The sequence below is a fragment of the Chiroxiphia lanceolata genome, chromosome 7, assembly GCF_009829145.1.
Source record: "Chiroxiphia lanceolata isolate bChiLan1 chromosome 7, bChiLan1.pri, whole genome shotgun sequence".
Classification (NCBI taxonomy): Eukaryota; Metazoa; Chordata; class Aves; order Passeriformes; family Pipridae; genus Chiroxiphia; species Chiroxiphia lanceolata.
Genome location: NC_045643.1, coordinates 39154433 through 39225988, shown reverse-complemented (window position 1 = coordinate 39225988; position 71556 = coordinate 39154433). Strand labels below are relative to the sequence as shown.

General features: G+C 46.6%; 2 long non-coding RNA genes across 2 annotated transcripts; both read left to right on the top strand.

Moving 5' to 3' along the window:
• Positions 1–35608: 35608 nt before the first annotated feature.
• LOC116789596 lies at positions 35609–41120 on the top strand. The gene is made up of 3 exons (XR_004358097.1): positions 35609–35665; positions 37367–37496; positions 41013–41120. It is a non-coding gene; the product is annotated as an uncharacterized LOC116789596 (long non-coding RNA).
• A 1414-nt stretch (positions 41121–42534) lies between these two features.
• Positions 42535–52814, top strand: LOC116789597. The gene is made up of 3 exons (XR_004358098.1): positions 42535–42644; positions 43705–43782; positions 52613–52814. It is a non-coding gene; the product is annotated as an uncharacterized LOC116789597 (long non-coding RNA).
• Positions 52815–71556: the final 18742 nt, after the last annotated feature.

The window sequence follows — 71556 nt, the reverse complement described above, 5'->3', positions numbered from 1 at the left end:
ATCAGACCCTTTCTCCTAGGAAATGAAGCAAGTATGATAAATATGATGGAAACTGGTGAATATCGAGGGTCTGGTAATCAGATCAGATTGGAAATCCACCTGAGGCTCTGTGTGAAAGGTAGTAGCTCAAAAGGATTAGTCTTTAGACCTGCAGACTTTGAGGAATGCGGGATCAATTGAAGAAATTTGATTGTAATCAATTAAGAAAAAATACTGCTGGAAGTAGAGAGGTACTGGAGGCACAATTAGAAAGATGTGAGTGGTTCAGTAAATCAAGAGCTCAGTGCCTTCAAAATTTATTTTTGAGGAATTCAGGCATTGCTTTTTTGGGAATGCCCACCCTGCAGTAAAACTTCCTTGATCTGATTTCTTGTACTTGACTGAAATTCTCGTGTTTGCTGAGTGCAGACAACACAGGTTTTAAAATCCCAGGGAGAGGGAATTCTCCCATGTCAGACCTGGGCCCCACCTTCTGGAGGAGTGAGCAGTTCTGGCTCTTTGTCCTTGTCAGAGACACCAGGCAGGGCTGTGGCCACACTTCCCAGAGGTGAGGGAAGGGGAAAGAGCAGGGATTTGAAGGCAGGTCTAAAACGAAAAGCAGTAAATCCAGAGATAAGCTCTGAGCTCCTGAACGTGGATGTTTTGAGTTCCCCGTGTTTGTAAACACCTTGGCCTGGAACTGTGGGACAGAAAATAGGTAAATGTAAAAATTAAGTTTATCTTCATCTGTATGAGCATATTTTGCTTTGGTTCCAATAATCAAACACACCAAAACTCCCCAACAGTGGCATTCCTGTTACCCTCCTTTGAGTACAAAGAAGATCAGAAGAATGTGAGATGCATCCACACAATTTACTGTAACTGTCTGCTTTCCATGGGCAGGGTGCTTCCATTTCCCCCACTTACTTAAAAGGGATATTTCCTGATACCAATTCCTCACACTTTAATCATTTGCCACTTAGAATTTCCCCTAGCATGTATTTATTGCATTTCTCTTTGACATTTTTTAAAATCCTGCTCTATGGAAACTCTTTGGATTTTATGGCTTCTCACTTTATGATTATTTCCCTTTCCAATATGAAATTCTTGAATGGGAGTTTTAAAAGGGTGAGGTACTTTCACCTGTCTTGTGAAGGTTCTGGGATGTTTGGTGGCAGAGCAGCAGGGTGTCATTCATTCTGTATTTTAATTTATCTCTCCTGGATATCTAATAAAGCATTTTCCCCGGGAAGATGGGGCTTTCTGGGAGGGTTTCCCTCTGAAAAGGCTGTTAAAGAACTGTAATACTTTTAAAACAGTGTTCGTGAGACCTGACCACACCTGAATCAGCTGTGGCTCAAGGGTTGGGGAATTGATGTAGATGTGAGAGATCTTTAGCTATTCCACCTCTTTCTCTCACAGTCTGCCTCTTTTCCAAACTTGGTTTTGAAATCCCTGTGATGTCATTAACTGAGTGTCCTTGAAGGGGCAAACTATGCACTGATGTATCATGAGACAGTCAGACTACCTTGGGAATATCTACCTGTGCTGTTTCAGTTGAAATTTAGAGGGGTTTGACCACAAATCTGGAGGAGTTTAACTACAAATCTTAAGCCTGAAGTGTCTGAGTTTCACAGATGTACAGGGACCAGGTTCACTCATTTAAAGGCACTGGTTGGCACTGACTGCAGGGTGGAGGAGGATGGACTGGGACACACTGACCATGCAGGTGAGCTGTGCCAGGGAATCACAGGGCAGCAGCAGGGCTGGAACATCTGAATATGAAGCCACAGTGAAAGTGATGGAGAGAGGATATTTTTATAATGGAGATTTAATGAGGACCTGGCCTTGGCTGCTGCATTAAATCAGATTCTGTGTGGGGGGAGTTTTTGTGCTTCTGGAGAATTCAGAAATTCTTCTGGTTAGAGGGGAAAAGCAGAAGGTTTGATTTGGGGCATTTTGTGTTTTGAAGGGGCTCTCAGCTCTCCCTGGATCCTTCTCTTCTCCAGGGAACCCCCCCAGCTCTCCCAGCCTGGCTCCAGAGCAGAGGGGCTCCAGCCCTGGGAGCAGCTCCGAGGCCTCCTCTGGATTCTCTCCAGCAGCTCCACATCCCTGTGCTGCTGTTCCCAGGGCTGGAGCAGCTCTGCAGGGGGGTCTCACCTGAGGGGGGCAGAGGGGCAGGATCCCCCCTTGCCCAGCAGGCGGGGGTTTCCCGGTGCCAGCGCACACTCCAAGCCCTGCCGAGCTCCGAGCCCCCAACACCCCCGAGCCCCGGTGTCGCTGCCCGGCGGGAGCGGAGCTTTTCTCGGGTGGTTCTCTCAGTGAGCTCCCACTCCTTCCCCTCGTTCCCGGCCGGGCTTTGGGATGCGCTCCCGGCCGTTCTCTGCCGCCCTCTCCCGGCAGCGGGCCCGGCCCGGGCACCGGCGGGGCTGCCCTTCTCCCATCCCGAGGGATCCGCCTCTTTCATTCCCTACAGGAGCCTCCCGGGTACAGCTCCAGCTCCCCAAAAGCCTCTGATGCAGGATGGGGCAGCTCTGCCCGGCGGCACTGGGAGAAACTTCTTTTTCTTGAGTTATAAATGGCAATGGAAATTAAAATCCCCAAATCTCACCAACTACAGGTTTTGGCCCTGATCTCTGTTCAGGGCCAGCTGGGCTGAGCCCCCCCGTGCCCAGGGGGTCCCGCCCTGCACTGCAGATGGGAAGTTTGTAACCACATCAGTTTTTTGGGGGTTCCCCCATGGGTGCTGGCCCGGGTGGGGGTGCTGGGCTGGGGGTGGGTCACTGCCTGGGCAGTCAGATCCTTGTGACCACCTGGACAGAGCAGGAAGGAGGATGGTCCTCCCTAAGCTGCCCCTGCACAGGGGGGCTGCTGGGTTCACTGGGAATGGGCAGCAGGGAAGAGTGGGTGACCTTATCCATGGCATTCCTGGGGCATAAGGACATGGAGCTGCTGGAGAGAGTCCAGAGGAGGCTCCAGAGATATTCCAAGGGCTGGAGCCCCTCTGCTCTGGAGCCAGGCTGGGAGAGCTGGGGGGGGTTCCCCTGGAGAAGAGAAGGCTCCAGGGAGACCTGAGAACCTCTTGCAGGGCCTAAAGGGGCTCCAGGAGAGTTGGAGAGGGACTGGGGACAAGGTATGGAGGGACAGGACACAGGGAATGGCTTCCCAGTGCCAGAGGGCAGGGAGAGATGGGATATTGGGAAGGAATTCCTGGCTGGGAGGGTGGTGAAGCCCTGGCCCAGGTTGGGCAGAGAAGCTGTGGCTGCCCCTGGATCCCTGGAAGTGTCCAAGGCCAGGTTGGATGGGGTTTGGAGCAACCTGGGCTGGTGGAAGCTGTCCCTGCCCGTGGCAGGGGTGGAATGGGATGAGCTTTAAGGTCCCTTTGCACCCAAACCAGTCTGGGATTCCATGACTCTCAACACTGATCATGACCCTGCCTGTTGCGACTGTGTTTGTGTCTGTTCTTGTGTCCCTGAGTGTGACACACGGGTGGCTGTGGCTCAGGAAATGGTTTGGTACAAGTGCACAGGCACGAGCTGCTGAGAAACCCTTTTCACTTTGTAAATCTGAAGCTGGGGGTATTTCTAAGCATGCACTACAGTGTTGCTGTGTTATTTTATTCAGAAATGTGCTGTGGCGTGGTGATTATGCTCCATTACAGGAGATATTCTGTGTCTCCCTTCCCTTTGCTCTCTGCTCTGGGATCACATGTGGTGCCCAGCTGCCAGATTTTTATGTACCAGTAATATACAGGCCATTTTTACAAACAACTCTGATGCAGCCAAGCGAGTCCTATTAGGTTGTTTGTTTTGATCTCTCTGGTTTCAGGAATACAGCAGTGGAGCTGTAGAGCAATTGTATGTTGTCCACTTCAACAGAGACACACACGTGAGAGTAGAGGCAAGGTTAGTTCTTCGAATGTTTGAAAAATTCATTTAATCAAAACAGAAGATGGCTTTCTGTATGATATGTCAAAATTGATATTTGGGGCTACTTAAGGTGCCTATATTTTTAAAGCATAACTGCACTCCTACAGTAACAACAATCAAAAACCCACTTTGTCTTTGTCCCAAGTCCCTCTCCAGTTCTCTTGGAGCCCCTTTAGGAACTGGAAAGGGCTCTTGGGTCTCCCCGGAGCCTTCTCTTCACAGGATGAGCCCACCCAGCTCTCTGAGCCATTTCTTTCAAGGATTTGGGGTCAGAATCGTCCCAATCAATTCCTTGTTCATGGTCTCCTGATCCTCTCAGTGGTCAGTGCTGCAGTTTGGGTCACTGTGCACCACCGAGGCAGAGGCAATAAACTGGAATTTTGCCACATAAAGATATTTCAAAGGGGTGTGTGTGTAAAAATCTGACCCTTACAGAAAGAACCACACAGGACCAGGGCCTCTGTTTTGAAAGTTTTGTCCAAAAGTTTCCCAACACAGCAAACTGTGTGGAGATTCACTTCCTTTCAAAACAAGAAATAAGCCAAATGTCCCCGGAATTTAATTTTCCATGTGGGGAAATCTGCATTGTTTAAACTCAAACCTTTGAGCTCCTTTTGCTGCACAGGGTGGATGCAGTAAAAATACCCTAAACAGACTTTCAGTGTCAGCTGCTGGCGGTGGCAGAATGGTGAAAATCTTGGGACATTGGTCAAAAGATGAGTAACTGTTCACTTTTTAACTTGGTCTTGTGGCTGGAAATGAACAGAAGTAGCTGAACAAAGCAGATGTTTGTAGACGTTTCTCAGGCCTCGGCTTTTTGAAGGTATTTACCATTTCCAAGAACTTTCACATCCTCCTGCTGACAAGAAAAGCAGGTTGACAGGACCAGAGGACACAGCCCGAGTTGTGTCAGGGGAGGCTTAGGTTGGATACTGGGAAAATTTCTTCCCTCAAAATGTTGTCCAGAGCTCGTTTCCCACTAAGAACATGCTCTGTGTTACAAAGCTCATCCTTCAGAGCTGATGTTAAATTGTTCCTACCCGAGAGAAGGGCGTCTGTAATTTTTTACCTGCGTAGCCAATTCATCCAGGTCCACACTTTGCTGTAATTAAACACATTTTGTGTATCAGGCATAATTAATATTGCAGGACATCCCACAAGACAGTGCTTGAATAGGCCAGTTTTGTTAATGATGCCGTGGGTGGGGCTGGTTTGTGAGCTCAGGGGGCACAGTTACTGAGGGATTGCCCAGAGCTTTGCTCAGTGCCCCAGTGCAGCCCCCAGGCTGCAGCACCCCAGTGCCTGCAGGGGAATTGATCCCAAACACAGATTTAACTAACAAATCAATCATTATAGCTGAGATTATACTGCCAATCCTCCTTTAGTGGATTTTTAGCAATTAGCACCTAAAATGTCTCTTATTAATATCTTCTATACCTTTGTTGACCCTTGATAAAATTTGAGTAGGAGACTCCTGTTTTAAAAAGTAGTAGAAATACCATGTTTTTTGGCTATCCTGTAACTCTGGGAATGATACAGTAACCTGACTTACCAACATTCCTTTCTGTTCTCTACTTTCTGCCTGGTCAGTTGTACAAGGTTTCAGGTTGTCAGTGTTTCAGAAAAAAAATACGTTCTTATAAAGGTGAAATTAAGAGTTTTTAATCTTTCTCTCCATTCCCCCTCCACCTCCTGGTTTCTTTTTTTCTTATTTACCCATTGGTATCACAGGTGGAGGAGTTTTAAAGGCTTTGCCTGGGATTTTTGTTTCGTGGAGGCTCAATGAGCACGGGAAGATGATATTTTGTGAGAATAAGGTCTCTAAGTATTTCCAAGACAAATTCCTTTTTCACAAATACTTGCCTGTAACTTCTGGTGGTAAATTCCTGGCACAGGACAGATGATTCATGGCTGGGGGATGTGTGCACACCTCGGGATAATGTTAGTTAGATAGTTTTTATGGATATGTTGAGATTATTATGATCACCCCGGTAGCACATTTGATAAATGAACGTAATTACAAATACAATAGCAATTGATGTGATCACAGTGTTTACAAAGTGAGGCTCATTTTGTGTATTGATTGGAACTTTCAGAGGGGCTCTGGGAGTGTTCACTGAGACTTGGGAACAGGCAGAGCTGTGGCTGTGGAGAAGGAGCTTGGTCAGATCCATTGGTCCCTTCTCAGTGGAGACACCAGTTACCCTTTGCTCAACTACTTTTTGAGGAGAGTCAAAGTGCATGTTCTGGTGTCTTGCCTATGAAACCCCCTTTTCAGAGACTTCTGCGTGTGTTTATTTTGCCTTTTTTCCTCCTGAAAAGCAAACAAATCAGACAGTCTGCCTTGCTGAAAACACCAGTTTTGCTCCTCATCAACGTAAGAGTGAGAAGGGACTTTATTTTTCAATTACATCAGACATTTCCTTCAAAAAAAAAATTGAAAACCAAACCACAAACCATCCAAACAGCCAGCTTTATGCTAAACTTTGTCTTATGGTTATTAATTATTACATACAGTAGTATGGTTTGGAAAGCCCATATTTTTTTAGCTCAGGCTAGTTACCGTCATTTAGGACATCTGCAATTATGGGATGCATCCAGAGACACACCAGTGAGGAACAGTGAGTGTTTTCCTGTTGGGATACACACTCCTCATATCAACTGGCACATGAAAAGAAAAGCTGTGGAGAGAAGAGATCAAAGTCAGAACTGCTCAAAAGGCAGGAGATGATACTGCAGCAGCCACAAAGGAAATATTGAACTAGATCAGAGATCAGCTGGGAAGTGGCACCTGGGGAGACTTACCCAGAGGAATCCAGATGAGAGCTGGAGTCATCCTAAAGGAGGGAGACAAACTGGGTTTAGGAGTGTTTCAGCAACGGGTCTGTCCTTCAAACTCTGTGCATCCTTCTGGAATTAGAAAGGATTCTTCATCATAAAATACCGAGTTTTGTGACTTCAAAAAACCTGTTATGCTTCTGTATATTCAGTGATAATCAGTTTGTGACATTTTTAGTCTCCTTTCCAGTGTCGTGTAGCAGCTGGTGAATTTTAACTTCCAGTGATAAGTATCAGTGGCCTCCTTCCTTCCAAATCATTGGAAACCACCCAGTGATACACACACTGTGCTCATAAAATCAGTTTACTTATTGCACAGCCATGAGTAAGATGGGAATAGGACATATGGGAATAGCACATTCAGCATCACAGAGCCCTGAAACACGTCACAGTAACAGGACAGAGGAAGGGGAGGATTGTGTGCTCAGTTGGAATGAGGGGTGAGATCAGCCCCTGACTGACTGTAACCAGAGCAATGAAGTTTTCTTCCCTGTGTCCTGGGGCAGCAGCAGCTGCACTGCCACATTCTGCAGGGGCTGTGATGGGGGAAGCCTTCGGTTCTTCTGCTTCCCCCTGACTTCCCATCCCAAAGAAGGCACTTGGGAGAACACTTCACAATCCCAGCTGAGAATGAAATCAGGGAAGGTTCTTCTGAACGGTTGATCAGCCTCAGCTCATCTTGGCTGAAATATGATTTAAGAGTACTTAGCACCTTGCATTAATTGGCTCTAAATGGGCAGAAGGCATTAAATTGAAATCCTTTTAATTAAGTGACACTGAGCACTCAGTATTCCGATGCTCCTCCGTTGTGGATTGTTTGGGAAGCCGTGAATTGTTTGGGAAGTGGGTGTCCTGCCCCTCCACAGGGCTGCTGGTGGCAGGGCTGGAGCTGCTGCCCTGGCAGAGAGAGGTTGGCACCCACAGCTCAGGTGCATCTTACTCAGCCCGAGGCAGAAAAACTGGATGAGGAGGTTCTTGCTTTGCTTGTTTTTGCCTTCCTCTGTTTGCAGAATTCTTGGCTTCAGCCACTTTGGGAGCTGGACAAACAGGGAAGTGTTTGTGCTAAATGCAGCTTTTCTTAACGTTTCTCTGGATTTTCTGGTTGTCCTGGATATTTTTTCCCTTTAGAGAGGGAATAACATTTGGAGGAGCCCAGCAGGTTGTGAAGGGAACAGATGTGAGGGGTGCTCTGCCGTTGGGTGTTTGGTGCCAGCAGTGTTTGGGGGAGGCCAAGGAGCACTTTCAGAGCACAGACTTTAAAATATTTCAACCAGCCCGTGATTGTTGGGCAGCTGCTCTCAGGCTGCAGCTGAATGTTCTCTCCCCACCAGGTGTGTCCCTCCTTAGGCTGGTGTTTGATTGCCCGCTGCAAACACGGGGTGGGCACTGAGTTTCTGCTCCTTTTTCTGTTGTACCCTTGTGTTTCTCCTGCTCCTTTACCTCTTGTACCCTTGTGTTTCTCCTCCTCCTTTACCTCTTGTACTCTTGTGTTTCTCCTGCTCCTTTACCTCTTGTACCCTTGTGTTTCTCCCGCTCCTTTACCTGTTGTACCCTTGTGTTTCTCCTGCCAAGTTTCCCCTGCTCTGTTTAACTGAGATTTATCCCCCTGATAAAGCAGTTGTGCAAGTGCTGGTGCAGGAAGGAGGAAATCTCACCCCACCTAAGCTCAGCTTTGCCTCTTCATCCCATTTGGATGCAACGAGCTCCTCAAACCCGCTCCCCTCCGTGAATGTAAATCTCATTAAACCCTCTTGGTTCCCTGCCCACTCCTCCACCGTGAATCCGATCGCTGTCATTATTCCTGCCTGTGTCACTTTTATTTTCTCTTACCTTTTCCCCCTCGGTTTTATGTAAATAATGTTTGGATAATGGAGTGAAATGGTTTCCATGGTGCTGAACAAATACGGGTCAGAGTGTGGGGGACTCCTCTGCACCTGAACATAAAGGTGAACATGTATGTAATTCTTAATTATTTGGTTTCTTACAACTAAGAAATAAGTTTCGTGTGTCTTGTAGCATCATTTTGCTGATGAGAAAAAATTAGCTCACTATGAATTCTGCCAAAAATAGTTTTGCCTTTCAAATGGTAATTTTTTTCACTGTATTCATCCATTTTTTGAAAAAATGACACTATCAGGCATTACACCATCTGATTAAAAAATCTGCTGGAATAATATTTACACTGAACAGCTGTCATTGGCAGCTGTAAATATGTTCTGTTGTTATCTACAAGAAATCAAGCTCTGAGCCCCTTGCAGGTGGCAGAACTTACACTGAAGGGTGGAGGGTCTGAACGCTCGGGTTCTGCAGCTCTGCTTTAGATAGAGGTGTCCTGGAACAGGTTAAACACCTGGAACGTGCCTGGAACATCCCAGGGACGTGTTCCCAGGCAGGGTCAAACACACCTGGAACGTGAATATGAACTCAAACTGAGAATACACCTGGAACACACCCAGAGCACACCTGGAACGCAGGAACATGTGTACCTGGAACATACCTAGCGCACCTGGAACACACCTGGAAAACACATGGAACATGCTTCCAGGCCTGTTGAAACACACCCGGATCTGGAAACCCATCCAGAACCCGCCCATAATGTGAATATGAAATGAATACACCCAGAATATACCTGGAATATACCTGGAACACTGTGCCAGAACACCCAGAATGTACACAAAATGTACCCAGCCCATGACCTCAGGCACAGGGTGTGACTCCTGGGGATGGTCCTGTGCAGGGGCAGGAGTTGAACTCGATGATCCCTGTGGGTCCCTTCCTTCCAACCTGGTGTATTCTGAGATTCTGAAGTTACCAGGACTGCTTTTAAAATGCTCCACAGTGGTTGCTCGGTTGCTGTCATTGTCTGCAGGACAATGCTGGTTTGGGGCAGGGTCTGGTGTTCCCCTCAGAGCAAGGCTGGGGACACCAGGGGCTGGCTGGGCCCCGTGCCAGGGTCTGTGGCAGCAGGGTTCAGGATGGTGATGTTGCTGAGGGCTGGAGCCCCACACCTGTGCTGCCACTGCCACGTGGGGAGGGGAGCCAGAAACTTCCTTGGGGTTCCCGTCACGTGGTGTTTTTTCCACACTGGTGTGAAGAACAGCCTGGATGAAGTCAACAGGGCAGGTCTGGTGAGAAGAGAAACGCTGTTAACGCCCTCCAGACCCTTCCTGTGTGCTCCCTGCCTGTGGGTTTCACGCAGCTTTCTCACGCTCTGCAAACAAGGAAAGAGGATTTCACTCATCCTCAAAGAAAGAGGATGATAAAACGGAGTTTATGAGCTTTATCTCATTGTCTGAGTTGCCATCTAAATAGGATTTACGTTGTCTAACCCCACTTAGGTCCTGTCTTTCCCTGTGAACTCTGCAGAGGAGCTGAGTCCATGGGTTTGGAGGCGCTTCCTCACCAGGGCACGTCAGTGCAGGTGGGAGTTACCAAGTGCCAGGAGGGAGGGAGGGAACAGGTACCTGACCTGAACTCACCCAGGGTGTTCCTCAGGTAACACAGTGTCACAGTGAAGAGGTGCTGACAGGAAATCCTGGAAGGAATGTTCAAAAATTTACCTTTTAAGACTTAATTTAAACTGAGATGAAATTTTTTAGCTGAAGTTTCACTAAAAAGTGGCAGTTGTTTTGCCATTGACAAGCTTTTCCCTTCTGAGGAAAACTCTTGAAGGAGAAGCTTAAATAGCAAAGTCTGCAAGTGAATACCTTGGAGAGCAGGTGGAAGCACATTCTCAGCTCTGCATTCACAGACAGGAAGGTGTGTCTCTCTTTGGCAGCTTTAAAAGTACTCAGTGTGTGTTCTGCACCAGAGAGCAGAGGAAACTGGTGGGTTTGATGGAAACGGTGACATCCTCTGTGGCTGGTAAATGTGAGGGCTGTCCAGAATCACTGTGGGGTGGGACAGGCTTCCTTCATCCTCACACCTGGTGAGGGGACCCCAGTTAAGGAGGAAGTGTTTATTACAGGGGATGTATAAGGCAAAGTTGCCCCCAGGTTGACTTTAATTTAGATCCTACATATTCTGTTTCTGGAGCTAGTTATTAATAACAGAGCAAGTCATGTGCAATTAGGAGTCCTTTGGCTACACCACTGAGGGTATCAGTGTCACTTGAAAATACCCTGCCTGCATATATAGTCTTCTATATCCCTTGGGGATATTTTAAAGGGGCTGAATTAAGGTTTTGGTTCAATGCTCTGTTCAGCCAATGCTGTAGTTCATCAGTCTCAAAAAAACCCCAAAACCTCATGGAATTTAAGTAAGCCGATAAGTCAGACCTACATTCATCATCTTTATTATTTAAAATAGCAACTGTGTATATTCCTAGAGAGTCACAGAATCACAGAATTGTTAAGGTTAAGACCCCCAAGATCATCGAGTCCCCCCTGTGCCTGACCCCAACCTTGTCCCCCAGCCCAGAGCACTGAGTGCCACGGCCAGGCCTTCCTTGGGCACGTCCAGGGATGGGGATCCCAAACCTCCCTGGGCAGCCCCTGCCAGTGCCTGGCCACCCTTTCCAGGGAGAAATTCCTCCTGATATAACTCTTCTTCCACTGTCACATGCCAGCATTGTTTTTAGAAGTCACATTTAAATTACCAAGTTAAGACAGCTGTCCTCTTCCCTGCCTCGTCATGTTACAGATTAAGGAGACCAGACTGATAACAACAGCCTTTAATAGATATTAATAAACATAATTTTCCCTGAAGTTTTGACATCGAAAAGTTTGTGAGGAGAATTATGACCCTTATTATCAGCAATATGTTACAGGCTAAATTTAGTTACTGATGTGGCAGGAAACTGTGGAAGTAGTTTTGGTTTAGGCTGAGGCTGAATCAAAGAAGCCCACCCTTCTCAGGAATTAATGGAGGCTTTCATTCTTCCTGGCAGAGCTACTTTATCATTCATATGACTAAACAGACAATCAATTTAACAGCAACGTATGGGAATGGAGGGAATGAACAAATAAGCTATGAATGATGAGAATAGAAAAATCAAGTCCCCCTCCCTTATTCCCTTTTAATGGCTAATACCAACAGGGACAAGACCAGTAAAAAGAGGTTAATGAATTGCAAAGATCCTTTAGAAAGTGATTGACTGGTATTGAAGCTCAGTCAAATCAGTCATAAATATTTACTTTTATTAGCAACAGTGGGTTGCCTGTTATTTTCAATTGATTTTTAAAGCTGTCAAAAATCTACCACTGTGACTGTTACCAAGTGTTTTATCTCATCGATATTTTCAGCCTACAAAGAGCTGGACAAAACCCTGTCCTGCAGCTCTTTGCTGGTCTCTTTGGGAAGTGCTGCTCACAAAGGATCAGAGCAGGGAGGTTAAGACCAGGTTCCCTCCCCAGGCAGGTGAATCCCCGTTGGGTCCCTGGTGTTTAAGGTGCCTGCTCAGGGTTTGCTGTGCCCGGGACCCTCAGCCAGGACCCCAAAGCTGGAGTGGGGCTGCTCCCCTGGGAAGGAGCCGTGGTGGGTCCCTGTCCTTGGCCAGCCCTGGAGCTGAGCTGGGGCTGTGCTGGGGGAGCCCCACGCCCCGAGTGACCCGCCTGGAACGTCACTGGCAAAAACCAGGGACACGGGAACCTTCCCAAAGTCACTGCCTGGACAGGCTGGGAAATGGGAATACGTTCAGGGTGGTGTTTGCTGCCTTAAAGCCTGGTCCTACGATTCAAAGGAAAATAACAAAAGGAATTTCCCAGAGATAACAACAAAGAGTTAACATTTCCCAGGGCAGACAAGTTTCCAATTCAATTAGTTTTAATGAACCTTCTGCTCACTGGTTACTGAACTAGAAAGAACAGCAATAAATGCCCAGAGGAAAGAGAGAGAGGATATTAAAGGAGGGTTAGTGTATAGTATATAAATTTCCAAGTTGACTAAAAGAGTAGCCTTGATATAGTTTTAGGAACCAAACCTGCAATATCATATCTGCTTTCCCTTTCCAGCTGTCACACATGCTGGATAAACCATCCTCTGCCTTCATCCTGTCCAACTATTGACCCTCTATTGTCTCTGGAAATGCTGAAAAAAAATGACAAATTGTATTTTTTTAGTTATTTTTTTAAATCAACTGAACATCTTTTTTTTAAAAAACCCAACTGAGTTGCAGTATTAGTATTTCATTAGTCAAGCACAGAGAAAACAGGAGTTAATAAGAAAATGAAAAAGCAAATATAAATTCTGTAGTGAGAACTCCATATTTAATGTATTTTAATACAAAATGCACAGTAATTTTTTAAAACAAGAAAGCTTTGAGGCTATTATTCAGTCTGTTGTTAACAGCATTTCCATGCCTATTTGCTTTAAGTTTAAATATTCATTTTATGTGAATTTTGGTCACTGAAATCCTGCTGTATGGAATTTCCCTCTTGTGTTTCCAGAGCCCAACAGAATGTGTCAGACTCCAGTTAACACACAGCCACCCAGTTGCATGTGTTTGCACATCCCTGCTGACTCAATATTTGACAGAAATAATAGATTTTAATAAGTGCTGCTATTGCATTATTGTTTCAAATAGCATCTTCTGTTATATGAGGCCTCTTTTTTCTCCCACTCACCGAATTTCCTTGGAATTAGAGATATGTGTTTAAAATAGTTCATAACCTGCTTTCTTCTATTAGCAATGGCAAAAGCTGGGAAAAATGGCATTCTAAGCATATACTTCATCATTCATTTCTAATCTGATATGAATTTATATAGAACAAAAATCTGGGTTTCCCTTTTAATACTGGTGAAAGAATCCAGCAAAATTCTCCTTGCTATAATTTAATAATGATATTTATTTCTTGAGTCCCAGTGCTGGTCAAGCAAGCAGATTTTCCCTTTTATATGGTCCTACTTAGCTGTGCACTTCATGCAAGCCAAGCTCGTGTCCTTTAAACTCCTGCAGCTTTGCTCCAGTCCCTGGGACAGCACAGGCATATGATGAGAATGAAAATCATTTTCATTGCTACCTTTAAATACTAAAAATACATATTCTGAAATGAAGCTTTACCAGTGTCAGGGTTTAAAAAAAAAAAAGAGATTTCACCTCCTTTTCTTACTGCTCAGTTTGCAATATCAGTACCAAAAGAACCAGGGCTTTTAGGCTGGATTTCTATTTTAATTTAAGTTTGTATACAGTAGCTGGACCAAGTTTGCTTTTTTTTTTAAATTCAGTAACTAACCACAGATAGATATTTTCTTTCCTTTGTAGAAGTACTAAAATAAACAGGCTGTATTTCCCATATAGACTAGTTTTATCTTCCAAAGTGCAGCAGAGAACAGCCCTTCCCACTGCTGGCACGTTGGATTTTTTGCAGTGCAGGGCACCACCCTCTTTCTTTTAATTGTTTTATTCTCCAGTGTTTGTAGCACGATAGAAAATTATGACAGTGGTTTTACAGGGTGTTTGCAAACAAATGAACAGCTGAGGCAAAGTTCTCCAGGAACACAAATATTCCTGCTCAGGGGAACTCTTTGGGGTCAGGGATGGGTGTGAGGGTCAGGATGGGTGCTGAGGGTCAGGATGGGTGCTGAGGGGCAGGGATGGGTGATGAGGGGCAGGGATGGGTGCTGAGGGTCAGGGATGGGTGATGAGGGGCAGGGATGGGTGCTGAGGGTCAGGGATGGGTGATGAGGGGCAGGATGGGTGCTGAGGGTCAGGGATGGGTGATGAGGGGCAGGGATGGGTGCTGAGGGTCAGGGATGGGTGATGAGGGGCAGGGATGGGTGCTGAGGGTCAGGGATGGGTGATGAGGGGCAGGATGGGTGCTGAGGGTCAGGGATGGGTGATGAGGGTCAGGATGGGTGCTGAGGGTCAGGATGGGTGATGAGGGGGAGGATGGGTGCTGAGGGTCAGGATGGGTGATGAGGGGGAGGATGGTTGCTGAGGGTCAGAGATGGGTGTGAGGGTCAGAGATGGGTGCTGAGGGTCAGGGATGGGTGATGAGGGGCAGGATGGGTGCTGAGGGTCAGGGATGGGTGTGAGGGGCAGGGATGGGTGCTGAGGGGCAGAGATGGGTGCTGAGGGTCAGGATGGGTGCTGAGGGTCAGGGATGGGTGATGAGGGGCAGGATGGGTGCTGAGGGTCAGGATGGGTGATGAGGGGGAGGATGGGTGCTGAGGGTCAGGATGGGTGATGAGGGGGAGGATGGTTGCTGAGGGTCAGAGATGGGTGTGAGGGGCAGGATGGGTGCTGAGGGGCAGAGATGGGTGCTGAGGGGCAGGGATGGGTGCTGAGGGGCAGAGATGGGTGCTGAGGGGCAGGGATGGGTGCTGAGGGTCAGGATGGGTGCTGAGGGTCAGGATGGGTGTGAGGGGCAGAGATGGGTGTGAGGGGTAGGATGGATGCTGAGAGTCAGGGATGGGTGTGAGGGTCAGGGATGGCTGTGAGGGTCAGAGATGGGTGCTGAGGGTCAGGGATGGGTGTGAGGGTCAGGGATGGATGCTGAGGGTCAGGGATGGGTGTGAGGGGCAGAGATGGGTGTGAGGGGCAGGGATGGGTGTGAGGGGCAGGGATGGCTGTGAGGGGCAGGGATGGCTGTGAGGGGTAGGATGGGTGTGAGGTTCAGGGATGGGTGCTGAGGGTCAGGAGGGGTGATGAGGAGTGGAACAGCTGCAGTCCTGGGTGTCTGGACAGAGCAAGCCCTCCATTGGGGTCCAACCCACGTCCTGGTGCAGGGAACCCTGCAGTGTGTGGGCAGGACTCGGCTTCCAACATGGAAACTGGGAATATCAGGAGACACCTGAAATCAGCCAGCGGGTCTTTAATTGATGCCCTATAGATTTTCTTGTGATTCACTGAATTTTGTCCCTCTTTGTTTGCACTGGGAATATTTGTTCTTTTAAGTGAGTCAGTAGTGAGTCCCATGTTCATTTTTAGGAGCAGGACCCACCCTGCTGGCGCCCCAGGACTTCCAGAGCAGATATTGAGCATGAAGCAGGTTGGCAACTTCCTCCTCAGCTCCCTAAATCCCAGTAAATCGCAGTGGGGAATTCTGGGAGAGCGAACAAGAACAATGGGGAAGATAAAATAACCCTGCCTTCCAGTTTCTGAAATAGCAACTAAAACTCTAGAACTTGCCTCTAAGATATTACAAGAACTTTGCCAAGTAGCACATGAGAAAATAGAGCCCACAGCCATATAGTAAGCAAAAAAATTCTGTTTGAGTATTGACATGACAGTTTTTGAAAGTTCAAGCAGAAAACCAATTATAATGAGCACTGAAAAGCCCGAAGCCCTGCTGTTCAATAAATAAAAAAGTACAACAAACTATTTTCCAAAAAGGTTCTAGAGAGTTTCTTCTTGTCCCACTACTTACAATATGATTACATAAATAGTCTCTATTTGCTGTTGAATTGCCAGGCAGCTGTATTAAAGTACAAATCAAATCAAGTCAGGATTAGAAAGTAAAAGAGCATGGTTTAAAGTAATCTATCCCCCAGGAACTGTGCTCAGATTCATCAAACAGAGCTTAAAGTACAGTATATCTTATACCCTTGTGTTTCCATGCTGCACTGCTGCACAACCAGTTATTATTTTTGATATCCAGAGAATGTGGCTCGTAGCTTTAGGAGGCTCACTTGCTTATTTAAAGTACCAGAAACCTTCTCTGTCACTTATTATTATTTCTCTCGGTTAAGATTCATGGGAAGGACGTAAGTGTGGAAGACACGAGGCTGCTTTATTGATCAGCTCATATTTGCCTGCCCTGAATTACTCTAAATATGGGCTGTGGATAAAGGAGTGATATGTTTTCTCCTGGTTCCTGGTGATCTGCAGGTGCAGTATTTTTAAAAGCTTAAGCCCTGTGCCTGGTCCTGCCTCATCAGCAGAGCTTCCCTCCTGGGGTGTGGGGACCTTGGCTCTGGGAACCAGGTCAGTGGTCTTCAGGTGAGCCAAAGCATCAAACCTGGTTACATGGTCAAACAGATTTCTGCTAATTTAGGAGCATAACTGGCTCTCAAAAGGAGTTTTGAGCACACAGTAAGCATGACTTTATAAAGCTTTTCCGTGTTCCTGTTTTGAGACCACAAAAGTGTAAAATCCCCTCCGTGTAGACCCTCTGTGTGGGAGGGGGTCCCACTTTGCCAGAGGAAGGGCAGGGCCCTGGCCTGCTTTTGTGTCATTATTCCATAACTCTGGGACTTGTGCAGAGCAGATCCAAACTCACACCACTCCTGGTTGCCAAAAGGCACCATGCAGAAATGCACATTCATAAGGATGAATTTGAATAAAAGCATAGTGTGGTTGGGTGCTCAGCAGCTGGTTGGTCAGAGATACTTCCATAATCCTCTTCTGAGGACAGTTGTCTCTTCAGCAGCAGCTCTTTGAGCTCAGAAGGTGGATCCCGAGGCAGGGCTGGCTCTGGGCTGGGATGGAGCTGCAGAGTGTTCTGTGCCTGATGCACTTCCAGGGCTTGTCTTGCTGATCAGCACAGGCTGCTGGGCTGAGTGAGGAGGAGGAGTTGGGAGACTGGAGATCTGATGCCACCTGACATGATTTCCTGCATGACCTGCCGTGTCAGAACGACTGTCTTGAGTGAGTGCCTCCCTCAGCACAGCAGGAGGAGGGTGACAGTGTCCCAGCAGCGGGCTGGGCTGGGGATCCATGGCTCAGGGAAGGGCTGCTCGGAGCTCGGAACACCCCGTGTGCAGGAGGTGCAAGGGGTTGGTGGCACAGCGAGTGTGGGCTGGTTTTTGTTTGCAACACACTGAACTCGGAGTAAAATCAAGTCACCAAGCAATGACAGACCCCAAAGCATTTCCACAATTTAAGAACTACAAGCACTGCCCACACGACCCAGCGGTGGGGAGATGCTCTTTGGGGGTGCCGGGGAAGCTCAGTGCTCCCCACGGGTTCCCAAACATTCACCTCCTCCCAGGTGGCTGCTCTAGTGGTCCATCATCCCAGACCTCCAGCTCTGCAGTGGTTTTCTAAGGAAATTGCCCAGGTGGAGTCAGAGGGGCTTTTGGCTGGATATTAGGAAGTATTTCTTCATGGAAAGGGTTTTAAAGCGTTGGAAGGGACTGCTCAGGGAAGTGGTGGAGTCACCAGCCCTGGAAGTGTTCAAAAAACGTGTGGCACTTCAGGACTTGGTGGTGAACATGATGGTGGTGCTGGATTGACAGTTGGATTTGATGACTTTAAAGGTGTTTTCCAACCTTAACAATTCCATGATTCCATAATTCCATGATTGTTTTCACTCTGCTGAGGAAGATCATCCTTAATTAAACACAGGATAGTGTTGTGATAGTAGGGAGCGGATTCATCGAGAAAGTTAAAATAGAGCAATTGAAAATTAAATTTACTGGCAATTTTGGGGCCGGGGAGGAGGGTGAAGGGGTGAAAGCGAGCACTTGTTGCAGCACTTCCCCAGAAGTTTCACACTGGCAGTGACTCCTTTCTTCTCTTTGTGGTTATTTCTTTGGATTCCCAGTGAGCAGAGAGAGAATGGGGTCATTCTCCTCCTTTTGCCTCCCCCAGGATCTCCACAAATGGCACATCTTTATCCCTGTCCCTCTCTGAGCTGCTGGTGACAGTGCAGCCTCTACGTGGTTATATAAATGTTAGTGCTTTAGGTACAAGCCCCTTCCTTCTCCCCCATTCCCTCTCCTCTGCTGAAATTGGTCTGAACAATTTTTGGGGAATCTTTTAATGAAGTATTGATTTTTCTCAAGCACATCAAACTAAAGGTAAATGTACCATCGTGTCATGTTTAAGAAAAACAATACAAAAAACCCCGAGCCCCAGTATATTACAGATAAACTAAGATAAATGACTTAAGTGCTCAGTTTGTGGAGTAAATTGAAACCATACATCACTGGCTTTCATTATTTTATATTATAAATACTGTAAAGAGTAGGAAAGATGATTGAACAGTAATACAAAATTAGTACTAATTGTCACGACTCCCTTGATGAGGAAATGTGCTTTTAATACAAATAATGCGGAGTAATCATTATAACAAAAGTTAATTTTTTATCGCTGGTGATTGCAGGGTGATGATCAGAAGACTCTGACACCCATTAAATTGCCCTTCCCCGATCCCGCATGAAGAAATGAAGGGATCTGTGTTAATTTTAAAGCTCCCTTTGATTGGGTGAACCTGTCTCCGTGTTGTGTGACACTCCCGCCACAGGTCATTGCCTGGTGCAGTGTACCATGAAACAAACAAATAGAAAAAGGCACCTTCTGGCACTTTAAGTTTCCCTGCCATCTGACTGCAGCCCCGGTGGGTTGAAATGATGAAAAGCACAGCCTTGGAAAAATCTTCCTATGGTTAGATTGGGAAAAATGAGTATGATTATCACATGTGCCGGGAAGGGCAGGATAGACAGCTGAAGTCATCTCAAAACTCCAGAGAGAGGAAGCAGACAAGAGGTCACAATTATATTCTGGTATCACCCTCCCTTTCACGGAGATCTGATCTATTCGGTTTGTTCTTGGACGGTGCTTAGGGAAGTTCTAATTAAGGGAAGAAAGAATTTTGACACATGTGAAGCAGAGATCAATATTTAGCACTATAATCAGCAATTCCTGATGGTTTGACAATGTCACTATCCACACTGTAACTATCCATTATTCCCCGGGAAGGGAGCCGGGCGGAGGCTAACAGGCTTACTGCAGGCTCTCATGAATCACGGCCAGCAGTGCCTCATTCACTTCTATTTGTCTTCCTTTTCATCTTCATTCATCCTTATAAAGCAGCCCGGGCTGCCACCAGCCTGGAAAGCCACCATGTCTCCGGGCTGCGCCGGGATGGAGCGCGGCCGCTGGGAACACCCCGGCACGGGAATGGGGGCATCCCGGGGGCTGGGAGGGGGTTTGTGCCCGCTCAGCACACGTCCTGCCCCACAGCAGGGATGGCTGGGCAACAACGAGTGTGTTGGTAACTACTGGGGCAACAGAAACCGGTCAGAAGCACGTTACACACACGCAGGGCCCCGACTCGGCCCCTCTAACAAGAAATGGAGAGATCAGGCGAGTTATTTTTAGGGTATGATCCTGTACCTGCTTAAATTGATGGCATCCAGCTCTAATGGTGCAGCAGCAAAAGAAAAATGGGGCAGGAGAACGAGCTGAATCTCCAGTTTTTCCTACTTGTGCATGGAAGACCATCAATCATCCTGTTTACTGGCTGAACTCCGAGCAAAGCTGGTGGAGCATCAGAGAGAAGGATGACACACAAACGAGGCCCCCATTTGTTTTTGTTTGTTCTCTTTTGTGATCATGGCTTTAATTGTTCCAAGGTGGAGAGCTGTGATCACAGATCTCAAGGTTTTACCCAGTTTCCCCCCCAGGAAGGGTGTGTGAATTCTGCAGTGCCCCAGGCACCGTTAACTGCTTCCCTCTAAACATTGGATCCCTCCAGTTTGGGAGCAGAAACAACACCGGTGGCTGCTCGTGTCTGAACACACCACGAGCACTGAACCTTCAAAGCAAAACAACTCAGAAGAGATTCTGAGCTGAAAATTATCCAGTCTGCTCAAGTTCCCTCACAGATCATGAAGACATTTGCAGATGCCCCACTCAGTTTATGAATCTTTCATAAACAATGACAAATTTGCCACTAGAAAGCGCCGTCAGCCCCACTTTGGGTCTAGTGTTGATCATAATCAAATGAAAACATAATTTATTTGGGTAGGAACAAGTGAGTGATGCAGTGTTTTGGATGGCAGTGCCTGCTATGACAAGCTGACATTTCCCCCTAATTTAAACTGAAATTCATATTGTTAAAATTGTGAAAATTAAATGCGAATTTTGGGGTGCCTTCACACGCTTCCTTGGAAACATCTCCAGTTGCAAGGCAATGTAAGGGGGTTACAATTTTGCTGCTTTTTCAAACCTTTGGATGTTTCCTGTGGAACAGCATGTCCTCAATACCTGTAAGAATGTGAAGTTTTCACATCCCTCCTCATTCGTTTTGAATAAGAAACAAGGATTTCATATTCAAAGAGCTCAATAACAGCATCTTGATTTCCATCCTGAGTTTTTAACGACCTGAAGAGTGATTTTGGAGTTTATCTGTTTGTCCTCCCCTCTCTAGCACTGTTTTGGCAGAGCACGGCTCGAGCTTAAAGAAATGAACGCTTTGTAAAATGGGAGAGAATAATTTGAGGCCATCTAACATAAGGAACATTATTTCCTACATTTCCCCTACCCCAGCGTGCTCTGTTTGGTCGTGGGTGGCAGAGAGAGAGACCCAATGTCCTGCATTTCCAGCTGGTCCCGGTGCTCCCTTCCCGCTGCCCCAGGGTGGGTTTGTGGTGGGTGCTGAGCTCATCCCAACCACCCCACTCCGGGTCTGGCAGCATCCAGGGGTGCCCAGCACCCCCCCCGAGCGGGGATCCGGGTGAGATGCTGCCACAGGCTCTCATCCTGCCTATCCCAAGCAGCACTAATTAAGGGCTGTCCAACTGTGCTTGCTGTTGAGCCGTTTGCTCCGGTGGGTGACAGGGAACAGCCTGGGATCTGTCTGCAGAATGACATAACAAAGAAGGGGGGAGAAAAAAAAAAACGGCCCTCAGAGAGGGTGGGCTGGGATAGAAAGACCTGAACTAGGCTTGAATTGCGTATTTTGTTGTTATAAATATGTAATCTCAGATTAAGCACCACGGCGTGCTGTGTTTTTGCTTTCATTATATATTTATTAGCGCTCCAGTGGTTGCTCTAAGTGATAATTATAGAGGAGCATAAATTAATAAGGAACTTGGGGGAATGATCTTCCCTTTGTTAGAAAGGTTATCAATAAATCTTCCCCTCTTTTTTTGTGGTAGGATGGTGGTCAGCACTGATGGGCTTTAATCCGGGGCACACCAGGGCTGGGTGGGAGGGAGAGGGACCTGCTGGGTGCCGGGGCTGCTCCACGCAGGGCTTGGGAAAAAGGACTGGTTGAGCAGCTTGGCCTGGGGGCTAATTCAGCCCAAAGTTCGCTTTTCTACTCAGAGCCCCTTCCCCAAAATGACCCCCAAGAAAGGCTCGTGCAGACACCACGCTGCTGCTCGTGGTGCTCCCAAAAAAGGATCGTTCCCAGGGACTCCCAGAAGCCAAGGAAGGCGCCCCAAGTGTTTCCCGGTGCCTGTCCCTGTTGTCACCCTGCGAGGTGACACCCCGCGGGTGAGGTGTGGGCAGAGCCAGGGCTGCTTTGGGGCAGCCCCAGGCAGTGACACCTCCCTGCTGCAGCCGTGCCCCATAAATACCGTGTGTCCCCCGCGCCGCTGTCCTTTCACAGCGCCCTCATTTAATTGTAAACCAAAGATCAAAGGTCTTTAACTCTTTAACCAAATTCCAATGTCTGCCAAATTCAATAGCTGTCATTCCCTCAGAAAAAGACAGTGTAATATGTGCGTTCTGATCCAATTTTATAGAAAAAGACAGAATTTACATACTGTTTATTTAGTTAAGTCTCTAAAATCAATACCTTTGTCTGTAGCTCTTTTATTTAAAATACATCATGACATTGCAAACTGCTGTATAAATGAATTTTTCCAAACCACACATGTTGTTAATGTTTTTCTATTGCACATTTTTTTTAAAGTTTGAATCGTAGCATTTAATAGATCAACTTAAATGTATTTTAATATTGGATTACTAAAGAATGTTAAGTTTTACATTTCTAAAATTATAAATATTATTTCAAAAGGTCAGTCATTTGCCCAAGACTTATCTGTCCAATGGAGAACATATTTCAAACCATGCAGACACAGAAGCTGATCATGTTAAATACTGAGAAAAAAATGAAATCGCTTAATATTTTTTTTTTCAGTAGTGGAGAGAGAGAGAGAAAAGAGCAGCCTTGGACAACCAGCTTGATGAATATTTCTGTGGGCTGCCAGCAGTGCTGCAGAAAAAGAGAACCCTCTTTTTTGGGGAAAGACCTGCAATTCATGGTCTTCATTCATACGTGGGTTAAAGTGTATTTTGGGGTCCATAAGAAGCCGCAGAAAGAATTCTTTTGAAGAAAATTTATTTTAATGAAACCTGTTTAATAAACCTTTTTTAGCAAAAATGTATTTAATGCCACTATCACTGTTGCCTTGGCCTGAGCTGAGTCTCATGGCTGCACTGCTCCCAGGGCCCAGCTCAGCTTTGGCTCAGGTTGCTCTGTTCTCTCTATTGCACATTATTTAGGAAGCTCATTTTTATGTAAGCCAGGTGAGCACCAGTGTTTGCTTGTGCAGATTTAGGTGAAAATGGTGTTTCTCTTCAGCTTTTGGTCAACTGTGCGTGTTTTTTGGTGCATGAAGATGTCACCCGAGCTGTGCCACGTCAAGTCTTTGGCTACAGGACATGGGGTATGAGTTTTTTGAGCCCGGTTTGATTGAACTTGGCTATTTTTAAGTGTGTTCAGAAGGGACAAGGGGTCTCTCTTGGTGTTCCCACACAGAGGCCCCGAGTGGAAGGTGAGGTGAGAGCAGCTCTTTGGATGTCACAGCATGTGCACGGTGACAGGCTTTTCTAACCTACAGCAGGTTAGTTCCAGGCATGCTGAGCAGTGCCCCTGAAGGCGAAAATGTGTGATTTCAGTTGTTAGACTTGGTGATCTGCTGAAGTCTCACGATGGTGATCCCATGAGCCTGCAGGACTTGGTTGTATCCCTGGAATCTCCAGCAACCAGCAGGTCTGTGCACTCCCTTTGTGTCACTGCTTCCCACCCCTGTGGTGAACAAAGGTGGGATTTGGGACTGGTGCTGCTGGGAATGAGACCTGGTTTCTGAGAGACCTTGGGTCCAGCAGGTGAACAGAACTGATGTGTGTGATGTCATGTCAGCCCCAAGAGCAGCAGGGAGGGGAGCTGGGAAGGGCAGGATAGGGAAGTGTCCCAGGCCAGGCTGGACGGGGCTTGGAGCAACCTGGGCTAGTGGAAGGTGTCCCTGCCCATGGCAGGGGGTGGGATGGATGGGCTTTAAGGTCTCTTCCAACCCAAACCAGTCTCTGATTCTGGGATTCCATGACTGTCCTTCCTGTTAAACTTGAGTTGCTGGGGGAGTTTGAAGCAAAGATCCAGGAATTTAAAGACCAAATGTGGGTGCTGTGGAATCCTACAATTTAATATTTCTGTGGATAACCTGGGAGAAAGTGCAAAATCATTCCTGGCAAAGCCTGCAGGTCACACTAAGGATTAGTTAATACTGAATTTTGAAGGCATCTGAAACAAAGAAACTTGGTGATTTTTACTTTCTAATATGTATCTAGGCTACATATCTGGGAATAAAAAAGAAGTTTAAGGACTGAGGGTATGGAGGGAGGAATTTCTCTCTCTGAAAAAGGCTTGGTAATCACAGTGAGGTTCTACAGAACTGTGTCCACTGGTGACACGAGATGGATGTTAATGAAAGATTAAAGGAGTGAAAAAAACAAACCATGATTTTTAGCTCCCATGATTTATATGGAAAGACCAGGGAAGTTCATCTGCCCACCTGAGCAAAGACATGGCTCAGGAATTATTGTCGAAACCCAGAGGGCCTTGTGACAGCCAAACTTTCTCAGAATGAAGAGCCTCTTAAAAGAGATTGTTTTGTAGATGGACATCACTGTATTGTCTGGGATGTCCCTTGGAAATCTCTTATTCTGAATGTGGGATTGTGTCATCCTCTGGATATGGAAGTTTTGGCTTGTTCTTAGTGGAGGAAAAAAGAATCAGGCCTCAATTGTCACTTTTTTAGTTTCAGTATTTGAGTCCTTGCCCTGCTTTTCTTAGAAAGTGGATTTATTCTTTTGTGATTGCTCATTTAAAAATGCAAACAAAACCTTTTTATTGATTTGTGTGTATTGGCAGAATTACTGTAATTGCACCAAATGACATAATTGGTGTAAATAGGTATAATGATGTCATTAGCATGTGTGATTGTGACATTTAACAGTGTAATTAAAATGTATAATGACATGGTAAAAGTCCTTATTAAAGAGTGCAAGAAAAGCTCTGCAGGTGGACAGAGCAGGATTTTAAAAATTCAATATTGCTGTCACTCTTTCAAGTTCTTTTCAAAGCGGCAAAAGCCATTAGGTCACATCAAAACTGATTTTTAAACCCATGGTCTGTTCCTGGGAAGCCTTTCTCCACTGGGTAGGTTCTAGTGGCACTCAGTGACGTCAGGGACCTGCTCTGGGTGGGAGGGTCTGATCACCCAAACAGTGCACCTTTGTGTTCAGCCCTCCTGTGGAACACTTCTCAGCAGGTTCCTTGTCTTGGCATTAAAGCCCATCTCGTTCCACCCCCTGCCATGGACAGAACACCTTCCACCAGCCCAGGTTGCTCCAAACCCCATCCAACCTGGCCTTGGACACTTCCAGGGATCCAGGGGCAGCCACAGCTTCTCTGGGCAACCTGTGCCAGGGCCTCACCACCCTCCCAGCCAGGAATTCCTTCCCAATATCCCATCTGAATCTAAATAACCCAGGGCAGTCACTCTGGGAGTGCTGGCAAACCCCACACCTCCTGCTCAGTGTGTCCGTGGGGCTCCAGCACGTCTGGGCCACCAGGTCACCAGAGCTCCTGGCCTGCTCCAGGATTTCTGTCACCTGCCATCCCTCCAGATGCATAATCCAACTTTGGAAAATCAGTTACTTCATTGAGTGTCAGGATGGTTCAAGAACAACAGAAAAAATAAGGCTTTTAAAATCAATCCTGCGTTGCCTTTTATCTTGTGAGCTGAAAACTTTGTCTCCCTAGAAAACAAATACAAACAAGGAATGAAATGCAAGAGCCAGGTGATTTTTTTTTGTATATATTTTTTAACTTTATTTCATATGTTGTCTTCTGCCCCAGGTGCAGGTGTTGTGGTGGCTGCTATTGTATTGAGGCAGATTCAGATCCAACAATACAAGGCCATTTATTTCTGTGGTCTTGAGTTGGTCACAGTTGTGGAAATTAAAATAGTTGTTACTTTGCTGTATTTAAATAATACAGTTCTGATGGTACCGTGAGAGGAAACGAGGTCTGAGGTACAGCTGAGATATTTATTTTCATGGAATCATAGGATCATTAGGGTTGGAAAAGACCTTTAACATCATCAAGTCCAACTGAGCTCATCAAGTCCAACTAAGGTCCAACCAAGGCTTGATGTTCATCCAAATTTTTCCTGATGAAATAGGTGGCTGAAAATACCCTTGTGACATACCTGAAATAATTTCCAAGGTCAAGCAGGATCTGTAGAGTTGGTTTGATCAAAAAAGGAGACATTTTAGAAAGAGAAGACAAAACTTTTTAATTTGACATTTTCTTTAATTTTCCTTCAGAGTTTTCAAAATGGAAAAATTGCCTTTTTTTCTCATTTAACGCTGATCAAAATAGATTGAGAGAAATTTAATAAAGGAACTAAATTACAGAATCCCAGAATGGTTTGAGTTGGAGTGGACCTTGACAGAGCCAATGACTCGCGTGGGATCCTTGGAATATCATAACACAACATTGCATTAATTTGTGGTGGGTCTATATTTTGCTTTGAAATCTGTCCCTTGTCCAAAATCTGGTCACTCTGGTGATGAGGGGCTGAGACTGTTGCCTTGTTCTTGTGCCCCCTCATGCCGAGGGAAACAGTTGATCCAACCCTGGGAGTGTTGGAGTGTCTGCTGGCCATGAATGGTGAGGCAAAGTTCAACCACAATGTGAGTTACAGTCTCACTAATTCAATAGTGTAAAATGTTTTTTCTCACCTAATGTGTTAATAGCAGCCTGTGTTGACACCACTGGGATAATTTCATTCCAGAGTAGTTTCTCTGAGGAGCTCGTGGGAGAGTCTCAGAAGGTTCTCTGGGAGCAGTTTTGTCACCCCAAGTGAGGGCAACCAAGATGATATGAGTTCTGATCAGAAATAGATATTTTTCAGATCAAAATTACTGTTTTTTTCAGAACATTGCACTTGGTCTGTGGTAGCACTGGCAAGTACCACAGAATGAGTAAATCTTACTGCCCCAGTAGAGAAAGTCTGAACGGGGGCTGAGTTATTTACAGAGGATTAAAGAGCACACCCAAGAAACTGCATTCAAGCATTTGTTCTCCTACTCCAGAGTTCACTTTATTTCCCTGAACTTCTGCTGGGAGTGGACTGTCCATCTCTGCAGATTCCCTGCTGGTTTGAGGTGTATGGATGTGTTTGGGTGGGAGCTGCTTTACCTCCTCTGGATAAGCGGGAGGCACCAGTTGGTGGATGGAGAGGCTGACTCTTCACAGAATTGTGGAATCCCAGAAAGGTTTGGGTTGGAAGAGACTTAAATCCCATCCAGTCCCACTCCCTGCCATGGGCAGAGACACCTTCCACCAGCCCAGGTTGCTCCAAATCCCATCCTGGTCTTGAACACTTCCAGGGATGGGGAACGCCCAACTTGTCCGGGCAACCTGTTCCCTTGGTTGTGCACACCACCAGTGGAACGGTTCCTGGTGAACTGTGTTCGCTATTCCAGTGTTTTTCCTGAGGAAAAGCCTTCCAGGAAGATGCAGCCAACTGCAAACTCCTCGGACTAAGGAGCGCAGTGCCTGCCCCAGCCCAGCCTGTGCTGCCTCACACGGGCCTTCAAACACCCCAGATTAATGCACTGCCAAACACAACGGGTCTGACAGCAGAGGAGGCTCCGTCCAGACTCGCTCCTCTGACTCTGGGCAGAGCAAAGTGTTTGCAGAGCCCCCCGTGAGCCGCCGCTCCCCCGCGCTGCCGTTTAATCCTGGCCCCTCCGTCAGCACCTGACACGGCCGGGGCGGCCTCGTCACTCCCAGGGAGCTCAGCCAGCTTTGATGAGGTGTCTGTCACCCGCTGAAACACTCGTGTGCTGACACACTGCACGGGCACCAACACGCTCCAGAGAGGAACAAAAAGGGTTGGCCTTTAGAGCGAGGCGAGAGCGGCGTTTCCTGGCGCTGAGGAGACACGTAATCTGAAATAACAGCGTGTCAATAGTGCTGATAGGAAATTGGGGCGGAACGAGGACTTGGGGCTCAGCCTTTAGCAGGGCAGGGGGGTTGAGGAGCTCTGTCCAACGGGCCCCTCGCCCCAGCACGGCTCCCCAAGTATTTGTGGTGGTTGTCACACAGTCCCACCGGCGGGTGCTCAGCTTTGGGCTGAATCCCAATTGCACTCCCTGTGCCTGGCAATATCCCATCATTTCAGAGTGATTGAGGGAATGGTTATTTCAGGTGTAGAAGCTCACACTTGTGATTTTATGCACATATCCAGTCCTGAACTTACCCAGTGCTTTTGTCAGGATGCGTGTCTGCATATGGATTATAGATGCAATCTGAAGTGACCCCACTCGTTAATTCACAGATTATCCACTTCTATCCCAAACTAACTGTCCAAACTAGAGGAGGTCACTGTTAATGCAGTGAATAATTAAAAGTGCACAATGCTATAAGGGCGTTTGAGACCACTGGACATCGCATTGTATTTGCTCATTTGACTAATTTAAAAAATCCCCAAACAGCTGGAGAGTTTTATTTGTTTAGATTTGGATTCTATATTATTTAATGATGTTTTATTCATGTGATTTTAAACTGATTAATCTAAACCTCTAGAAAGAGGAGATCTGGGTCTCATTGCGATTTACTCTTTTTTCTTCCTCTGGTTCTATTTGCTGCTTGTGACAAGTTCATATTTCAGCTCAAAGAGGAGAATTTTATTACTCTAATTATTGTTTGCTAAATTACAGAGTTGCTCGTAGTTGTTTAAATGGTGACTAAATAGTTCTTGTACCATATCCAAGTTAAAGGAGTTGGTAATGCTGTGTGTGAAAGGGGTCATTTCAGCTGGATGTAAGGGTGTATCAAGGCGGTTAATTTAGGAGTTTGCTTAATTTTCTAACTGCTCCTGTTTCCTTAATACATTTCTGCTATAATGTGCTCTAAACATATTAAAATGCATTATCAGTCGCTTAGCAAACCTCCCTAAAGATGTTTGTATTCATGAGGCAAGTGTAAGCAGAAGAAACACAGCTTTATTTCACTTACTCCGCTGCTTTGTTCATTAAGCTAATTACTCTATTCTACATCCCTCTTTTTCATCTCACTTGTTTCTGGAGCTTGATCCTTTCCCAACCCTGAATCGACTGTTACTGAACAGTTGAAGCTGAACAGGAAGGAATTGCAGGTGTCAACTCACAGTTTACAAATATGACATCTCCTCTGGCATAGCTGGAAATATGAAATATTGATTTATGTGCAGTAAAAGGTCTTATAAAAATGATCACATACACATGAGAGATTAATGCGCTGGAGATCAATAGAAATTTCATTCTTGACGCTCGACTGTCACCTATGGTGAAATGCTAAAATACAGAAATCAATATTATCTATGAAATGTCAAATTTATTATAATTATGAGGATGAAAGCTGGCCAAGTGGCTCCCAGGAGAGAAGGAAGGATAGGTTACTGTGCTGAAGCATCCTTCATGTCCCTTGTTCACTTGCTGCCAATTTGAGAGCAATATTGGTGCAGGGGGTTTTCAGGCATTATGTATCACCGTGCAGGAACAAATTCCTCCTGGAATATTTAACTCTTGGATCTGACAATAACACAGGCGGCTCCTCAGCCAAACGCTCCGTGGGGTTTGGGGGAATGCAGGGCCTGGGGGGTGTCCCTGTGCCAAAGGCAGGGACATTTCCCAGTCTGGGGGGTGGGCTGAGCCTGGGGGGCTGCACAGCACTGGGGTGGGCTCCCTGAAATTCAGTGTACGGGCACTTCTGTCCTCCACGGGCTGGGAGGGAACGAATCTGATACCAGGATTTACGTTTTCTACACTCTTAGAAACCATCTTGGCTCTTAAAATATTGCCCCCTGGCCCCTTCTGCCACGCAGGGATTTGCTGAAGGGATCTGTGTGAGTCCATGGCACCCACCTCCAGTGTCAGGCTTACAGAGCCTCCCAAAAACCAACCCAAGGCTAAAATGTTCTGAGCTCACAAGCAAAGAGATCACAGGTTTTTCCAGAGTTTTTTCATTGTTTTAGAGCTCTGATTTAAGTGGGAACATGCAATTAGTAAAAACCACTTGTACATGAGGGCTCAGCAGCAGCCAGGGACCCCTTCTGACATTTGGGAATGCTGTTAAATATCTGATGCCAGGGAAAACTCCTGAGTTTGACTTGTGCAGGTGAATCTTATCTTTTCTAAAAGCAGTCATGTTGTCTTTTATTTCTGTTGCACAAGGTATTTAATTTCAGTCATCCAGTGTAAAAAAATTCCCCTTACATTCCTTTTCTACCCTGTGCCTCTTTGGGTCTGCTTTTACACCTGCCCAGCCAAAATATCTTCCTGAAGTGTCTGTATTTCCCACTAGGATTTTGTGTTCTGTGAACAGCCCTTCTGCCTCTCAAGTACCACAACCACCAACCTTTTCTGAGCAGCTGCTCTGTGTAATTTTACCTTCATTTTCAGGGCCTTTGCTTTACTTTTCTGATTTCAGTAGGATCCTCCAGCCAGGAAGGTGAGAATACACTCACTCACACAGCAGGACCTTGGCTGCTGCTGCCTTTGTCTTTGAAAGGAGAAATATCTTTTGGCTTATCAATATTTCCTTTTTCCCAATCTGCTACACACAGCCCTGATTTTGTCTGCCTGGCTTATGGCTTATTTTGGGGCAGCAAACTGGTATTCTCACATATCAGTTAAGGAATATCCCTGCTGCTGCAGAAATGGTGATAAATTTGGGTTACAGCAAGACCTGAGCTGTCTGTGCTCTTCGAGTGGGCAAATAGCCTTTGAAATATTGATTTATTATTACTTTTTTTAAATAATCAGAGAAACAACACTGTTTCACATACCAATGCCAAAGAATATTGTGTATTGTCACACCACTGGCCTAGAAGTGACACCTGTAGTGGTGCAGGCAGAGGTCCTTCTGAGTCAGTGGGCTCCTGGGAAGGGCAAATCCTGCTTTTCTACTGCTTATACATGATGCAAATTAATTGCCAAAAGAACACTGCTTGATCCTCCTGGGTTTGAGCTAGAAAAAGCAGTTAATGCCCTATTCTGTACTGTTTTAAAAAAGGAAGTGATCATTCATGAAGAATAAGGTGGATGCCAGTTTTTTTGCCAGGGCAGCACAGTTTGGGAGCAGCGTTGGTCCAGAGGTTTTAAGTGGACATTGAAATGTTTTTACCCCACTTTACAGAGGATAAAACTGGTGCACAGGGAGATTTGTGTCAATTGTTTCAAACATATTCTGAGTTTAGGTGTCCAGCTTATTGAGTCACAGAACCATTAAGGTTGGGAGAGACCTCCAAGGCCACCAAGTCCAACCTTGGACCGAATCCCCCCCAGCCACCAAAGCACATTGTAAAGCACCACATCCACTCACTTCTCAACACTTCCAGGGATGGTGACTCCAGCACTGCCCTGGGCAGCCTGGGCCAATGCTTAACCACTCTTTCAGGGATGAAATTTTCCCTGATACCCAAGTTGGACCTCTCTTGGCTTGGGCCAAGAGCTTGAGGCTGTTTCCCTTTGTCCTATCTCTTGTTATTGGGAAGAAGAACAACCTCCATCTGCCTCCAGCCTCCTGCCAGGGAGTTGTAGGAGGTTCCTCGGGCAGTCTGAGACCAGATTTCAGGGATATTGTTTCCTGGGAAAGTAATGAAAAACAGAAGCCCAAATCAGGTTTTTATTCTGGATGGACACGACCAGGGAGTGGAAAGCTCTGCTCCTGGGGCTCCTGCTGAACTCAAAGAGTGTCTGTAGAGAGGGAGTCAGTGCATGGCAGAGCAGCAAGAGGGAACCCAGACCTCCCACGCTGTGTCTTAGCACCAGGAGGCTCCACGCTCTTCCCTCAGAGTCCTTCAGGGAAGGGGTGGTTCAAAAGCAGAGACATTTCTCCCCAAGGGTGTCTGTGGCAGCCACGCGCCCGGCGGCTCCTCCACGAGGAGATTCAGCTGCTGCTGCTGCCAACTGAATGGACTAAACACATCACTCGGTGAGAGGAGAATTCTTTACCACCTTTAATTGTGAAATAATTTCTTATTCATACACATTCATTTCATAACACTTTCCTTTTCCAGGACCTTTGCATTTTAACGCATTTCCAGCTAAGCAAACGCATAGATGGAGTTTATTTCTGCTTGTAATACACACTTTCCTTTTTCATTTTTCTTTTTGCTTGTGGGAAGAGGCAGAGGAGGAAGGAAAAGACATATATTTTTTTTTATTATGCTGTAGCATTTACACAGTTTTTCTAAACAGAGATTTGGGGAGATTTTTTTCGCCTTTTTCCCGGCTTCTTAAGGTTTTTCTGTGCCTCAAGTAGCCAAAGCAGTTCAAGTTAATACTTAATGCACCACACTTTAAGAGATAGGCATTTCTTGCAGTCAGGTCTCAATTAAGAGATAAAAGACAAAAAGTGCAAAGCACTTGATAAAGCTCAGAATACAAGGACCAGCATGGAAGTGCTTGAAGCTGTCCATAGCGATAACTGGATAGCCAGCTGGAATCTTCTTGAAATGAAGTGGGTGCTCTAACTTATCAAATTCCACATATGGGGAAATTATTGGTGCCCACAGGGGTGATTAACACCAACTCAGTGGGTCAGAAACAAGCTGGGATAAAGGTGAAAACTGTATCTGACTATCACCACCAAATAGAGCCATTTAGAGGGAGATAGCGGCGGGTTTTTCCTCTCTCTATATCTCCAGTGGTGCAGGTTGTCAGGGGAGTGGCACAGGGGAAGCTGCATATCCAGAGTGTGCTGTGTAATGTGCAAATTGCAGTGCACATTAAAATGTAATCTGTTTTAATAAGTCATATTAAGATTACATTTTAGATAATTGTATGTTTATCTCATACGACAAATATTTGCCCTGCTGTATACAGTCCCTGTCACTCTGCCTCTCTTTAAATTCCAAGTGCCAGCACCAAAAGAGAAAACAGCATTCACTGATGGAGTGAAACAGTCAGCTGGAGCTCAGGTGAGCAAGCCTGGGAGGTGACGTGGGGCTTGCAAGTCACGGTGTCACCACCAAGGCCCCCGTGTTGGCACAGAGCCCTGGTTTCACCCATCCCTTGGATAAATCCATGGGCAAACCGGCCCCAGTGGACCTTGGGACTGGGTTGGGTCACTGAGGTTGGCCAAGAATGTGGGGTCTGAAGCAGGAGAGTTTGACACCACTGAGAGGCTCCTGGCCCTGGGTTTTGGGGATGTTGGTGGCCTGTTCAGGTGTGTCCCTGGTGGTTCCCATGGTGAGGAGGGTCTGTGCCCCATCCCATGGGCAGTGCTGGGCTGCACAGCTCCCTCACCAGCAGCCCCTGGGCACCATCCTGCTCCTCCCTGGGATGCCCTTACACTCCTGCAAAATCCATGGAGTGACTTCACTCTCTGCCTTCAAATCCCTCCCTCAGGGTCCTACAGAACACTTGGCAGAGGGGAGGCAGCCCCTGTGCTGAGACCACCAGTGCTGCACTGCTCACCCCCCTCCCCTGGCTGCTCCAGCCCCTCCCTTCCTGAGCTCCATCCCTGGACTTGGGCTCAAGGCTTTTGGGGGGTGGATGCTCTTTTTGTACAGTTTGCACAGTGTCCAGCACAGGAGAGCTCAGCCCTGCCACTGTCACCACTGAAATACAAACACAGAAGGCAGAGGTCTTGTTAGCAGGCTTCAGAGGACTGGATTTGGTCGGTATTTGAGGCTTAATTGTGAAATCATTTGACTGTGGGCTCAGGAATAGTATTATTTGAGTGCTTGTTTCAGGCATTTGTGGTTTACTCGTCACCTCAGTCCTGTTTTGTTGGTTTTTTGTGGTTGCTGTTGCTCAGTGTCTTCTTGTTTCCTGAAGGCTGCAAAACTGTGTTTATGAGCTGTATGAGTGAGGCAGGAGTTGATTAGGAGCTAAACCACTGATACCTGCAGTGTTTCAGAGGTGGTCAGGACAACGCTGTGTGACAGCCAGGACTCAGAGGGTCTTTCAAAATAGTGTTACTCCCATGCTTTAATCCATTAATATATATTAAACTAACAATAATTGCTTTTCATTTTTGCTCAGCAGAATCTGAAAATGCAGATAAAACAATTGCTGGGGATCCTGGAACATTCAGCTCCCTGTTTCTCCTTCCCAGCCTCACTCATGTCCTGGGCAGCCCGTGGAGCTGGGGCTGGGCTGGTCCCTCTGTGTTGTGCACACACTGCACGGGTTATTTATTCAGCCTCAGAGCCCATCTCCCTTATTTGCTTATTCCACGAGCAATTTTTGCTCATTTCTGATAGATTTTTCCCCACTTTCTCAAGTACCTGGCAATTTCCAGGCCGGTGTTTGCTCAGCTGACAGCGATGGAATCGATGGCTGAAAATAAGGGGAAATATCAGCATTTCTGTGCTGAGAAAGTGTTTGGGAACAATCAGATGAACAATGGTGTCGGCAATAAAACTTGGAGTGAAATTGGGCTGGCACAGGCTGACCCTGGCTGTAATCTTTGTTGTTGCTGTTGGGCTGAATGTCAATAGGTTAGTCCTGGTGACATCCCTCAGCCCGGAGAATTGAGGGCACCAGGCAGCTCCTTCCCTGGCCACAAACAAACTAACAACTTCAAATGCCTCTTAACCTTCATCTCCATGAGCTTCAAAGGATCAGCATGAGATGCACCTTCATCCCTCATAGCAGCAGAAATCCAAGGACAATGTGATCAGTGGGCTCAGGGGCTGTGCCTCCTCTTCTGCAAATGTCTCCTTTTATTCCCCTTCCCTCAAAAAGGAAGGAGAGGGTAAGGCAGGGAGTGTTTTGGAGTAGACCCTTATTTCTTGCAAATATTTAAACCTATGATGGAATGAATCCAAATTAGTGGCGTGAAAAGTGTGCAGGGAGATCAAGATCTCACCCGGAGCATTTTTTTGCATTTATTTTCTATTTATTGCCTATAATCAATAAGGCAGTGTTTTGGTACCCTGTAAATTTTTCCTCTTTTTATGTTTTTCTTCGTTTTCCTTTGGTGTTTTCTCTTTTTACTGCGAAAGCTGCACACAAATACCCAATGCTGAAGCAGAGGCAGGTCTGAATAATTTAGCATTTCTGAGTCAGAGGGTGAGATGACCACCTGACACGTGTGTGCTTGATTTCTTTTCATTAACGCTGCATCATTAACTCTGGTCCCCTATTAAAAAGAGAAGCTGTAATTTGCCAGGGATGGGGAGGAGGCAGAGGAACAGCCCCGGTGTTAACATGGAGCAGTGGAGGGGACTGACACCAAGGGCTGCCTGGGATGGGGGTGAGGCTGGAAGGAAGTGCAGTTACACCCAGAGTAAGTTCTAGCAGTTGCTTAATATTCCATGGAGGTGCTTGGGCTGGTGCCTGGGGAAATACCATCCACTCCCCTGAAAAAAAAGGGAAGGAAACGTCTCCAGGAGCATGTTACACTCTAAGCAAAGCAAACTCTGAGTAAAGGAAAGGTTAATCAAAGTTGTGTCTTGCTAAAAGGAGCTTGAAAGCTTAATTGTGCTCCTTGCACACGTGGCCAGAGGCTGCAGAAATCCAAGGATTTCAGTAATATTACAAGGATTGCAGTCACGTGTTCATTGCTCGGTGCTGGTTGGTTTTACCCAGTGGATTCATTTCCAGCTGTTTAGTGATACTTGGAGCCACAGAATCATGGAATGGTTTGGTTGGGAGGGACCTTAAAACTCCAGTCCTGCTCCTACCTTGGGCAGGGACACCTTCCACTATTCCAGGTTGCTCCAAGCCCCGTCCAACCTGACCTTGGACATTCCCAGGGATCCAGGGGCAGCCACAGCTTCTCTGGGCAACCTGGGCCAGGGCCTCCCCACCCTCATTACAAAAACCTCCTTCCTTGAATCTGTTTTGGATCAACTGAGCTTTGGATCAACTGTTCGTGACCTCAGTAGTGGAACAAAGGACAAAAAAGGTAGGAAGCACCTCCTGGAATGTGGGAGCTTTGGCATTTATTGCCCTGAGGTGTTTGAGATCTGAGTTGTTCCAGGCTGCTTCCAAAGGCATCACCTCACCCCGGGTTAGGCTCAGCTCTGCCCTCAGCTTTTATTTCTCAGGTTGGCAAGTATTGCTGAAATCACTGAAAAGAAGCATTAGGAGTATCCCTGGAAGGCAGGAGAAGTGGCCATTTATTAAAGACCAGCATTTCCCAAGCAGAGGGAAGCTGTACCCTGGTACAGTGTCTTAATTACATTTATTATTTCAAGCAGTGAGGACTGGCACCTCCACCATCACAGCTGATCCAACAGTCTACACAGGCTTGTCTTTCCTTTTCCAGGCACAGGGCAGGAAGACACTCCCATTCCAGGCCCTGTTTGATACCCTGCCACAACCTGGCTGAAGCAGTGGCAGAGTGAATTAAAGCCTGGATAAACAAAGAATTTTTGTGTCCTGGCCTGTGCCTGCAGGGGAGGAATTCTGAAAGCAAAGTTGGAACCTGACACCCAAAGGGCATCCCAAAGTTTTAAATGCACAGTTTGATTGTTCTTTTGTAGACTATGCAGATTAATTTACAAATAAAAGAGGGGTTTGTGAGGATGGACTGTTTAAAAAAAATGAGCAAATGGCAAAATGGTTCATTATACCTTGAGAAATTGGTTTCTAAAGCTGCCTGGTTAAAGTGTCTTCATCCACTTGACTGCAGCCAGGGAAGTGTGAGCAGCAGAGCTTGGGCAGAGCTCAAGCTTTTAATCCCAGGCAGAGTGAGATGATGCACAAACGGCCACAGCTTTGTTTTCCTGAGGTTTTCCCTGGACTGGTGACAGTGGCTGGAGCAGAGTGGGTGGGTCTGGGGGGACCTCATGCTGGTGGCTCCAGTGCCACAGTCCCAAAGCTTTGCTTCCCCTCCTTTGCTCCCAGCCCACCTCCAACCCCCAGCCCCTGCAGGGCCTCGCTCCCAGCCCAGACCCCCTGAGCAATAAACACCCCTCACCTCCGGAAATTAATAAACTTAGTGGGAACCTCAAATGTCACTTATTTGCCTCCCTGTTTTCATAGGTGATTTCACTAAGCAGCAGCACTTGCTAATCCCACATTCACACAGATAGAAGGTCAAAGTTGGTCAGTGAGCCAAGAAATACCGTATCAGGGTTTCTTTCCTCTCCAATTGAAAGAGGTATAAATTGTGGAATTAGTGTATTGATTGAAGGCTACAACTTCAAGCAATCAGTTTTTCTGGCTTGACAAGATTATTTTATCCTACTTTTCTTTTATTATTATGTGTTGTATTTGAGTCATCCTTCAGGCAGATGAAGTGACAGCTTGATTTAACTCAATAAAATCCACCAGTTAGGAAACCTACTGAGCCGAACAAAAGCTGCCGAGGACGGCGAGGGGAAGGTGCCTGGTTAGTGTGAGCAAGCAGAGCGTGCTGGAGGGAGACAGTATTAACGGGAATTATGCCCTAATCAATGCATTTCTATGGAAACTTGGGAGAAATTTGTGAGACCCCCGTGCTGGGCCAGTGAATGGGTAATTCCGGCTCTCTTACGGACAAGCAAAAATAGAATTTCCGCAACCGAGTCCTGAAAATGATGATTTCAGCCAAGCTGTGCTCGGGTGTAACTGCAAAAATTTGGATAAGGTTGCTTTTCTGACAGGTTTGAAAGGAAATGCTTAACCAAGGGGTTGTGATTGTGTGGTAATTAAAACAGTATCGAGTGTTTGTACATTGGGTCTTTGCACAGTAAGTACTAAAATACGTATTTTTCTCCGCACACAGGGGTGTTTTTTCTCTTGGTCCTGAGTCGATCTGTGGAGTAAATGGCACAGAACAGGACAGAGGGAATGTGCTGAAGGGAGTCCTGGAGGGAACTGTGCTGGCTCCTGGTGTGAGGGAGGAGGTGGCCAAGGTGTGGCAGACACTTATCAGTGAGCTGTGGCACAGAATGTGAGCTGTGGCACAGACTGTGAGCTGTGGTACAGACTGTGAGCTGTGGTACAGACTGTGAGCTGTGGCACAGAATGTGAGCTGTGGCACAGAATGTGAGCTGTGGTACAGACTGTGAGCTGTGGTACAGAATGTGAGCTGTGGTACAGAATGTGAGCTGTGGCACAGACTGTGAGCTGTGGCACAGAATGTGAGCTGTGGCACAGAATGTGAGCTGTGGTACAGACTGTGAGCTGTGGCACAGAATGTGAGCTGTGGCACAGAATGTGAGCTGTGGCACAGACTGTGAGCTGTGGTACAGACTGTGAGCTGTGGCACAGAATGTGAGCTGTGGCACAGACTGTGAGCTGTGGCACAGAATGTGAGCTGTGGTACAGAATGTGAGCTGTGGCACAGAATGTGAGCTGTGGCACAGACTGTGAGCTGTGGTACAGACTGTGAGCTGTGGTACAGAATGTGAGCTGTGGCACAGACTGTGAGCTGTGGTACAGACTGTGAGCTGTGGTACAGAATGTGAGCTGTGGCACAGAATGTGAGCTGTGGCACAGAATGTGAGCTGTGGCACAGAATGTGAGCTGTGGTACAGACTGTGAGCTGTGGTACAGACTGTGAGCTGTGGCACAGAATGTGAGCTGTGGCACAGAATGTGAGCTGTGGCACAGACTGTGAGCTGTGGTACAGACTGTGAGCTGTGGCACAGAATGTGAGCTGTGGCACAGAATGTGAACTGTGGCACAGAATGTGAGCTGTGGTACAGACTGTGAGCTGTGGCACAGAATGTGAGCTGTGGCACAGAATGTGAGCTGTGGTACAGACTGTGAGCTGTGGCACAGACTGTGAGCTGTGGTACAGACTGTGAGCTGTGGTACAGAATGTGAGCTGTGGCACAGACTGTGAGCTGTGGTACAGACTGTGAGCTGTGGTACAGACTGTGAGCTGTGGCACAGAATGTGAGCTGTGGTACAGAATGTGAGCTGTGGCACAGAATGTGAGCTGTGGCACAGACTGTGAGCTGTGGCACAGACTGTGAGCTGTGGTACAGACTGTGAGCTGTGGCACAGAATGTGAGCTGTGGCACAGAATGTGAGCTGTGGCACAGAATGTGAGCTGTGGCACAGAATGTGAGCTGTGGTACAGAATGTGAGCTGTGGCACAGAATGTGAGCTGTGGTACAGAATGTGAGCTGTGGCACAGAATGTGAGCTGTGGCACAGAATGTGAGCTGTGGTACAGAATGTGAGCTGTGGCACAGAATGTGAGCTGTGGCACAGACTGTGAGCTGTGGTACAGACTGTGAGCTGTGGTACAGAATGTGAGCTGTGGCACAGACTGTGAGCTGTGGTACAGACTGTGAGCTGTGGTACAGAATGTGAGCTGTGGCACAGAATGTGAGCTGTGGCACAGAATGTGAGCTGTGGCACAGAATGTGAGCTGTGGTACAGACTGTGAGCTGTGGTACAGACTGTGAGCTGTGGCACAGAATGTGAGCTGTGGCACAGAATGTGAGCTGTGGCACAGACTGTGAGCTGTGGTACAGACTGTGAGCTGTGGCACAGAATGTGAGCTGTGGCACAGAATGTGAACTGTGGCACAGAATGTGAGCTGTGGTACAGACTGTGAGCTGTGGCACAGAATGTGAGCTGTGGCACAGAATGTGAGCTGTGGTACAGACTGTGAGCTGTGGCACAGACTGTGAGCTGTGGCACAGAATGTGAGCTGTGGTACAGACTGTGAGCTGTGGCACAGAATGTGAGCTGTGGTACAGACTGTGAGCTGTGGTACAGACTGTGAGCTGTGGTACAGAATGTGAGCTGTGGTACAGAATGTGAGCTGTGGTACAGAATGTGAGCTGTGGCACAGACTGTGAGCTGTGGCACAGACTGTGAGCTGTGGCACAGACTGTGAGCTGTGGCACAGAATGTGAACTGTGGCACAGACTGTGAGCTGTGGCACAGAATGTGAACTGTGGTACAGAATGTGAGCTGTGGCACAGACTGTGAGCTGTGGCACAGACTGTGAGCTGTGGCACAGACTGTGAGCTGTGGTACAGACTGTGAGCTGTGGTACAGAATGTGAGCTGTGGTACAGAATGTGAGCTGTGGCACAGAATGTGAGCTGTGGCACAGAATGTGAGCTGTGGCACAGAATGTGAGCTGTGGCACAGAATGTGAGCTGTGGCACAGAATGTGAGCTGTGGCACAGAATGTGAGCTGTGGCACAGAATGTGAGCTGTGGCACAGCTGCTGCCTCTGGATTGCAGCCCTGCAGCCATACCCACTCACTGCCACTGCTTTCTTAGCAATGGGAATGGGAAAAAGTGCATTACTGATGGATAAAAAGTAATCTCAGTGTCATACTTACATCCCTGGAAGGGTTCAAGGCCAGGTTGGAGCAACCTGGTCCAGGGGAAGGTGTCCCTGCCCCAGGCAGGGGGTGGGACAAGATGAACTTCAAGAGCCCTTCCAACCCAAACCATTCTGGGATTCTGGGATTCCCTTTCTGAAAGCCTCAAACACCGTATTTTGATCATTTTTTTTTTTTGGGTGATGAGTTCAAGATCAAAACTATCCATGTTAATTCATAACTGATCTCTTGCTAAGTTACCTCACAGAGCCATGGATTTGCTGCCAGATTTGGGCTTTTTTTCCCCACTTGGCCTATTTTGCACGTGTGTCCCTGTCCATGGCAGGAGGCTGGAACAAGAGGATCTTTCAGGTCTCTTCCAACCCTGTGATTCTGGGATTTTATGATTCTCTGTCAGGCTGCAGCACTCGTGGGTGCTGGAATTGCTGTTAAAGTTACGTCTCACAATACATAAATATGTACACATATAAATACATACAAACCCCACTGCTTTCAGCAGCACTCCCCTGACCAACAACAACAACAACTGTGCAGCATTCAAGCTGTTTGTCTGACTGTTGCAGGGCAGGTCTGGATTCACACTTTTCCATTTAAGTTCCTACCATTAAGGTGATGGAAAAGCAGGAAAAGGACAACTCCCATTTAAGGGCTCAGGTGAAAGCCCAGACTGCTGCACCATTATTTTAAAAACCGTGGTTTGCAACTTTCAGGGGGGTTCAGACCATGCATTAACATTCATTAACTTGTGTGTAATTTCCCCCACCCCACATTTCTTTACCATTTCAAGTTGTTTTCATCCTTCTGCAGAAGACCATATATTGTCATGATCTCCTTAAACTGCAGTTTGGTAAATGACTTGTTTAAATTTAAGGAAAAGAGGTTGTTGATAAGTATAGTTTTCTAATACTCTTCCTCAGCTGTCATTTACTTTGACTAAATTTATTTAAACCACCTTAACCTTTCAGAGAAAGGCCAGGAGATGTTTAAAAGAATAATATGTGTCTGACATTTTGGTTTACCAAAAGGACACCATCATAATTCTGTAGTGCCTCTGTTAAAAATAAGCTAAGAAAAGAAAACTAAAATCTCTTTTTCTCTCTGCTTAATTTTGAAAGACTGGGAGGGGAAGTGATTGATGGTTGCATTAGGAGCTGACCTGCCAGGCAATCACCCCGGGCATTGATTTGTCACTGCACCAGCACCAGCAGCTGCCACACCAGGTGGGTCTGTCCCTCTCTGATGAACACCTGGCTGGGTTTTACTCCAAACACGCTCTCCTGGTGTCCTGACCATCGAGTTCTCCCCCAGCTCCTGCCCTGGTGGCACTGCCAGCCACCTCCTCGTGCTGGGCCACAGTGCCAGGTGAGGGCTCTGAGGGTGGGCTGGGCAGGTAAGGGGACTTTGAGCAGACTTGATGGGATTTTAATGTGATTTCATGATAAATGCTCCTGGCTTTCTGTTCTTGTGGGCACTCTGATGGTTCTGTGTGACCCAGAGCTGGGAAAAGCAGGGTGGAGAGCCCGGGGCTGGCAGAGCAGTGTGACCAGGGGACTGTGATGGAGCTTGGGGAGCAGTTTGTTCTGCAGGAGACCTGGGGGGCGACCAGTTTGTCTCCTCTGGGGTTAGAAATGTCTTTGACTTTGGTATAGAGAACACAAGTGCAGGCCAGGTTCACTGGCTGGTTTTAATCTAATTCTGTCCCGCTTTCAAAGACGTTTCTATTTCAACATGTCAAGGTCTCGGGAGCTTTTTGTCAAAAAACTTTAGAAGTTGAAGAAGGAATTTTCTAGCTATCAGTAATTTCAGAGTTCTAGAGCTTCTGTCACTCCTGCTGCTGCTCTCAGACTGTGACTGGCAGCTGTGCAGCAACAGGCAGCACAGGTACACGAGTGTTACAGGTTGTAGTTCTGCTACTCTGTGAGTTCAGGCACAAAGATCTGGTCAGTCTCTCACTTGGCTTTCACAGGAGAGGCACCAGGTGACGTTCTGAGGCCCCTTCCAACCTTCCATTCCTATGATGGTCAAATATTTCTTGAGGGTATCATGATTACACTGACAGTATTTGAAATCGGGCACAGAAAATTTGTATTTTTCGGACTGATGACTTTGGAAAGAATTTTGGATGCATCAGGTGTGTCCCTGTTTTTCAGTTGTGTCCACATAAGGCAGAGTCCTGAAGCTCCTGGAGCCCTGGGCTGGGCAGCAGCAATGGTGCAGGTCAGCTCTGCAGAAATATTAATTCTGGGTGTGTGCAGGTTCAGTGAGTTGGGAATAAGATTTTCTCATTTTTTTCCTGGGAAAAGCAAAGGACTGAATTTGCACAGCTTGGTTTAATCACCTCTTTGTGGAGGTTTGCAAACAGGCCTGGGGCTCTCCAGGTTCAGCTGGGCTGGGGTTTTGATTGCCCTTGTCATGGGTGGGTGTAAGGGGAGCTGCTCCAAGGGTTGGATTTATTGGGAGAGATCATTCACCCAGAGCTGGGGCTGCCCTTGTCTGTCCACTTGTCCTGTGTGCTGTGGCCAGAGAGCACAAACACCCTCACCTGGGCTGTGCTCCAGCCCTGTGTTTGCAGAATTCAAGGTGTCTGTTTCTCAGTGATTAAAATCCCCTTTTCCTCAGCCCCTCCCTCCCCCACCAGGATGAAAAACAAACCCCAAACTTTTTAGAGACTTACCACTGGTAGGAAAGACCAGAAGAGCAGCTTCTGACCCCTGGGGACCCTCAGTTGTGCCTCTCACAAAGCCAAGGTTGGTCTCTTCAGCTGCAGGGACCTGGCTGGGCTGCTCGGGAAGGGCAAGGCAGAGGTGTCCCTTTGGGGGTGACACTGTGCCCCAGGGTGACACTGTGACTGTGCCCCAGGGTGACACTGTGCCCCAGGGGGTTGGGGCATTTCCTGGTGCCTGGACACAGGTCCTGAGGCTGTTCCTGCATTAAATCATGGGATCCTGGAATGGTTTGGGTGGGAAGGGACCTTAAAGCCCATCCAGTGCCACCCCCTGCCACGGGCAGGGACACCTTCCACCAGCCCAGGTTGCTCCAAACCCCGTCCAACCTGGCCTTGGACACTCCCAGGGATCCAGGGGCAGCCACAGCTTCTCTGGGCAACCTGTGCCAGGGCCTCCCCACCCTCCCAGCCAGGAATTCCTTCCCAATATCCCATCCAACCCTGCCCTCTGGCAGTGGGAAGCCATTCCCTGTGTCCTGTCCCCCCAGGCCCTCATCCAAAGTCTCCCTCCAGCTCTCCTGTAGGTCACTTTCTTCTATTAAAGAAGGGGATTAAAATAATCTCTAAAATGTATTAAGACATAGATTCAAAATTAAAGGAATCAAAGTCTTCAAACTTGATTCCAGGACTGGGGTTACACCTTTGCCCTCCTGACCTTCCCCAAAGTTGTGTGAATTAAGGGCAGTGTCAGCTGTGCCTCTGCATTTCCCCACATTTGTCAGTTTGTGTCACAACCTCAGCACTTTTTAAACGAACTTTTCTTTATATTTTTCCCCCTTTTTATGTATTTAATATTCACATTCAGGTATTCAAGCCATAATTTCTGTTAGTAAAAGTGACATTTTGTGAAGTTCATTATTTTTTTACGGAGAAAATCTCCAGCCCTTTAAAAAAATGGACATTAAATAACAGCATGGTGGTGTCTCCAGGCTGACATCACCCTACAATTTGCCAATTTAATTCCTGAATCCCTGTGAAACAGAAGTTTGGTAATACCTGGGTTATTTAGCCTGACCTGGCGGCCCCACCAGTCCAGGTACACACATCCCTAGTAATTTAAAATAATCATTCTCTGTGTTTAGGTGTGAAACACCATGAAATAGGAGGAAATTAAAAGCATTCCTGATATTATCAACACAGGGAGTATATTTAGCATACAAGTAAGTGAACTGATCTTTGTTGCTGCCACTGGAGCTGATGATATTTTGATCATATCAAACTGAATTTGGGTGGAAGTGCTGCATTAATACCAAACTGATCGTCTGAAGTCGTTGTATGTTTTAAATATTTTTAGATTTAGGTTCTGTTCTCAAAATAATTTACGAACTTTAAGAATTAAATCTTCTTTGGCTGCGTGCTATCCCTGAAAAGAACTATTTAAGAGCACATGAGAGTGGATTTAGGGTTAGTGAATAATACAGTTCTAAAGGTGCAAGTTATCTGAGCAATTATGGATTTCTGACAAACATAACAGAAACATACATTATGTCTTCCCTCTTCTCCAGTTCTACATCAGGAATCCAATTTTTTTTTTTTTGTCTAGAGGAGATAATTTAATCTGTTTTATCCATTTTTTTAATGGGCCACAGCGACTCTTGGAAACTATTGTAATTCCTCCTGATACAACTATTTTTATGCAAGAACATCATATTCATGTATTGCTTGGCATTCAAAAATGTGGGCGAAAATCAAGTAAATTCTTGCTCAAAGCCATATTTCTGGGAGTAATAGCTTCAGTTCATTCTTTCTGTGGCTCTTGGTAATTCCTAAGGAAGCTCCAAGTTAATGAATATACATTCTCCAACTTGTTCCAGTAGCAAGAGTGCCCAAGGCAGGATTTCACACACTGCTGGTACTTTCTGTTCAAGTCCCCAAGCACCAATTCTAAAAGTATCACATTAATTAATGCCCTGTAACATTGTTGTGACAATAAATATCCTACTTTTGAGGAAAAAAAAAAAACCACCCACCACAAAACCGCGTGAAGTATGAATATGAATTAATTTTAAAATCTACATACTACAAAGAAAGGTCAAATGCTGCAGAGGTGAAATGCCTGATGGAGGCAGGATGTTTCATGAGAGCTGAGTGAAATGTCTGAAATTCAGATGAAATCTTAGATTGGTTTTCTTTACCCTTCAAAACTTCTTCTTTTTAATTTTTATTTTTTTTACAAATAATTTGTTCAAATTTTCTATTGAGAAGATTCCATATGGAATCATAAAACGATATTTTTATTTATCATAGAGTGGTATTTTAGATTCCACGTACTTTGAGGCCCCATCTCCTAGTAACAGGCAGAACATCCTCAAGCACCATCCCTGCAATTATTTACAAGCCACGACAAGAATTAAAACAAACCCCAAACATAAAGGCAAGGCAAGGGGTTGGAGTGGCTGCTCACACGACAGATGCAATATTCCTTTCAGGAAGTGACTTTCAAAAGCTGAGGAGAGCAGGCAAACAGAGTATCACAGGGGGAGGCAGGACTGCAAACGCTGGGTTTGGGTCGTGCAGGAGGCTCTGTAGCTCAGGATACTTCATGAATATTCATTAAATAAGGAACTTGAAATTGTTGCTCTGTCTTACAAAGAAGGAAGCACAAGTGCATTTTCCGTTTGGGAGGGAGCAGTTCACTGTGCCCTGGAGCTGTTTCTGGGAAATGGCAGAGGGTGTGTAAAGGACAGGGGGAATTTTCAGCTAAAGTGATATTATTTGTGGTTATATAATAATTATGAACCAACACACGTGTTCAGCATCCCCTGGTTATTGGAACTCCTGTCACCTGTGTTGCAGAACTGTGCAGACACACAGAAACCACAGCCAGCCTGTCCAGTGTGCTCCTGGCTGTGGTTTTGCAGGAGCAACAGCAGGTGTGGAAGCTCCTGGGAATGCTGGGCATGGCCAAGGAAAACCCCAGGTGTGGAAGCTCCTGGGAATGCTGGGCATGGCCAAGGAAAACCCCACACCTAGAAGCTCTGGCTGTGAGTGTGGCTGTTTGCTGAGTCCTGCAGGGTCTCCAGAAGTGTTCTTGGAGTGTCAGACTGGCTCCAAACACAGACAGGGATTCCACCAAGCTGCTTGCAAAGGCCAGTGTGGTGTGGGAGAGTAACAGTGAACTGAAGACCAGTCTGAGGGTGACTCTGCCCACTAAGTGTTGTTAGGAGTGACCTCTAGGAAGGGATGAGCAGGGTGGTCTCAGGTGTCCTGGCTAAATTGTGGCTCAGATATTTAGGGTTTAGCTGTTGGATAAGTGTCCCAGAACATCTCTCAGTTTTCCTATGTCCATAGCACTGGAGGAACAGCATCTCCTGTCGCTGGGCTGTGCAGGGGGGGTGGTGGTACCTCTCCAGACCTGCCTCAGCCACCCAAGGCACCTCTGGCTGTTACCATCCACACCTGCAAGCAGGATCCATCCTCCACCCCCACGGAGCTCTGTCCCCGTGCTCAGTTTTCTGTAGGGTGGCATTTTGCCATCTTTGGTGGCATTTAAGGAGCGCTCTGGGTCGGCACTGCAATAACACACACCTTTAATAACATGACTAAAAATGGTAACTGAGAATATGGGACCCTCTGAGGAAGGAAGCGAGGGGGCTCTGCCTGTCACACCGTGCCTGGCCACTGTCACCAGCTGGTTTTTGTAGGATCTGAGCAGAATATTATCGGGCTTTTAAAGGGGCAGGTCCCCCCTCAGCGGCGCCGACGCTCCGGCAGGTGCCCGGTGTCACATCCCTTGTATGACAAACATTTGATGTGACACTTCTGCACGCAGGTTGCTCCAGAGATATTTTTATAGGTCAGACTAAATATCACACATCCCAGCCTTCAGTCAGGGAGTGGAGCCGGCTGTGATTGCCGCTAATGGCCCTGGAAGTTGCTATGGTTCCTGGTAAACAGCCTCCCGCCGCTCCTGCTCCCATCCCTGCCGGGGCACAGGGCAGGGGGCACAGGGCCAGCCGGGGATCTGGGGCCAGCATCAGCTCCGGGTGCTTCGGACAATCAGCTGATCCAGCTGGCCAGGATTTCTGTTGATGCTCCCTGCTGGAATTTCACCTCGTATCCAGCTTTTCCATACGGCCCTTCCACAATCACACAGCCCTCCTCCTCCTCCTCTACAAACCTCTCAGGGCTCTGTGTTCCCAGAGCTCCTTGTCCCAGGCCAGGTGTTTTTGGGAATGGTTGAAAAAGCAGGATACAGCAGTGAAGTCATGGAGAACGTGGGCATGCTTGGAATTGCCTGCACGCTCCATAAGGATGAGACAGTTACAAAGGATGGAGCAATGCTAATCCTTACCTGAACCCCTGGGGTCTGATTGTATTTCCCAGAGATTTTGGGAGGCCCAGTGGTGCCAGGGATGTGTTGAGTGCCCAGTGGGGCCGTGCATGGAGTGAACAGAGCGTGTCCTGCAGCGTCCAGCCACTTCTCTTTCCAGTCCTCATCCCAAAGCTGCACCCTGAAACAAAGAAGTGTGAAGTAACTTAAAACCTAGGATGAAGAGAATTTTAGTTATACAAAGTTAGGAATAACTTTCAGTATCCTATCATCTACAAAAAATAGCTAAGGACAGTGACAGTGTTTAGACATGTATCTTCACAAAACAAATGTGTGACAGTTTTAAATTTTATTTTCATCACCTGAAAGGTCTATTTTGGCTGATATTTACATAGTGTGTTGATATTCCTCTGTTGTGTTTTGGGCGACTCTCAGAGAAGGGAACACTGTAGCAGAGCAAGCAGCAGTGGAGGAATCCTCTGCTTTGTCCCCGCTCCCCTCCCACCCTTGGCAGCCTGGCTGGGGAGGCAATTCCACCCAGGAATCCCTGATTAGCTCAATTTTCAATTACGCTTTCCCGTCACCTTTAAACAGCCGCTGCTTAACCCACGCTGCAGAGAACGAGCGGCAGATCCAGAAACAGATACCCAGCCAATTATATTCTTTTATGTGTTCCAGACAATGCCAAACAGGTTTGCTGTTTGCCTCCGTGGGTTATCCCCTGCTCCGAGGGCTGGGGGTGGTTTTATCTCCAGCTGACACCACAGGGACTCCATCCCAACGTGTGGCTGAGAACAGCTCTGGCTAAACACTTTAAATGCTCCTCACATAAACACAGAAAAAGCCTCCGTGCAGCAATTATTAAGCCAGACAAATGTTGCGCTGATTTTAACAGTGCTCAAGTGGTAGAGGTTTTTTCCTTCATTAAGATAAACAATGGAACTAATTGGAAAGGCACAAAAACATCTGTTAAGTAATGGGAGTATTGGGAAGTCAAGGAGCTGGGGCAGGGGGAACACACCTCAGGTGGGTCTTAATGTGCATTGGAATTTAGGAAACAAATTTACTGAATTTTAGAAGCATGGAACTTGCAAGGAGATGAGAATTTGCAGTGGTCTGCTCTCCAGATTCCCTTGGACAGGATGGGAATGGCACATTTATATTGCAGGGAGAGTCAGCTGCAGGAGATACTGGAGTGTCCAGCCAGTAAGGTGGAACGGGTTCAGCATGGGGGATGTACAGGATCCATCACTGGAGGTGATGCTGACACCTCCTCAGCGTGGTTTGTGCTGTTAATATTGAGTGTATCAAGTTGCTATTATTGAAAATTTTAAGCTTAGGTGATTGATAGATTTTTCTGTAATTTCTCTTATTTCCTAATAATCCTTCGTTTTGTATTTTAATGGCCTCCATGGATGTACTGTAATGTATTTATTGGTGCACATAATTGGTGCTGAATTTACATTTTGAGTTTAATTCCTGTTCTGACAGGCTCTGCCTCTTCATCAGGTACTACCAGTGCAAAGTGAAGAGTCCTTCTCTCCTCAGCCTTTTCCAGGGATGAGAGGAAGGGACTGGGACCTGTCCTCCTGATGCTCTCCCTCCCTGGGAGCCCTTCAGTGGCATCAGGCTTCCCAAAGGAGCCGTGCCCAGACTGCCTGTCAGCTGGGACTGATGTCACATTTCCCCAAATTGTTTGAGCAGGGCTCAGCAGAGGAGGCGGCTGTCTCCAGACTTGCTGTCTATGCCTTTTATCCACTTCTGACATAATTTATTGGAAATGAGAGGAATTGTTTCAGAACAAGCGTCTCTGACAGCTTGGCAGATTGATAGAGAGGTTTTCTGATTTCATCTCTTTTTTTCCCTTCTGGTTTTAAATGATGCCTCCCTACCCCTTGCCAGTCTCTCAAGGAGCGTTGGTGTCACGGGATCAGGAGCCGAGACAGCGAGTTCTGCCTTAGCAGAGCAGGGAGGAGGTTATTCCATCTACTCTGGGCTGTCTCTTGCCTCATTATCCTCTCATAAAATTCCAAATATTTTTAGTGACGTGCAGAACACACACAATATGAATTTATTTAGCCTGGGAAGGACCCCAGCAGGTCACCTAACATGCCACGGGTGCTGAGCTGAGACCTGGGCATTCTGTGACGTTTGGGATCCAGTCCTGCATTAGGGAATGAGGCAAAATTCTCACTGTCTTACCTGAGCAAACCCTGTGTTCCTGCTCCCCAGCTTCCAGCGTGTCCTCTGACAGCTCCCTGTCGTAGGAAATCCCACACTTTGCCAGAGTGGAATTGCCAAAATGAAACCAATGATTTTTCTGGGTTACTTCGTGGTGGCATCACTGAAACAGTGCTTGGGACTGTTGGCTCAATTCCCCAAAAAGAGCAGGAGTTACTGACCCCCATCACCTGCCACTTTAACCACATCCCAGGAGTCCGTGTGCTGATAAAGACACCTTAAAGAATTTTACCCAGTTAGTCATTTTTAAAAGATTTTTTTTTCTTTCTTTCAGAGGGGAAAAAAAAATTTTTGCAGAGAACTGCCTGTAAACAGTAGGATTTCTGTTTAAAAAACAAGCAGCTTGCCAGAATCTTCCTCCCATCCCTGCCTTCTTCTCTCCAGCCCCGATCCCGTGAAACGTGAGCTCCACTTCTGGTGACAGTTCCCTGCTGTCCACCGAGTACAGATATTGGTCACACAGGTGGAATTTAGTGGGTTTATCCCTTGCTGTCCTTACAACTCACCTGGTGAGGGGACTGATGGGAAAACGAATCACAGTCACGAGCCATTTGCACCCAGAAAAAGAGGCATTAAACTGGGTTATTCACATTGTTCTTGCAGCCCCTCCCCTGCCCCACAGGGGCCATTTTTATAGGAGATCTTGATTTTTTTTTTGCAAAACATCTAAATTCCATCCCATGGAAAGGTGGGTGTCCATAGTGGCACAGGGGTGGGGTGGTGTGGGGACAGTGAGCTGGGGTGAGGTAGGAGATCCAAAAACCTTCCGTGCACTGAAAGCCTGGATGGACAAGGGGGAATGGCTTCCCAGTGCCAGGGGGAAGGGTTAGATGGGATACTGGGGAGAAATTCCTGCTGTGAGGGTGGGGAGGCCCTGGCACAGGTTGCCCAGAGAAGCTGTGCCTGCCTTGGAAGTGTCCAAGGCCAGGTTGGATGGGGCTTGGAGCAGCCTGGGCTGGTGGAAGGTGTCCCTGCCCGTGGGACCTTTAAGGTCCCTTCCAACCCAAACCATCCTGGGATTCTCAGATTCTATGCCAAGTCACTGCAGCGTTGTCTTTACAGGAGAGGAGCAAACCAGAAGAAGACACTGTGGTGAGGACTGTCATTACCTTCAGGAATATTTTCCAGCAGAGGTGTGGCTGGAATGAATTTAAACGTGTTGATGTTCAGCCTGTGCAGTTGTGACGATTTTGCTCCATCTGAGCTTATAGAACTTCTTGTTAATATTTGAACTGGCAGTGCCCAAGTGAAAACCAGTAAAAACTGAAAATGTAGGACCTGCCTTACTGCCCTGGCAGTGGTGTGTCCAGAGGCAGGGCAGGCCCTGGCTGGGAACATCTCTGGCAGTTCAATGTATTCCTCTCTCTTGGGCTGTCTGAGGTTTGAATTTTGCTTCCCCCCCCCCCGCCCCATCCAGCCCCCTTTCCTTCCCCCTTGAAGTCACTGTCAGGGCTGTGCCTGGTAGGATTGTGAAGTGTTTATTATTCTGCTACCCAGGTTTCTCCAGCTGTTTAGCTACAGGGCAGTGCTGCTGCAGAGATCAGTGCAGCTGGCTGGGAGACGCCGGGAGAAGGAAGTGCAGCATCTGGGCCTTGTCTGGGGAGCCTGGATTTCAATTAATTAAATGTGCACCCAACTTGCAAGGAGCTTTTGCATTTCAGTTAAACTGACTTCAGAGCACACCTAAGATTTATTCCTGCCTTTCAAATTAACTGCCAGATCCTCAGCTGGTAGAAATTGCTGAGCCTCTCTTGGTGTCAGGAGATCTCAGTTTACACCAAAAGGGATGTGGATGATGGCAGAGAAATAGGCTTTGTACGAGCCCAAGAATTACTTGGCCCCCTTAGGACTTCAGTGGAAGTAAAGCATTTATTTACTTGAAAAGCAAAAAAAAAAGTTATTTGTTATTTATATTTTGTATTGTTTTTTTTCCCCCCTAAGGTTGTCATAAGATATGTCTTTGTGAATTTACAAGTTCAACATCTTTTTAGCATTTTAATTTAAAATTGTTATTTAGAATTTTAGGATTCGCTTTTAAAATGTTTATGTTTAGTTAAGAGGTTTGTTTCAGTTAAGACGCTTATTTTAGTTAAAGTGGTTTATTTCAGGTAAACTGTTTATCTTTAGTTAAGTTGTTTATTTTTAGTTACGGTGTTTAGTTTTGTAGAGTGAAAGAGGAAGTCAGTGATTCTCCCCTGGTGAAATGATATTGGCACAATTATTTATCACAATCACAGCTGCCCCTGCACCCCTTATGGCCATACCTGTGAGGTTTAGATGAATTCCTGCCTCCACGCTCTATCAAAAACTCTTCTACCATTATTCAAATATTTGGAAAATGAGTTCTGTTGAAAAGGCATTGAGACGCTGGATGCTATCAAAACCTCTCCCAGAATACCTGCAATAAATTAAAGAGCCTGATATATAAATACTAGATATGAAAGAAGATAATTTGGGGAGTACAGAATTTGACTGATGCTTTTCTCATCCACATGAAGTGATTTGAACACACATCCCCTGGTGAGAGCAGGAGGCCTCAGGACAGATGTGGCCCCTTTTCCCCTGGAAGTGACTCCCCCTGAACACCAGTCCTGGAGGAAGCAGTGCAATATTTTTTTAAGTCTCTCCCCTGCCCATCCCAGGGATAATTCTCTCCTCCACGTGAGTGCTGGGCACTCAGACTTGAGCGATTCACCTCTGCTCCCTTGGAATCCCAAAGCCACCAGGAAACCCCACAGTTCCTTTAAGTGCTGGGAGAAACTTGCTCATGGATTCCTGAAATTGTGCCCCTTTTCTCAACATCTCTGCACACTTGTCATCTTCCTTTTGGTCTTTTCTCTGGCACCACCAGCCCCTGGGTCGATCTGTTCCAGGAATAGGAGTGTCTCCTTCCTCCCCCTGCCCTGCTGGAGCCGCAGCAGGAATTGGAAAACCCTTTTTCCCCTCCGAAGGCAAAGCAGCCCTTTTCAGCTTCTCTTAAATAGGTATCAACACCTGGCTTTTACAAACAAGAGGAATTAGACTTCGTAGCATTTTGCTATTTGAATGACCTACTCAGTGGAATTACAGCAGCAAACTAATCCTTTAGGAGAGATGGCTCTATCAATCTTTGGATTTTTCTAATGTGGAAGCTACTCAATTGCATCTCAGAAATCAGGGAGGTAATTACTCATGCAGACAGCACAAAATGAAAAAAAAAAAAAGGCAAGTTCTGCTGAGTATCCCTTTTAGAACAAGCAGCGGAACAAGGAAAACAGCCTCTATAATCAGTCAAATTCTTCCACTAATTTTTCAGGTGTTGAAGGCTATAGTGAGGGTACATGCCATGAAAGTTAACAAAGCAAAGTGGCTTTAATGGAGGGTTTTACAAGAGAAAAATGCCTCTTATTAGGCAAACCTACTATTTTAGATGTAGTTCCCTACGTTACAACTTCATTGTTTAAAATAGACATGTTCTGAGATAAATGCTTTTCCAGACCCCTTCGGAGGCCGCGGTGACAACATCCAAGTGTCCAGTCATCAGAGCACAGGGGAGGTGCTGCCTCTGCCTGAGGAGCATCACCACCCTGCAGATGAAATCAGGCAGGTGCAGCCTCAGAGGAGCCCTCACACCCTGTCAGCCCTCAGAAATGATGCTGATTCAATTTTAAATTCAAGTGACACCAGGTTGACACAAAGAAAGCAAATATAGAAATATAAAACGGTTAATAATACTGAAAAGGAGCAGTATTTTGTATATTTTGGATTGCTTGGGATCCTGAATAGATTATTAGTTTAAAATGTTGTTATCAGGTTGGATAGACCCTGCTGGGGACAACGTGGGCCTGCTGACACATGGGAGGGTCTTCCTCAAACATTCCTGAACTGAGGAGTCCTACTTTGGGTTTAATCTTGGAGGCTCCTGAGGACAGAGGGGGGAGCAAGGCTGCTCTCAGCTGGGCCATCAGTCAGCTCAAAAACCAACAGGATGCCCTGGAACGAACAGGAGGGTCCTGAGGGTCTGTGAGACCCCACAGCAGATGCAGGAGCAGGAGCAGGAGCAGCAGCAGCAGCAGGAGCAGGAGCAGGAGCAGGATGGAGCTGTGCTCTGCACCCAACCTGAGAATTCCTGCTGCTCTCTGCTCCCCCTCACGTGCTGCCTAATTTAGGATGATGATATTTAGAGATTAGTGATTAAGCATAAATAAAGAGCATCAAGTCCCTCAGTTCTCAAAGATTTCTTGATTTCAGTAGAGTTGTGGTAACTTACACGCCTCCAAATCCAGCTGGGAAGGAGAGCAGAAGTGTTTGGCTGGTGGTTCTCCTTCTCCTTATTTTTATCCATTTGAAATATTCAGACCGAGTGGATGTTTGTTAACACTTGATAGAATTAAAAGGTTTTTATTTTTAAATATTTTAAAGAAATAAACCCTTTTTCCAGGCTCTGTCAAACATTTGCCAGATTAGATGGAAATATTCCTCCTTCAGCATTTGCAGATATGAGTGAATAATTGTCACAACCCATGTCTACATGATGGAAAAGAATTGTATTATCTAATTACATATTTATCTGATAAATATGATTACCAGAGAAGACAGATCATCTCTCTCAACGTGTGTTCATTTATTTATATGCAGACAGTATTTTATATGTTTATATAAGTACGTGTGCTGTAATGTGCCTGTTTGGGATATTAATAATATTATGATTTTACAAGCTTAACTTGCATAAAATCATAGACCCTCCTGCAAAGCCAATTCATTACTTGCTAGAAAAGAACGGGAAAATATAAATAGTCTTTCAAGGGAATAATTTTCTAAAAGTCAGAATCTGCAAAGCTTATTCCTGATATCAGGAGTGTAATGAAAATATTCACAAAGGTAAGAAATTCCTGTTCAGGGTTAGAATCTTTGTTGCTTTTTTTGGACCAGTGAGAGATTCATGTCTTCATTATAATGATCTACAGTATATTTGAGGGACTGCTTAGAGTTAAATTAACCTGTAATCGTGTTTTTAGTCCCAATTTCATCACGATGTCCCAGGAAACAGTGCAAAGCAAATAAAAGACTTGCAGAGAAGTTCAGACTGTGCATTCCTGGCAGCTGGGGCTGGGTGGGGTCAGCCCAGTTAGTGCCTGGCAGGTGAGGCTGTTCCAGCCCATCCCTGGGCTCAGCTGCTGGAGGCAGATCCATCAGGCTCCAGGAACCCCTGCTGAGCCCTGCCCTGCCCTCCCTCCTCCTCTAACCTGGAAACGTCCTGAGAACTCCTGTCTCCAAAGCTCCCAGACCTGCTCAGGCTCTCAGGCCAAGGTTCTTCTGCACCAGGTATGTTCCACCTCTTGTTTTGTGTCAGAACTCAAACCAAAGGAACCAACCCCGTTCCGTGAGCAGCTCCATCGTTTTTGTGTGTGTGACACTGTATTGATGAATATTTCCCCTTTAGCTAATTTGCAGAAAGGAAAATCCAACTGACCTTCCCTCAGCCTCCCAACGATTTAACAACTGTGGGTCACCACAGAGTTACCATCAGTTTATATTTGCTTTTCCTGTCTTTCTCTGTGCCTGTAACACACCGGGAGGCTCCTCGTGCCCACCCAATAACATCTTCTCCCCTAAAGAAAAGTTTTTATTTATGGCTGTGCCTCCCTCCCTCTCCCATCTGCCCTTTAGCCGATGTCAATCCATTTTATGTTACATTTATGTCCATTCCACTTCCTTTCTTCCCTCAGACCCCAATCTCTGTGCAAAGACCTTGATCTGTGATGTGGAACTCTGTCAAACGCTGTCTGGGAGCCTGAGCACGGCTGCCCCCCACGTCCTCCTCCAGCAGCACAGACATGGCTGGCTGGGGGAACGCTGGGGCTTTGCTTTTCCAAAAGTTTCCAGGAAAACTGAGCCTCCTTCCCCCCCCTCCAAACACACACATTCCCCGTGGGTTGATTCCTGCTCATGCAAATCACCCATGGCTTGATGCAGTTGGTTCTGCACTGGGAATATGACATTTACTAACAAAATAGCTCAGCTAAAATTGATTTTTGGAAGGAACACTTTGGTCCCTGTATTTGAGCAAGTAGGGAAGAGATGGTTGTGATCTTGCCTTAAATATGCAACAGAATAAGGACAGCAAAGACTTGTTGTGCCAGTTCACAAGGTGTTTTCAAACGTGTTAGTGGGCACCCAAATCTGGTAAAGATGTTGATTTTAGCACTGCCACGCTGTGTAACTATTTAATTTCATAAATGCTTTTATCTTCTTCTTCCTTCTCTCTACTTTCACAAGGAAACACAAAGATCTGAATTTTAGACAGAATGGAGCTGTGGAATGGGGGTCTTTGAGTCAGGAACATGTGCAGGGGGATTTGCTTCATGATTTCCAGTGCTGTTAAATACACACCAAGTGTTATTTTCTTGAAGTGTATTCGTAGGGAAAAGCGAAATTGAGGGCAGGGAAAGTTGTGGGTTTGTTGTATATATTTTTTAAATATCAGATTTAATTTGTTTGGGAAGTAAATGTTATCACATTTGTGTAGAGAAGCACTTGATGTCTGTGGCACGCTGTCAGTTTTGTCACTGCCAAAGGCTTGGGAAACCTCTTAATCTTCAGGTGCATCAGTATTTATAAAATAGGTGATGTTTATCAGTCGTGGGGAGGGAGGGGTTTTGCAGCCTTTGCATGGGAGATGTCTTGGAAATACCAAGAATTCTGGCGCTAAAATTTCCCGCTTTCTCACTCATCTGTGATTTGAAACAAACCACCCCAAAACTTCTTCTAAACAATAAGCAAAACAATATCACCAAAAAAATGCAGTAAACAACCCCCTTTTAGCTGCCCCACTTCATCACACCCTGCTCCTTCCCACGTGCTCCGCCAGACAAAGGGAAACCCGGAGAGACACCTCTTCCCAGAGCTGGGCAGGGAGGACCGGGAGCCAGCTGGGAATGAGCCCATGTGGGGCATTCCCTGTGACTCACCGGCCAATCCTTCCCCCCATTCCCACCTCCTTCCTCCTCCACACCTCCCTGGGCTCGCTCTCCCCCCGGGGATTCATTCTGCCCACTAAAATATGTCTCATGTTGGCAGTGGAATGTCCCCTCTGACCCCGGGACCACAAGGGCTGTTTTCTCTCCTGCCCCCCTGGCTGCTTGAAGCTGCTCAAAGCTGCTCAAAGCTGCTCTGTGCCCGTGGCCACCACGGGTTCCCCTCCCGCCTCCTCCCTCTGTGAGAGCCGGGAAATGCAGATGGAAAACTCCTCTGCTTTCCAAACCCTCTCCAAACTCTGCTCTGCACGCTATGGACACGGGCTGGGAGGGCTGGGGGGGTTCTCCTGGAGAAGAGAAGGCTCCAGGGAGAGCTGAGAGCCCCTTGCAGGGCCTAAAGGGGCTCCAGGAGAGCTGGAGAGGGACTGGGGACAAGGGATGGAGGGACAGGACACAGGGAATGGCTTCCCAGTGCCAGAGGGCAGGGAGAGATGGGATATTGGGAAGGAATTGCTGGCTGGGAGTGGGGGGAGGCCCTGGCCCAGGTTGGGCAGAGAAGCTGTGGCTGCCCCACTCGTTCCATTTTATCATTTCCACGGATACACTTTAATTGTAACTCCAATGCTGTGTCACCTCTAATAAGTTAGTGAATAGTTGGCTGGTATTCAATAGATTAAGAATTCTTGTACTTCCTTGAAGCTGTTGCTGCCACTGCTGATCTGTGCAGCCCAAAAAAATGCTCCTATTTTAAACCCACCTGCAGCACCTCCTCATTTACAGACACCTGGTTTTCTGCTTAGCTTATAAACGTACAGAGAGAGAGAGAGACTGTGGCTATAATAAGTCAAAATTAGCTGAATATTGGAAAACTTTAAATCAGAACCAATTATTAAGAATCATTCTTTACTTGTGGGCAGAGTGCATTAAAAATATAATTTCAAAAAGCAGCAACAGGTGAAAAAAAAAAATCATTTCTATGCAATGTTTTCCTGTGCCACTGTTGCTCAGTTTGGGTTTAATTCAAGTAGAGCCTCAGCCTGTTTCTTCCCCCTGTTCTCCTGTTTTATTAGAGAAGATGCTCGTCTGTATCAGCCACTTATTAGATAAATACAGGAAAACTGCTTGTCATTTATGGGTTTCCCCATTATCATCTCCCCCACTGGATAGAGTCGCCTGGTTTCAAAGTGACAGCTGGTGGAACCTCTTCTTGATACATGCTAATCCAGTTTTTATTATGGAAAAATTGCCTGTGCTCTCAGAGAGTGAGAGGCAGTAACCAGACGTGGCTGCTGAGGGCGGACCCTCGTGATCTCTGCTCTAACAGCCTAAAAATGAACCATTATCTCCCGGGGTAACAGGATCCTGGGGAAATACAGACATGCCATCATTTATGGCACGGGCATCTCCAAATGTACAGTCACTCTGCCTGTCCTTTTAATGTGGTAAATAAAACCCAGCCAGTTCCCCAGCGACGCTGCTTCAGGCGGGGGGTGATTTTGGGGGATGACAGAGGGGCACCTCTGGCTGCACCTGGAGATCCTGGGGCACTGGGAAGGTGCCCCCCAGCCCTGTGCCCTGGTGGGAGGGAGCACTGGAGAGCTGTGACCCCTGAGGGGCCATGGCTGGAGCCTGGGGGTCCTGCAGGTCCTCGCTCATTAGCCTTGATTGAGTCTGGGGGGATTAAGGCAGAGCCTGGAGGTGGACAGGGTTGAGATGGACCAGGTAAAAATCCCAGTGAAGTCAGTACAAACCTCAGAACCTGGTTGGAAAGGATGATGAGGGGGTGAGCTTCAAAATGGGACACAATGTTCCGTAACACCAAAACCCATTATCCCAAAATACCTCTAACACTGAGCCTCTTCTCCCCCAAAAATCCCAACCCAAGGCAGCTGCTGCCTGTGCAGTGCAGAGGAACAGCTTCCACTCCTGGATGCCAGGTGGGAAGATCAGTTGCTCCCCAATTATTAATTTATCACTAAATTTATTAAAAGTCCCTAGATAACAGAATCTTCTTTAATTGAGAGAATAATAGATGTTCTAAACCTGGATTTTTTTTCTCTTTGACTTTATCAGATCTTGCTCACTCCAACGTGCCTGTTCAACCTCTGATTTAAGTCAAACATGCTGCTTTAAATTTGGAATTAGAAGAGAATTAGCACTGTGTCATCCAGGCTTGACTCACTTTCTGAGTCTTAAATAAAAAGTTTTATCAAAGCAGAGAGTCTGTAGAGGTTAAATGCCCCTGGATGTACAGACCCTTAAAGACACTTTTCTTAGAGACACTGAAAGGAAAGAAATGAAAGAAATCCTCTCAACTGGAGCCATGTAGAAAAGACAAAGAGGAGGAAGACACAAAATTTTTTGTCAGTATTCCAAAAAATGGTTGTCCTCCTCTGGAGGGACGAAATGTTTATTTCTTCCATATCATCCCATTTTCTCTCCCCATTAGAACTATTTCCAATCTCTCCCAAAACTGTTAGTCAGTGCAATCATCATTTAATTGAAACATGTAATTATCTTGCCTTGATTAATTTTTGGTGATTTTTTTTCAAAGTATAGCAGAAATTCTGTGAGAATGTAGCTTGGCACTTCAAACCCCAAGTATTAATTCCCACTGACTTTCTGTGAAACTGCAGCTGATACACTTCAAACCTTTAAAAACCTCCCAGGCTCTGGAGGGTGCTGGGAGATGTTTGACTGACTGACCACGTGTTTGTACAGGGCCAAACCCGGGGCTGGGGCCACTCCATGCCCAGAGGGAACCAGGATGGGGTTGGGTTGTGCTCAGAGGGGCTGGGGCTGGCTGGGGGTCTTTGTGGCCAGGACTGGGGGGGTCCAGCCTTTGTCCCTGCTCCTGTCTGCTCCCGGGGCTCAGGACAAACTGAGGAATTCAGACACTGAAGCACCGCTCTGCTCCCGCTGGATTTAACTGCAGCGTGGGAGGATCACGGCCCCTCATTAGGAGTTCTGGGGAACAAAAAGGGGTTCCTGACAAATTCAGTAAAAAGCAGGAAGCAGCTCTTTGTGGGAATGCCGGGGAAAAAAATCGTATGTGTGGCTTAGTTTTTTCCTCTTTGAGGTAATTGTGGCCTCTGGAGTAAGTGCTGCCTGTTCCTGCCCCAGCTGAGCCTCAGGAGGTTCCTCCCAACATCGTTTATCTCCTCCCTGCTCCTCTGTTCCCACTGATGCTGGAGCCTCTCCTGCCTCTCCAACCTGCTCTGATCCCATTGATTGACGAACACTCCCAGTTTTCTCAGGGACTGCTGTTGTAAACCCCTGGTTCTGCTGCAGCCAAGGGCACTGGCAGCTGGATTCCTGCTCCGGGGAATGGGGGGATCGGGAAGAGTTTGGAAAACCAGCCAAGTGTCTCCCAACATCTCCTCAGTTCTTACCCAGGCGTGGCTGGAGTCTCCACCTAAGTCTGCAGGAAACCCTCTCCAGAGGGGTATTTGTGCTGATTTAACCAGATTTGGGGGCTCAGTTGGATGAGGAACATCTCGGGTTTGCAAACTGCCTCTGGACAGCTCAGGGATGGGAGCAGGTCCTGCCAGGTGGGGCTGGGAGGGGGAGCTGGCTGTGGAAAGGCAGGTGGGCACTGCCCTGAGGAAACACCAGGGAGCTGGTCCAGCTTGGAGAGTTCAAAATATGGGCAGGAGATTAGGTGTGACTTTGAGAACACGGGGAGCTGTTGTTTTGGTGAGGTCATCTGAATTATTTTATAAAGAAATCCAGTGGGCAGTCACAGATTTGGCTTTAGATGCTTGGGAAGGAGCTGGGTTAAACTCCCAAAGGAAAATGGGGACTGTACATAGACTATATATGGGACCAAAATTCACTGCTGTGGCCTTTCAGGAATAAACCAGACCACAAACACTAATTTGGGGTGGAAAACTTCCACTGCTCCTCTCCCATCCTGGCAGGCTGACCCTCAACTTCTAGTGAAAAACGTGCTGTGAACTCCTATAAAATATTTTTTGGGGAGCATTGGAGGGTTACTGTGTGGGGAAACTGCCTACAAATGGATGTGATGATGCTCAGAATATTCCATGTTTACGGAGATAGTCTCATCCCCTGTGGTGAACATGCTGTGAGGTTTGGTTCTGGCTTTGGAAGTGAAAATGTTCTGTTCCATAAGCCTGTTTCTCGTGCATATGACATATGTTCTTCTGCCTTGACTGTAAAACACAGAAATCCTAAACCTTTAGGAAAATGGGTGGGAAGGATCTGTGGGTCCAGCCTCGACCCACGGCAGCTCAGAGATGGGGACGTTCCCACCACTGCTCCCAGGGCTCCTGGTTCTGACTGATCTCATATATCACAGGCTCCTAAAGATATATAAAGATGTATAAATGTATATAAACAGGCACATGGGTGAGCTACGGATGGCGTTTCATCCCCCATTCTAAATTTCCTGGGGTTTGTGGATTTAATTTATTTGAACACAGTTTTCTCTGATTTAATATAGAATTATTTTAGATCAAAAACTGGTAGGAAAAGAGCTGACACTCTCTTTGCTGCTGCTTCCCCCCCGCCCCCCCCTTTTTAAAGGAAAGAGCTTTATCTTAATTAAAGTTTAATTAAGGATCACGTTTGGCAGTACTTTTCACACCGATCTACACCAGCAGATTTTCTAAGGCTTAACTTTATCGTGCAGAAAATCCTCTTTTATTACTCCCAACCTGTTGTAAAAGCTGTTGGCACAGAGCAGTGGCTGCCTCATTCAGTGGCCTTGTTTGCCGCTGGAAAATTCCCAAGTCTCTGGAGATAGCACCACTGTGGTTCAATTTAATATCTGTCCTATCACTACAAGACTCTAGCTCATTATTAATGATACTATTCATTAATTTCTTGTTGGGCTGATGTTGTTATTTATTAAAATATTAAAGAAAGCTCCTGAGACACATACATAATGAGGGACACCTCCATTTCCTGAGCGGCCCCAGCTGAGGGGATGAATATCGTGGAGATTTACCCCCTCCACCAGCCTCTCCCTCCCTCATTAGTCCTGCCGGCTCTGAGTGACACTGTAAATCCATTTTGTGCTCGGCCCAATCGGCGCCTCATACAAATGGGGGGCTCTCTTTTTTTAATGAGCCATTCCTATGCAAAATGAATTGACTGCTGTCTAACTCATCTAATCTGCCCGGCTTCGGGGGAAGGACTAAATTGCCTATATTTATACAGGGAATAAATAAACCGCGACATATTTTTTCCCTTTCCGGTCTCACATTTGGAGAATTTCGGCGCCATAAATCCTGCGCTTTAAGGACCTGCCACCTTAGTTAACTAAAGCCCAGCGTGACATTTAGAGGCGTGATGGTTGTATTTAAAAGAGCCCCGGCGAGCGGTTTGTGCCCTGCCTGGGCCGTTTGATGCCTCCCCGCCCGCGCTCAGGTGTCGCCTCCAGAAATTCCGAGGGCACTTGATGTATGGCTCACCCTTTTCATCGCGGGGATGGCAGAGCGCGTCTGCTGCCAGCACACGGGGCCGGGCAGAGCCCCGGCGAGGAGCCGGGCACGGCAGAATGGGCAAAATGAATCAAACGAACTCGTAATTAAATCGGCTGTGATGTCACGCTCCCGCTCTGGGTACCGGCAGAGGGGCCGCTGCTCAGGGTCTCTTTTTTTGGCCGGCTGGCGATGATGAAATCTGCATAACAATCGAGGTAGCATCTGAAGGTGAAGTTTTAATTTGTTCTGTGCGGTTGTTATTTTCGCCCCGTGCAAATAATTGCTGCGGGGAAGAAATACCTCCCTGTTTTCTGAGGATTAACTGGGCGTAATTGCAGCCTGGTTTGATCCCTCTTTTAATAACGGCCCCTCTCCAGCCACAGCCCATCCAGCAGCTCTGTGCCGACCTGGGGCTCCTTCCAGAGCATTTAAACACACCTTACAAGGCCTTTGTACTGTGAATTTACAGTCAGTTGTTTCTGAGGAGAAAAAAAAAACCCCGTGTTACCTTGGTGCTTCAAAGCAGCAGATCTGTGGCACAGGACCCTGAGCCCAAGGGAAAGACAAATAACCCCGAGGAACGGGAATGACACAGGGACACTGAATGCTCTGCTCCTCTGGCAGGGAACAGTTCCTTCGAAAATTAACTCCTGGAAGTTGTTCTTCCTTTTCTTCTTGCAACAAAACAGGAGCTTCCCGAAGCGACCACTGTTTGGCTTCAGCAAGGTGTCTGTAAATTTAGAAACTCCCCTTGTTTAAACAGAATTAAGTCCTTTATTAGATGTTTCTTGCCAACAGTGTGGTCTGGCTACATCAGTTAGTTCTTTGATTTCTTTTCTCGAAGTTGACACGAATTGAAGGTATTTTCAGACCCTGTGTTGGTGCATGTCATTGATGGTTTTAGTTGGCAGGGCCCTGTCACCCCCAGGTGAAGTTTTGGACGTCCTGGCCCAGGGGTGCCTGGCTCAGCCCTGCAGCTGTGGTGGTTGGGGTGGAATGTTCCTCGAGGAGAGCTTTAACTGCTGTGGTGGGAAGCACGTTACAGCTGGGTCAGCCTGAAGTGGAAAGTTCAGGAAACTTGTGTTCTTCTTAAAATCTTATTTTATTAGACAGGTTTGAGTTTGAGTTTTAAGTAAACACTGTGAGGGGGTGTTTCCTGTGGAGTGTTTTCAGGAATCTCGCTTAGGCTGCGGGGTCAGCAGGGCTCCCTTGCAGGAGGGTTTTCCACCTGCCTTTGAGAGCTTGTTCAAGTACAATTGTATTTTTGACAACTTGCTTAATACTCTGTTCACCCCATCAGGGTCTCTCTAATGCCTGTGTGAGACTGTGTGTGACAGGAGGTCACCAAATGAGACAGTTCTGGACAGGAGGTCTGGGGGTGAAATCTTAATTTTCCCTGGACAAGGAAAAAGTCTGTTCTGAACCTAAAAACGAGCACGTGCCACTTGGCTTCACTGAAGGTATTGCAGTGCTCCTGCAAGAACTGTAACCTGTGCTTGGTGCTCAAAGTCAAAGCTCAATATTAATAAGGGTAATTAAAAAGACTGGAAAGTCTGGAATTCTCCTGTAGCAGAGGATAGAGCAGATATGGAATGAAACTACTGAAAGGAAACAGGTTCCAAAGTCTGTGTGCCTGAGACATGGGAAAACTTGGGAAAAAAAAGAGACGCCTGCCCCTCAGACTGTGAGTGTGGACATGTGTGACTGACTGGAGTGTTCAGACAAATTTCTTCATGGATGTTGGAACACCCGGGCTCTGGTAACCTAAACCTAGTGAGGGCTCTTTGGACTAATGGGCTAAACTCAGGTGCACAATCAGAGTCCTTGTCTGTTTTCTGGTGCTTTATTTTTGAGGCCATTCCCTTGTGAGGTTATTTTTGGGGGCCCATCTTTGCAGAGCTGCAGCATTGCCAAGTCAGGTGTAAAGAACATCGTGGATCACACCCAGGATTGGCTAAATAATAATAGTAAAACCTTTGCATACTTTGAATAATGTATTTTCGCTTGAATACTATCTTTTCAAGTGAATAAACCACACTCAGTGTGTTCTATGGTTTAGTGGGAGTGGTGGTCTTTGGTCAAAGGCTGGATTTGATCTTGGAGGTTTTTCCAGCCTTGATGATTTCATGATTCCATTTTATTCTTTATGTTTACCTTTCCAAGGCATTTTAGGCTGCCCCAAGCTTCTCTCCCAAAAATAAGCCCTGGGATATACTTGTATTTTGCCATATTCCTGCGTCTCCAGAAGGATCCAATGCCCTGCCATATTCCTGGGCTCCTGGATAAAGGCCAGCAGTAAATCCCAGGCACTGCCTGTGCTGTGCCTGAGTCCAACTGCAGCATCCACAGCAAAGCCCTGTCAGGAAATGCACCCAGAGCACAGCCCTTGTCCTGAAATTCCACAATTCCCACTGCTGCCTTCAGCAGGACTGGGATGTTCAGTGCAGAGCTGGGATGAACAGTCCTGTCCGTCTGACGGGGCACAACCACGTGTGGCTGTTGGGTGAGGAGCTGCCACAGCAACACAACACTGGGATTTCAAAGGCTGTGGTTTGGTTTTTTTTCTCTCTGACTCCTTTCAAGTAGCTGTGCAGGTTTTAATCTGGCCCTGGGTGTGAGCTTTTCCTGCAGACACGCTGCCAAAGCACCGGAGCCCTCGGAGCTGCTCCTGCCTGTGATTGCTGGGAAGGGACAATTTGCTGGAGGTCTCTGAGGCTCTGTGGGGAGGGTTAATAACTCCTAGAGAGGTGGGAGAAAAGAAAGAGTTTTATGTCTCCTGCAACCTGCACGACTATGAAATGTTTCCCAGTGTAATTTTCTTGAAGTTAAAGTTGAGGTTGTTAAGGTTCACTTAGCAGATAAAGTTGGCCACAGTTTTCTTGGTCTCTCTGATCAGATGACAAGATTTCTAATTTATAAAAGCAGAGCAGGATGTTGGGGGCTCTGAACCATGTTCAGGGGATACACTGAGGGGCTCTGAGCTCCTCTCCTTCGCATGGATTTTTATTTACAAGGAAATTTGAAAGCAATCTGTTTGAACTTCACTCAGTAACCCTCTGAGCTGGTTTCAATTTGCCTGTCTGTAAATAGCTGTATAACTCCATGATCAGGGTGCTGGGATCCCAGACCCGTGGAGTTATTGTATTCCTGACCAGTTTATAAATGGCTGCTCTGGTGAAACTGCTGGAAAACAGGTTCCCTTGGAGAGAAGAACAGGTTCCCAGAATCACAGAAAATGCTGAGTTGGAAGGGACCCACAAGGACCATCGAGTCCAACTCCTGGCCCTGCACAGGACCATCCCCAAGGGTCAGACCATTGTTTTGCTGCTTTACAAAACCTGATGTGGCTCTGTACAAATGTGAATTTATTCATAACAAACACAGGAAAAGCCCAGCCAGGATTTGGGGGGTGGGGGGTGGGGTGTGTGCAGCTGAGAGTTTTCTGTTGAGTCTGAAATGGCACCATGATAAGAACCAACTGCAATAGAAATGTAAAGCTCAGCCAAAATCTACCTCGTTTGATGCTCTCCCCCATGGGTTGCAGCAGCACTACAAGCAAACCTTCTGCTCCCTCATGGAAAGTATGGGAGCCCTGGGAGTGTCCAAGGCCAGGTTGGATGGGGCTTGGAGCAACCTGGAGTAGTGGAAGTGTCTCTGCCCATGGCAGGAACCAAATGACTTTAAGGTCCCCTCCAACACAAACCATTCTGTGTTTTTAAGTTATGATCAAGTCAATTCTTAACCTTCTTTTGAATAACTAAGCAGATTGAACTTCGTATGTCTCTCCCTCTGTAGCTGTTCTGCAGAATTCAGTCACTCCCTTCACACTCCTCGGCATCTTCTTTAGCTCTTGACCATCTATTTTTGAGATGTGACAGTAAAAGAGGACAGATTGCCCCATAAATGGTCTCACTAACACAACAGCCACTGCCAAACCCACCCTCCCATTCCTACTTGTTGCTGGGTTTCCTGTCACTGACATATTGAATAAAGAACTGGAGAGAGTACCAGAAGTTATCTCTGTTATCTTGCAGTTTTATTAGTGCAAGGGAACAGCCACCTTCCATATCAGTGATGTTTGTTGTATTAATGAGGCAAAAATAGCCATTAACTGGCCTTAAGCATGTACTTGAATTTCAATAAGTGGTTTCTTTGCATAGCCAAGAAGAGATTACACATCAGACTCAGCAGCTACTGGGTCTGGCCAATTTTTAAAACACAGACACTTCACTTGTAAGGTTTTCTAATGCTAAGATGGAGATCTTAAATTAAATACCCAACCATCTAAACTCATCCAGGGTTTGATTTTCAGGTTTTACTGCTTCATCCAAGCTACAGAGGAAAAGGCAGTGTTAAAAATGTATAAATATGCTCAGTTACTCAGCCAGCTCTAATTGCCTAATGCCCCTCGACACGTTCCTTTAAAATGGATCATGACTCAAGCAGACTTATGTATATTCCACAGATAAAATGGATTGATTTCTTGCTCTCATGGTGGAAGAGAGCACAAAGACAGGAGTGTGTCTCACACAGCTGTTTAGTTCTCCCAAACACCTCGGTCTGAGGCAGAACACAACCTGCTCAATCGTCACCACACACTTAAATCCCACAAAGCACACATTCCCTCTCCTGTTCCGCAGAAACCAGAGCTCCAGGATGGGGAAGCGGCAGCAGGGACCCTCTGGGGCAGGCAGTGCCTCCCTCGTTGGGAATGGCACACATTAGGGGCTTTACTGGCTGCTGCAAATTGATCCTGAGTGCACCTCTGTGCTCCAGTCCCGCTCCTGGGGCCAGAACGTGCCGTCCATCCTCCCACGCCTGCTTTGATGGGCCAGGGCACAGCATGGCCGTGTCCAGCCGACCCAGGGCAGAGATTCCTGCCTGTTCGTGTCCCCAGCAGTGCCTCTGCCTTCCCTCTCTCCCAGTTTCCAAGCACTGGGGGTATTTCCCAGGAAAGCCTTCCCGCGGTGCTTTAAGGGCGCCTGGAGAGCACCAACAAAACCAGCGCCTGGCCCCCGTTCCTAAGGAGTGACCGAGCTGCAACCAGCTCAGGGAGAACGTGTTCAGCACAGACAGAGGCACTGTGCCTCTGTGCCAGTGTGCCCTGGGCATTGTTTTTGTCCCTTCCCTCGCTGTAATGTGTTCCCTGGACGTGAATTGTGGGGGGAAATGAGCGGAGCCTCTCGGTGAGCTCTGACCCTGCTCGGGTGTGGAGCCCCTGAGAACTCAGCACTGCCCTCCAGGAGATAACAGTCACAGCCAAAATAATGCCCTGCCAGTTCCCCCGATCTTAAATCAGGGCAAAATTGAGGTCTAGGGAGTCAGCTTGTGCCAAGCTTTTGGAAATAATGGACGTCATCTTCAGATTCCTTTGGCCTTCCAGAATAGCCCTTTATTGTTGAGTTTTCCATTTGTGCCATACTCTCAGTCTCTTATCTTCCACGGTTAAAAAAAGAAAAAGTGTAAATCTCTGTTTCTCAAGCTACAAATGTGGTCTGGGTGTGTTTCAAGGCGTGGATTTATATGTGCATGTTCCAGTCCCTCCAGGCATATTTGGTTTTGAAAGATATTTCTGCCAGGAAGATAGGAAAAGACAGTAGCTTCTCCTTTTGATTTTATTAATTAAATTAATGAGTAATTCTGTATTAATTCTAGAGTAATGCAAAAATATACAGACTTAGAATCACAAAATCACAGAGTCCCAGAATGGTTTGGGCTGGAAGGGACCTTAAAGCTCATCCAGTTCCACCCCCTACCATGGGCAGGGACGCCTTCCACCAGCCCAGGTTTCTCCAAACCCTGTCCAACCTGGCCTTGGACACTTCCAGGGATCCAGGGGCAGCCACAGCTTCTCTAGGCAGCCTGTGCCAGGGCCTCCCCACCCTCCCAGCCAGGAATTCCTTCCCAATATCCCATCTAACCCTGCCCTCTGGGAGTTTGAAGCCATTCCCCCTTGTCCTGTCACTCCAGGCCCTTCTAAACAGTCTCTCTCCATCTTTCTTGTGGGATCCCTTCAGGTACTGGAAGACCATTAGAATTTATGCCATTAGAATTTTATGCCAAATTTAATCCTAAATTTGAAATTAAACAAAAAAAAAATGCACAAAATTTTCAGAAAGTTGCAGGGAAAACCCCCACAACCCACGTGACTTGTGCTTACAAACCACAGGTATGAAAACCATCCCCATTCCCTTCTCCAGCCCCAAGTACACCCGTTGTGTGCTGTGATTCCTCTCCTCCAGGGTGTGAGGCACAAGGTGGGAGTCAGGTGAGGAGCAGCCCAGGAGATTGATGGGGGTGTTTGGTTAATGCAGTGCCAGAGATGCTAAAGGACTGTCACGCTCACATTTGCCTGTTCTATCACTGTGCTCTAAATGTTGTTTCCTCGCTGACTCCTGAACTGATATTTCACTCATCTCAACTGTCTTTATTAAAAAAAAATGATTAAAGCCCCCCCAAGAAAAATGAAAACAGAAGAAGCGAATAATCTCTCCCTCATTTTCTCTGAAAGCATTTGTGAAAGGCTCTCAGGACGCTGTTTTTCATCTCAGATTAGAGGTGTGTGTGCTTATTCAGATAATCTCTTCTGCATACACCGTGGGTAAGACAGCCAGGCAGGGTGCAGGGGCGAGAGGGAGAGCTGGAGAGAGGCACTGCAAACAGGGCTCTGAGGTACTTTTAGCTGGGCAATAATGTGTTATTGTCCAGCATCTCCTGAGGACAGGATCAGGTTAAAAAACCCTGACGTTCAAAAAGAGATTTTAAATGTAAGGAAGTGGTTTTGCTTGTGATGTAAAGAGGTGTAAGGACATGGGGCTGGTTGGTAGGGGGAATTATAATCAGGTCCACATGTCATTTATATCATAGAACCACAGAGTGGTTTGGGTGGAAAGTGACCTTAGAGCCCATCTCATCCCACCTCCTACCATGGGCAGGAACATCTTCCATATCCCAGGTTGCTCCAAGCCCCGTCCAACCTGGCCTTGGACACTTCCAGGGATCCAGGGGCAGCCGCAGCTTCTCTGGGCAACCTGGGCCAGGGCCTCCCCACCCTCCCAGCCAGGAATTCCTTCCCAATATCCCATCTCTCCCTGCCCTCTGGTAGTGGGAAGCCATTCCCTGTGTCCTGTCCCTCCATCCCTTGTCCCCAGTCCCTCTCCAGCTCTCCTGGAGCCCCTTTAGGCCCTGCAAGGGGCTCTCAGGTTTCCCTGGAGCCTTCTCTTGTCCAGGAGAACCCCCCCAGCTCTCCCAGCCTGGCTCCAGAGCAGAGGGGCTCCAGCCCTTGGAATATCTCTGGAGCCTCCTCTGGACTCTCTCCAGCAGCTCCACATCCCCGTGCTGCTGTTCCCAGGGCTGGAGGCAGCTCTGCAGGGGGGTCTCACCTGAGTGGGGCAGAATTCCCTCCCTTTCCCTGCTGGTCACACTTGATGCCAAGATCATGATTTCCTGAATGGAATTGCAGAGATATTTCACTTGTCAACGCTATGAAACTCTGCATTCCTAATTTGTTTTACTTTTCCTTTCTCCCTGCTACATGGGAATGTCCTGCCCTGCTCTGTGACAAACATCAACCAGGGCACAGCTTAACACAGGGGGAACATTCCCTTGGGATTCCTGTTCCTCATTTGCCACGGAGTGCAGGAATTGTTGGAGATCCGTGTCAGGAGCAGCCCAGTTTCAGTAGCATGTTTATACTGGATGTCCCTAAAAATCCAATGAAAGGAGCTCACCCAGCCCCAGCTGCAGAACTGTGAAATCAGGATGAGACCACAGCGTTTCTCCCAGGGAACTGGACAATGGGACTTTTAGCTCAGGCAGAATGAATTAGGAGTCTCTGGACAGGTTGCAGTTGTGGATTTGGCTGATTTGCTCTTTGAAAAATGGGTGTTTCCCTGCACCTGGGCACAGATATTCCGTGTCCTTTGGCCGCGTTTCTTTGATTTGGGCTTTTGGCTTCGATTTTTTACATTCATTTTTGAATTTTATTTTTTTTTTCTTTTTAAAGTCATCCTTTAAATCTGCTTTATGCCACGTAGAGTTTTATTTCAAAATGTTTGCTGGCTGGCCCACAGTTTCTCATTTTTTACGACACACCTCATCTTTCCCCCGTATATTAGTTCAAGGGAAATTCCCAGGACTGAAAAGTGGGAATTCTCCTCTGTTTCCTGAGAACCTGAAATGCTAATTAAGGTGCTTTTAAACCCTACAGGTACTCGGTTGCTGCTGCAGGCCGCTGTCTTTCCCCTCTTTCTGATGTCGGACTAACAGAAACACTTTCCAAATTCCTCAGTAGCTTTATGCTGGAAATATCAGCGCCCTTATTTTGCCCGGTTTGATGAGGAGCTGCTGGCACTTATTACAGATTAAAATCACATTCAAAGTCTGGCCGCTCTGAGCCTCGCAGTAATCCCGGGAAAATCGCCGCCGCTCATCTGGTTCCCACCCCCTTCCCTGCCCAAAGCTTTCGGCCACCTGGGTGGAACTCCCGCTATCTGATTTTTTTATGTGCTGCTGCCATTAGAGGGAAATGATTTTTTCCCTCGGTTTGCTCAAAGCCAGATTTAAAGGCAGGTCCCCGAGGCAGCAGGAAAGTCGATCCCCTGAGCTGCTCCCTCATTGTTTGCTTTTTTTACATGTAATATCCCAGCCCGGAGCCGGGGCTGCAATTTAAAATACAACACACGCTACGTAAATACATCCTGCAGAAATTGGGTAATATGACATTTAATGGAAATTAACTGCTTTTATTGTCGTGTTTTGTTGCGCCCCAACCTGAAAAATGAATAAATCCACTTCATGTATGCAGGGATATTTCTCAGTCCTTTCTTTTTGCCAGCGTCCTGACTTTAAATCGATGTGGGTGTAATAATGCCGCTGAGCTCATTTAAAATAAACCCAAGTATATATAATTTTAAATACAGCAGTCCACCTAAGAATTACACCTGCATCTCTCCCCCATTAGTTATGTACCAATACCACTGGAAAACAGAGAGATCCACAGAGAGATACCAGTTAAACCCTGGGATTTATTGCAGGGCTGGAGCAGCAAAGGGTTACTTTAGCCCAGGCATTGTAAGTACAAGCAACAGGACTCCATTGGCTTTAATTTGTCCATGTCTCTCATTTGATACTCCCAGTATTAATAGCTTTGCAAGGAAATTCTGCAGTCATTAATCATAATAATTAATCAGATCCAATTATATTGCATATAAATGCGAACAAATTGCTGAAAAAATAATGATCTATCACCAACATGTCACGAGGAAAAAGAGACTAAAATAGTAATTAGAAGCAGGGATTTAGTTGTGTGCAAGTACTCTGCGAGTGATTTTAGCAGTATGATGATCTGATGATGTAATTAGTGGGAAGAAAGTCAAGCAGGCTTTTGCAGCAGACCCCTTAATGACTGTGCAACTCGGGAAAAAATACCCTTGGATTGGTGACTGCTTTTGTATTTACCAGGAAATTCTTGTTGTTTTGCAAAGATCATTAGAAAAATATGGCTCCAGGCATTTTTGACCAAGTCTGCCTTGATATACTTCAAAAATATCCAGAATTCCCCCTAAAATTGGGGTGGGGCAGGAGCACCGTCCCCCCGTACACAAGATGTAATCTAGGTGTAAATCTACTCATTCTAGCAGATTTGAATCTAGGTGTGGACTTACATGTAGGTGTAGTATGCCTGGGCACAGGTTTAAATCTATTATTAGTACAGTTATATATTATTAGTATGGGTGTAGATTTAAATCTGTTATTAACAGGCTTAAATCTGGCTGCAGTAGATTTAAATCTATGCCTTGATTTAAATCTATTATTAGCAGATTTAAATCTAGGTGTAAACCTATTAATTCAGTCTACTAATACAAGTTCCCTGGAAATACTCTGTACATGTATTTCCATTTCACTGCTGGGCACTGAACAACCCATTTCTGCTCAGAGCAGCAAGTTTGTGTTTTATTTTCCTTAATAATCCCTGGTGTGGCACAAGAGCTGGAGCTGCCAGCTCTCGACCCC